The 72,089-nt window shown below is 35.8% G+C and overlaps 1 long non-coding RNA gene across 1 annotated transcript; it reads left to right on the top strand.

Annotated features, from left to right (window-relative positions):
* The first annotated feature begins 31,096 nt into the window (after positions 1–31,096).
* LOC150063403 (uncharacterized) lies at positions 31,097–71,377 on the top strand. The gene is made up of 4 exons (XR_016535420.1): positions 31,097–31,167; positions 48,258–48,326; positions 49,146–49,301; positions 71,024–71,377. It is a non-coding gene; the product is annotated as an uncharacterized LOC150063403 (long non-coding RNA).
* Positions 71,378–72,089: the final 712 nt, after the last annotated feature.

Here is a 72,089-nt window from a genome sequence, read left to right as displayed (position 1 = left end):
CCAATCCCAGGCCTTCTGATCATTAATAAGACCAAGAAGATGAGTCCAGGTAATTACTGAGCTCTTGTGCTGTCACTAGAGGGTGTGTCAGCTGTGGGCAAGAGACATATATCTTGGGAAAAAAAATCAGAGATGATTTCCTACGTAGTGTGGAACAGCACAAAATAACACAAAATATTAAAACACTAATTTCTTATTACATTTGAATCTATTACTTGATGATGTCTTGTGAAAGATGAGGGATGAACTGCAGGGTGCAATATTCACCCTTTCCATGGACAGGCAATAGCCGCGGTTACCCAAAGAGGCTTTCAACAATGGAGACTAGTGATGGTTTCTACTGATCATTTCCTGAATATCTATTGTGCAACATGCTTTTGTTTAGTCCTTATGGAGATCTTATTGTGAGAATACAGGTATCACTAGCAACCCAGCCAGGGATTAAAAATATTCTTCTTATCTTTAAGTAGCTGTACGAGTGAGTTTCCATTCAACAAAGGAGTTTATGAATACAATGCATATTGATCCTTGTCAACGCCTTCAACAGTCTTATGCATCCCTCTCAACCCACGGTTCCTCTCACTTTTCCTGATTTTGCAGGGTATGCATTGAGTTTTGACCCTGCTCTTCTTGTCTTCTTCTCTTATTTGTCTACACCAGCCAAGGCTTTGAGAGACCAGTTTAGCTGAAGCTCACAATGATAGCAAAAATCAACATCATCTAAGATCAGCTTAAGTTTGATAATGTAGCATCTTTTCAAACTCTGGAACCACAGTAAAACCTATTATATTACTAATGATGTGCTTTTGCATCAGTGTCAGTTCTTGCCTTTGATGAGTGCTGATGGATCAAGTGAATTCACATACGAGATGCTATTGATCATTTAAATTCCTCACCTTCCCAAGTTAAAAGCATTTTTATGTATTTATTTATATATCACATCTTTATATAACACATCTGCTAGTAACTAAAGTCATTCAAATAAAAAATAAAATAGTACTCTCATCAAATGATATTGAATAACCTATAAATACTTTAGAAGAGATTTGTGTTAATTCTAGTTTACTACGATCCCATCCAGATTCTTCTTTAACTTTCACATAAATATTTTTCCTCCCCTGCCGGCTAGGTAAGCAAAGAGGCACAATAGATCTTCTGAGTTCTTTTAGATTCCTAGAGGGGCAATGCAGTCATTTAAACCTGATGTAGCCCACTGCACTGCGTAACGAACAGTTGAGAGAAGTAGGACACAAAGACAATGCTGATGGAATATACAATACATTCTGGAATGCATACTTCATTGTAATTCACCTGTCTGCTTACCCAGTTCAATTGGTTCTTTAGAAGTGAATTCTTTTTCATTGCTTCCCTCTGTACATTCTGTGTATTGATTTTTCTCAATCTCAGCCGCATCAGGTTTATTACCTTTTATTGCAGAGAAAGTACAGGAAGGTTTGTGTGCCTGGAGGTGGGATTTGCAAGCCTGTGGGATTGGGCTTGTGTAGTGGCCACTGCTGTTTCTCTCTCTCTCAGTCCCTCCTCCTCCTCCTCCTCCTCCTCCTCCTCCTCCTCCTCCTCCTCCTCCTTCTTCTTCTTCTTCTTCTCTCTCTCTCTCTCTCTGTCTCTCTCTCTCTCTGTCTCTCTGTCTCTCTCTGTCTCTCTGTCTCTCTGTCTCTCTCTCTGTCTGTCTCTGTCTCTGTCTCTGTCTCTGTCTCTCTCTCTCTCTGTCTCTGTCTCTCTCTCTCTCTCTCTCTCTCTCTCTCTCTCTCTCTCTCTCTCTCTGTCTCCCTCTCTGTCTGTCTCCGTCTCCATCTCCATCTCTGTCTCTGTCGTCTCCGTCCCTCTCTCTGTCTCTGTCTGTCTGTCTGTCTGTCTGTCTGTTCCCCCACCCCCCCCTGCCAGTCTTGGGGCTTTAACTCAGGGCCTGGGCACTGTCTTTGAGCTTTCTCAATTGTAGCACTCTGCCACTTGAGCCACAGCATCACCTCTGGCTTTTTCTGTGTATGTGATACTGAGGAATCAATTTGAGGGCTTTGCACATGCTAGGCAAGCACTGTACCAGTATGCCACACTCACCGCGCCTTTGACTTTTAAGTGCTTCTTGTTCAGCTAAAAAACTGGAAAAATTATAGATATAAATAATTGGACAGTTTAATAAAATGAGATATACTTATTTTCCTCCTTACTTACTGTGAAATTTGCAAATCAAATTCAAATGTTTAAGGATTTAATTAAGTAAAATTTTAAGTACAAACTATTTAAATGTAAAAAGTAAATAAAAATGATCTGCTTAAATAAGCTACGTTTGTGATTAAAAATTAAAGACTGATATGATAAATTTAAATGCCTAAGATAAAGCTAAATTTATGAATTATAATTTTACATTGCTAATGTGTATCAACCATGTGCAAAACTTTAAAAGCAAAATAAATCCAGCAATCTCTTATGAGAGATAAAAGAACACTTTCCAGGGCAATGAATATGTATAGATGAAGATTTTTTTCTTCTGAAAATGAAAGCACTCAGTAAGGTAATTAAACTCAGAGATAAGCCAAAAATAAAAATAAGAAGACAAGAAATGCTATCTTCATAATTCAACAGCAATACTCAAAAGACAATATGTTGGAAATGAACTTTTTTTTTTTTTTTGCCAGTCCTGGGCTTGAGCTCAGGGCCTGAGCACTGTCCTTGGACTTTCTCAAGGCTAGAGCTCTACCACTTGAGCCTCAGCACCACTTCCGGCTTTTTTCTATGTATGTGGTACCGAGGAATCGAACCTGGGTCTTCATGCATGCTAAGCAAGCACTTTAACCACTAGGCCAAACTCCCGGCTGGAAATGAACTTTATAGCTTGTGGGGAGGATTGGGGTGGGGTGGGAAATAGAAGAAAAACATGGGAGGGTAACAATGTTCAAAGAGAAATGTACTCATTACCTTTCATATGTAACTGTAGACCCTGCGTACATCACCCTGACAATAAAACTAAATTAAAATACATTAAAATATTTGTACACAGTTGTAAAGTATAAATTGTCTCAAATATTTCTAGCAAAATACATCAACAGAATTTCAGTGGCTACAGAACCGAAAAAAGTGACTAAGCTTGAAAGTACCACATTAGGAATAAGGATGATAGAAGTTAGGAGCAGAGGTAGAATAGTCAGAGAGACCAAGAAATTCAATAATGAAGAAAAAGGAAAACTACAAATTGTGACTCTAAGGGAAGAGGAGGTGAGAGATTATACAATGATATGAACGTCCATCAACTGCAGCAGAAAGTTAGTAGAAGATACCAAGAAGTGAGTATTGATAAAACAAATAACTAAATCTTAAATACTCATTTAAGTATTATAAAACATACACAATAAATACTAATCTATGTAAATATTAAAATAATAAAGTCTGCATGGACTATGAATGATGGTTACAGAACACAGATATTATCAATAAATATTTAAAAATATGTATATTAGTAGAGTTTTATGAAACATTGATAAATTTGCTGTAAATATTGCTGAGAGAAGCATGGAACACTAGGAATTGAACCAATTGAAAGAAAGGGATGGGCCTAGGAAACACTTTATAACAGCATACACATTTATCATTTGAATAAAATATTAAAAATTAGTGTTAAAGGATAAATTTTATTGAAAAATACTTTTTAATTATACTCTTTTAAGGCTTTTTTGCACTTAATCATTTAAAAATTATTTTAGTATTAGGAAGCATTGTATTATTCAATGTTTACATTTTTTCATATATTTTTATTGTAATTTTTATTGTATAAGGGCTACATTATATTCGCCAGATAGAAGGTGCATTACTTCACATACATTGATTCCCTTTCTATTGTCTTGGTCCCCATTTCCCTCCCCCCACCCTCGCCCCTCATCTTGTTTTTCTCCCTTCCCTATCTGACTTCAAATAACCAAATATGCATATATACAATATATCAGATAACCAGGTGAACTACTGTAACAACATGAGATAACCAAGGACAGTAAAATAGATGAGAGATAACATAGTACATTAAGGACAACAATCACTCATTATAGCCATATGATTTTTTTATTCTATGTATTATTTTTATTGTGATTAATAGAAGGGTTACATTATATTCACCAGATAGAAAGTGCATTACTTCACAAACATTGATACCCTTTCTTATGACATGGTCCCCATTTCCCTCCCACCCTCCCCCTGCTTATCTTGATTTCCCCCCTTCCCTATCGAATTTCAAATAACCAATTAAGCACATATAAAATATATCAGATAACAAGGTGAAATATTGTAACAATATGAGATAACCAAGGAATGGAAAAAGAGATGAGAGATAACATAGTACATTAAGGACAACAGTCATTCATTATAGCCATATGGATTTCTAAGATAGGGTATATGTTGATGTTTTTGCCTATGCGATAATACAATTATTTTAATGTTTACATTTTTATATGAACTTAAAAAGATAGTGTTTGTCTCAGCAGGTACAGGAAGAGCAGAGTTGTTGGACTGAGAGAGTGACCCAAGGAGTACATTGTCAGGCTTGCAAATGCTGGGTCCTGTGGCCCAGAGTTTGAATACTAGTACAACCAAATAGAAAGAAGAAATGAAGAGCAGAGTTGTCACTTGGTGATAGTCTTTGTAAGTGGTGTTCTTATTATACGATGTGAAGCTATTTCTTTTTTCTTTTCCCTTTGAGGTTTATCTCATGTTGTTACTGTATCTGACTTTGGTATCTGGTATATTGTATATATAATTATTTGTGCATTTAAAAATGGGAGGGGAAAAACAAGATGAGCGGGATGGAGTAGGGAGAGGGAAAGTGGGAGAAAAACATGGGAAGAAGTAACAATGTTCAAGAAGTAATGTACTCATTACCTGATGAATGCAACTGTAATGATAAAATAAAAAAGAAAAGAAAAGTGTAAAGCCACCTTCTTGCCATTTTTGCAACAAAGATTAGTCACAACTCTCACTCTCAAGCCCATTAAACCTAGAAGTGTCTTGTGAACAGCAGCCTCTGGATGTAGACAGCTAGGTTCAGCCCAGGTGAATTGATCTGATCTCACAGCAAGATGGTGTTGAGCAGCGGTGTGCCTCAGACACAGCTGTGCACAGAGGTGTACATCTGGGGCCTGATGACAGATTGTTGGAGCCCTCCCCAACTTCTGCATTATGGAGACAAAACAAGAAAGCACTTTGGCTTTCTTTTTTTTTTTTAGATGGAAGGGAGAACCCTGAATTAATTGAGGGGGAAAGCTGCAGTCAATTAAATCAATTCTGCTGTCAGACAGAATGAATAATTGAAATAAAGATTAAGCTGTAGAAAATTTATTTCCTATACTCCTGATGGTTAATTTACATATGTGACACTGATCAGTTAGGGTCAGCAAAATGACTCCAGAGAGCTACCTGTAGCTACACATTCCTATGCTAGGACACCCCAAGGTGAGCACTTGCTTGCTGGAGGTTAATATAAATGTCAGAAGAAGCAAGTGCCAGAGAAGCAGTTTGGGAATCTGAATGAACATGCTATGCATTGCCTACAATTGTGGTGATGTAAAAATATTTAACCAGGCAGATAGGTGAATATAATGTATGTTACATATAATATAGTACTGGTCATAGCTCCTTTTCTTTCTTTTTTACTCCTTCAGTTTATTTCCAGTTGTTACTATTTTTGATTTCTGTACCCTTTGTTTAGTAAGTAAGTTTTTATGATTTGGGGAAAGGTAAGGGAATTACAGAAACAATGGGACAAAGGGTGAGCAGATCACTCGATGCTATGCTGGAAATGAGCTTTACAACTTGTTGGTGGGGGAAAGAAAGAGGGTGAAGAGAGAGAAAATGAGGGAGGGGTAACAAAAAGAAATGTACTCAATACCTTGCTCCAGTAACTGTAACCCCTCTGTACATCACCTTTACAGCAAAAATGTATGCTATATTCATATACATATATGTATGTTGAATGTTTATTATATGTATGTACTTACTATATATGTATATATGTTATGTATATATGTAATGCCAAAGCAAGCATAGACAGTAGCTATAGATCACATTACTGGGATAAAAATGGGGAAATTAAAAATATTAGTGTGATTTGGGATGGGAACTTGGATTCTCCATTTCTCACAGGAACCAGGCTGATATGGATGTTGCTGGACCCCAAAGCCACCTTTCAAGAAATGAGGTTTTAGAATGTATAGTTTTCTTGGTTGTTAGAACAAGGAGAAATGCTTGGAGACTGTCACATGGGTCTTTAAATTTTTCTTTTTCTTCTTCTTCTTCTTCTTCTTCTTCTTCTTCTTCTTCTTCTTCTTCTTCTTCTTCTTCTTCTTCTTCTTCTTCTTTTTGCCAGTCCTGGGCTTGGGCTCAGGGCCTGAGCACTGTCCCTGGATTTTCTCAAGGCTAGGGCTCTACCACTTGGAGCCACAGCACCACTTCTGGCTTTTTGCTACGTATGTGGTACTGAGGAATCAAAGACAAGTCTTCGTGCATGCTAGGCAAGCACTACCACTAGGCCAAACTCCCGGCGGGCCTTTAAATTTTTCATCCTAAAAGTATCACCTCCTCTGGCATTTCTATTGACAGTGTGACTCACAAGTGTCACCCCAAACTACAAAGGGCCAATGACATTCAATATTCCCAGACAAGACAATCCTGGAGTCTATTTTAGATGCTTAGAGAATTTAAGCTATGTTGTATATTTAAATTTTTTAAGTATCCATTTCAAGAATAGAAGCACAGCTATAGATGTCAAATTAGCAGTGAAAATACTAGAATCTTTAACTTAATAAAATTTAGGAAAAGAAAAGAAAGAAGGACGAGGAGGGTAAACAGAAAAAACAAAACAAGGTACTGCTTGTTCAAACCTTCAGTGATGTCAAGTAATAAAGGGTGTGTTTCACTTTTCCACCAGAATTATGTTATCTGGTAGGACATCTGCCTTCATTTCCTAATACTTTGTTTGAGACTCTCTATATTCATGAGTTGTTTCTTTCTTATCCAAACCTAATCTGATGTTGGTAGAATGAATTAGTAAATTTGTCTTAGGTCTGAGATCTTTTTCTTCTTTTGCATTTCATAAGGTCTTACTTGTAAAATTGTGACCGAAAAGGGTTCTTTTGGGAGAAATTTTAAATTACTGATAGAATTTCTTATAAAGATGTATAAAGTCAGTGTGTGGAATTTTGGAATAAAGCTAAGCTTCCTCTCAGCTCTGACAAAAGTATATAGTGTGTATCTTTAATATTTAAAAATTACTTTGTTTTATCTTGTCTGTTGGCTATGTAGAATTCCATTGTCTCTATGTACCACATTTGTTTTGTATCCATTCATCTGTAGTAGAGCATCTGGGTTGTTTCCATCAATTGGCTATTGTGAATAGTGCAGAGATGAACATGGCTGTGCAGGTGTCCTTATCGTATCCTGGGTTATGATGCTCAGGGTAGATGCCCGGAGTGGTATGGCTGGATCATAGGGAAGGTCTATCTTCAGTTTTTAAGCCTTCCAGAGTGGTTGTACTAGTTTACATTCTCACCAGCAGTGCGGTAAGGTTCCTCTTTCTCCACATCCCTGCTAGCCTTAACTAGAGCAAACCATGTTGAGTGAGATAAGTCAAGACCAAAGGAACAAAAGGTACATGGTCTCCTTGATATGTGGACATTAGATCCAAACAATACAAGAGCGATGACTCAATATTCAGGTACCCAAGGTTATGGATATAGTCTTGAAGATATAAAATATAAACACAACTACATAGATAGAAAAATCTATGATGGGATATATGCTCTATAGACACAATGTTATATAGATAGATAAGTATATATGACATACAAACCCTCAACTTAATTTTAATTATGTTCTAAAATCTATGTGCCAATGACTGCATATAGAGATTCCCTTCTTGAATTCTTATTTGTTAAACATGACATTTGAAATATGATGTAAAATCAGTGTTAATAAAATCTTTCAAAAACATTAATTGTACAAATCTATGAAGTGCTGTGTGATTACTCAATACACCTATGCAGTGTACAACGATCAAGTCCAGATAGTTGACACTTTCAGATCAAGCACTAAACATTTTTGGTTGACTCATAATAATTATGTATATTTATGAGATTCAATGTGCCATTGCAATACATGCATGACATCAAATTAGGGTAATTAATTGGTCCATCTCCTTAACATTACTTTGTGTTAGGAACCTATAGGTTTCTCCTTCAAAGTTATTTATAAAATGCACAATAGGTTATTATCAGATACAGACTCTAAATGTGAAAGTAGCTTTACAGTCCTTCTAAAAGTTAGGCATAAGATTTGAGTCCAGTGTTTTTGTACAGTAATATTCCATTCAGTTATTGAAAGTGCCCTTCTTTAAAGAGCAGAAGCTGTCAATATTTGGCCACCCACAAAGCATGGCCATAAACAGAGGAATAATAGAGATTCTACAGATGGAAGCATGTACAATAATGGTGGGAGATGCTATGGAGGCATAGCAGTTATCAGATATAGAGCTTGGATTTAGGGGCAGTATGAGGAGAGAAAGGGATAAGGCTCCTCCAAGTGATAGGTGAAGCACAGGGAAAAGGTGGGGGTTGGGAATGGGGTAGTCTGTAAGAGAGAACAAGGCACATTGCTATCTATGGAAAGTATTATTGGACAGATAACTAGAAACCAAATGAAACTAAGAGGTGCAGTGTATTTGTAGAATACATTTGTTTTCTGTACCAAGGAGTACTTCATAGCTTTAGATTTTATGCTTCACTACGTGGGCACAGTCTAATCGATAAGCACGTTGAAATTTATGACAATAAGCTCTCACTAAAGCTAAGGAAGTAGATGAGATTCAAAATCAGTCTAAGGGCATTGTGGCCGAAAAGCTATGTGTATAAGATATTATGCCACCTAGAGCATTTGTGAAATACATTCTTGCTTTATTATTTTTGAAGAGTTTCTGGGCTTTCTATTTGTAGGATGGTGGATGAAGGCTGATGAGGCTTTATTGTTATCATTCATGTGAATGGTTGGCTGGAGATGGCATAGGAAGAGTCCTCTCTATGTAACTTTCAGTGTAAGAAATAGCATTTTCTTTTTTTTTTTGACGTTGGTAAGCTAAACTTTATTTTTTTATTTTTTATTTTTAATATATTTTTATTGTAATTAATAAAACGGTTACATGATATTTGCTAGATAGAAGGTGCATTAATTCACATACATTGATACCCTTTCACATGTCTTGGTACCCATTACGCTCCCCCCACCTCCCCACCCCCGTCTTGGTTTTCCCCCCTTCCCTGTCAAATTTCAAATAACCAAATACAAAGAAATTCAATATATCAGATAACAAAGTGAGATACTATACCAATATGAGATAACCAAGGGACAGCAAAGGAGATGAGAGATAACATAGTACATTAAGGACAACAATCATTCGTTATATGGCTTTTGTTTCAATATCCTGGAGGTCCTTCCAATTAGCTTCATACTATATGGCCTTATGTATCAAGATTTTGCTCTATTGCAGATCTCTGCTAGTAGAGCCCAAGGTTTCTACTGATTATGACAAATGAGGGAAACCATTGAGCCTAAGTTCCTTTGAGTCTGGCTTCACTTAATATGATTTTTTCTAAGTCTTTCCATTTCCTAACAAATGGGTCGATGTCATTTTTTCTGACAGCAGCATAGAATTCCATTGTGTACAAACCACAACTTCTTGATCCACTCATCAACTGAGGGACATCTAGGTTGTTTCCATATCTTTGCTATGGTGAATAATGCTGCAATGAACATTGTTGTGCTAGTGGATTTAGTATGCCCTAGATTCTGGATGGTTGGGTAAATGCCAAGTAATGGGATTACTGGGTCATAGGGGAGTTCTATGTTTAGCCTTTTGAGGCACTGCCATACTGCTTTCCATAGTGGTTGAATGAGTTTTCACTCCTACCAACAGTGTAGTAGTGATCCCTCCTGGCCACATCCCCTCCAGCATCTGTTATTATTCGTTTTCCTGATCCTGGCCATTCTAACTGGAGTGAGGTGGAATCCTAGAGTTGTTTTGATTTGCATTTCTTTTATGACCAGAGATGTTGGGCATTTCTTCATATGTCTATAGGCTATTTTTGTTTCTTCTTCTTCAAAGACTCTCTTTAAGTCTTTGGCCCATCTTTTAATGGGATGGTTATTACTTTGGAGATTAGTTTTGGAGTGATTCAATTTTTTGAGTTGTTGATATATTTTAGATATGAAGCCTTTGTCCGCTGTATGGTTAGTGAAGATCTTCTCCCACTCTGTAGGCTTCCTAATTAATTTACTAGCTATGTCCTTTGCCATACAAAAGCTCCGCAGTTTAATGCAGTCCCACTTATCCAGCCTTTCTTTGATTTGTTGTGATTCTTGGTCCTTATTAAGAAAGTTTCGACCTGTGCCAAGGAGGTCTAGTGAATCTCCTATGCCTTCTGGTAAAGTTTTCAGTGTGTCAGCTTTTACCTCCAGGTCTTTGATCCATTTGGAGTTAATTCTAGTGCAGGGTGACAAAGAAGGATCCAACTTTAGTTTTTTGCAGGTGCTTAACCAGTTCTTCCAGCACCACTTGTTGAAGAGGCTATCTTTCTTCCATTCTATTTTTTTGGCTCCCTTGTCAAAGATTAGGTGGCCATAGGTCTGTGGTTTAATATCTGGGTCTTCAGTTCTATTCCATTGGTCTTCAGGCCTGTTCTTGTGCCATTACCAAGCTGTTTTGATAATTATAGCCCTGTAATAGAGTCTAAAATTTGGTATTGAAATTCCTCCTGTGCTGTTCTTTCTGCTAAGAAGTGTTTTCGCTATACGGGGTCTTTTAATATTCCATATGAAATTTTGGATTGCCTCTTCTATTTCTTTAAAGAATGCCATTGGGATATTGATGGGTATTGCGTTGAATTTGTAGATAGCCCTTGGCAAGATTGTCATTTTCACAGTGTTGATTCTTTCAATCCAGGAGCATGGGAGGTTTTTCCATTTCCTTAGTTCTGCTTTAATTTCCTTTTTTTTAAGGTTTTAAAGTTTTCATCAAAAAGGTCCTGGTTTTAAAGTTTTCATCAAAAAGGTCCTTTACATTCTTAGTTAAGGTAATTCCTAGGTACTTTATTTTCTTTGAGGCTATTGTGAAAGGAGTTGCTTTCCTGATTATTGCCTCGTTCCTCTCACTGTTGGCGTAAAGGAAGGTAGTTGATTTTTGAGGGTTAATTTTATAGCCTGCTACCCTTCCAAAGTTTTGAATCAGCTCAAGGACCTTGGGAGTAGAGTCTATAGGATTCTTTAAGTACAGAATCATGTCATCTGCAAAGAGGGATAGTTTTACTTCCTCTTTCCCTATTTGGATCCCCTTTATGCTTGCTTCTTGCCTTATTGCACTGGCTAGGAATTCTAACACTATGTTAAAGAGGAGTGGAGAGAGTGGGCATCCTTGTCTCATTCCTGATTTTAGAGGGAATGGCTTTAGATTTTCACCATTAAGTGTAATACTAGCAGTGGGTTTGTCATACACAGCCTTTATTATATTGAGGAATGTTCCATGGATTCCTAGTTTCTCCAGAGCTTTTAACATAAAGGGGTGTTGGATCTTGTCAAATGCGTTTTCCGCATCTATTGAAACAATCATGTGATTTTTGTCCTTGCTCCTGTTGATGTGTTGCATTATATTAATTGATTTGTGTATGTTGAACCAGCTTTGCCTCCCTGTGATGAATCCAGTTTGATCATAGTGTATAATTTTTTTGATGAGTTGTTGTAGACGGTTGGCCAGTATTTTGTTGAGAAGTTTTGCATCGATGTTCATCAAAGAAATAGGTCTATAGTTCTCTTTCTTTGATGAATCTCTGTCTGGTTTGGGGATGAAGGTTATACTGGCTTCATAGAATGAGTTTGGTAAAGAACCTTCATTTTCAATTTCGTTGAAGAGCTTGAGGAGTATTGGTGTGAGCTCTGCTTTGAAGACCTTATAGAATTCAGCTGTGAATCCATCTGGCCCTGGGCTTTTCTTAGGTAGAAGTTCTCTAATTGCCAAGAAATAGCATTTTCTAAAATTTTCTTTTTGTACTTTTTTCTTCTTAGTTGAAGAATGATTTCTGAAATATTTATGAGGGTGGCCAGTCCTCATTATTGGCAGGATACTCAGCTACAGCACCAATTTAGTCCATTTCTTGTGATACCAAATCCAATCAACATTCCCAAGGGACTCACCAAGGCTCTGCTACCTCTGTGACATAACAAGCATGAACGATGTGATTTATCTACACTTTGCATTGAAAGTAAAGCAAACTCTACTGTTGAAGAAAAAAATATATGCTCTATAAATATATACTCTATAAGTGAGTTTATTTCTTCAGTACTATTTCTAAGACTTGGTATAAAGAGCTTACAACAAACATATTGAATGAGTAGAGATACTGTAGATTAATGGTGCTGATAGATGAATGCATTGTTATATAAATTCTCTGTGGATTGATTTTCCTCCTATTCAATCTAGGTAAAGGCCTAGGTATTTGTTCACTAAAACATCAGGTTGTATTCACTGCCTCTCTACCACAAAGCTTGCTTAGCAACTTCTCTTCATTTCCATATTGTTTTCTAGACTCAACTTCTACCAATATATTAAAGTCTCCTCAGTGTCTAGTAGCCAAGTAAGAAAACTGACCACTTTTCTAGAATTTTCAAAGAAGGAGTTTTGCCTTTGCTACAGGTATAGATTGTATATAAAATTTTGAAATTTGCAGGAAAATGGATGGAACTGGAGAGCATCCTTTTGAGTGAAGTATACTAGTACCACAAAGACAAGTATCATGTTTTCTCTCACTTGTGGAAGCTCTTGAAAATATTTTAGGTGCTTCAGGATTTCTAGCACCTTTCTTTCCTCCTCCTGTTCTTTATCCTCCTCCTCTTCCTTATTAACCATGGGTTTTGTTCTTATTAAGTTAAATACCAATATACAGCTACCATCTTATCATTTCATTGTAAGGCAGTAATTTCAGAATATAAATATTTTTCTCTGGAATATTTTCATATATTTCACACATAAACAAATTTACATGTTTTAATTTTTTGTTATTTCTGATGGAATACAAATTTTATTAGTATTGAGTCACCAATTACAGATATGTTATAAATTGGAATAATGATATTAGTATTATTTATGTCAAAAATCTCATTTCGGGCCATTTTCCATTAGTATAGACTTAAGGGAAATGTGAGTATGTGACAATATTTTGGAATGCAGTAAGCTATACTCCAAGGAGTCATTTAAACCTATATTTAGGCCAACGTTTTGAAAAGTGTGGAGGAGAGGAAATCATCACACAGAGCATGTGGTTTGACACATTTTTATCTTTGTAAAAAGACAATGACAGTGTAGGCTTGGTAAATGTTAATTAAAGAAACAATACACTAAATATTCTTATGTGGTTAGTAAAAAGTAGGCTGAAGATTCACATAAATACGGGTCCTTCATTCCTTTGTTCCATCTTTTGTTTGCTCCTTAATTCCTTCCTTCCTTCTTTCCTTCCTTTCCTTCCTTCCTTCCTTTCTTCCTTCCTTCCTTCCTTCCTTCCTTCCTTCCTTCCTTCCTTCCTTCCTTCTGTCCTTCCTCCTTTCCTTCTATCCTTCTTCCTTCCTTGTTGTAGTACTTTGAACTCAGAATCTCACTGTTTACTAGGCAGGTGCTTTACTCATTGAGCAACATTATAGCCCAAGAATGCCAATATCTTAACAGCATGTATGTACAGATTTAACTTTCTAGTTACTTTTTCAACTTATCAACTTTTGTGAAGTTTTGACTTATGAATAGATTTATCAGGTTTCCATTATACTCAGTATACCTTGTCATCTAGTACTTTCAATGTACTCAAATTCTCAACAGCATCCTCATGCAAATATCTAAGGGATAAGCATATTTGTGCTATTCAAGTGTTTGAAGCTAGGATGTCTTTTTATTTATGTTTTGTTTACCTTTGTTTTTCCCCAAATAGAATTTATCCTAGACAGATATAATATTTCAGTATAACATTGAAAATAAATACATTTGAGAAAACAGTTGCCTCTATATAGTTGGACAAATTAGAAATTGTTAAAAATGTTTTAAAAACCACAATGGAACAATTAACAAACTCACAGATGATTTCATACAAAAATCAGAATAATCAGAATCTAGTATCTTCATTCACAGCCAGTTGCTTAAGATATAAATATGCTTTCAAAATTAAGATTATATTTTGCAGTTTCACGAGTTATGGGAATGATTTATTTTTTCATTGTAATTAGTAAAAGGGTTACATGATATTTGCCAGATAGAAGATGCATTAATTCACATACATTGATACCCTTTCACATGTCTTGGTACCCATTACCCTCCCCCCCCACACCCCCCACCCATCTTGGTTTTCCCCCCTTCCCTATCAAATTTCAAATATCCAAATACAAATAAATTCAATATATCAGATAACAAAGTGAGATACTATACCAATATGAGATAACCAAGGGACAGCAAAGGAGATGAGAGATAACATAGTACATTAAGGACAACAATCATTCGTTATATGGCTTTTGTTTCAATATCCTGGAGGTCCTTCCAATTAGCTTCATACTATATGGCCTTATGTATCAAGATTTTGCTCTATTGCAGATCTCTGCTAGTAGAGCCCAAGGTTTCTACTGATTATGACGAATGAGGGAAACCATTGAGCCTAAGTTCCTTTGAGTCTGGCTTACTTCACTTAATATGATTTTTTCTAAGTCTTTCCATTTCCTAACAAATGGGGCAATGTCATTCTTTCTGACAGCAGCATAGAATTCCATTGTGTACAAATACCACAACTTGTTGATCCACTCATCAACTGAGGGACATCTAGGTTGTTTCCATATCTTTGCTATGGTGAATAGTGCTGCAATGAACATTGTTGTGCTAGTGGATTTAGTATGTCCTTGTTTCTGGATGGTTGGGTAAATGCCTAGTAGTGGAATTGCTGGGTCATAGGGGAGTTCTATGTTTAGCCTTTTGAGGCACTGCCACACTGCTTTCCATAGTGGATGAACGAGTTTGCACTCCCACCAACATATGGGAATGATTTATATATGCATAAAGATGGTTAAAGCTGTGTTCCTGGGAGGGAGCTACTTGTAATCAGGGAAGTTATTTCTACATTGCTTCATTAATATTAATATTTGCATGCTCAATATTGTGATAAATATTTCCAGTTCAGAAATACATATTGTGCATAGGGATATGGTTATTAAAGGCATTAAGAAAATTAGAATATTCTCTATAAAACCAAACAAAGCAGAACTATTAATTACTTCAACAGCCGTTCTTGTGACTATGTCCAGCTATCAAATATTCAAGTGGTATGGAAAGAAATAGTATTTGGTAGAAAAGTACTCTTTCTAACATGCCATTTTGCTATTGCTTGCTTTATCTTGGTTAGAATTAAAAAGAATATGATGAAAACTTGAACTGCCATTTTATTCACCATGCAAATGAACTTTCAAATTTATTAGGTGACTATAAAGATGAGTAATTCTTCAGATTCACCATTTCTGTAGCACCTTATATATACAAGACAGTATGTCAACCACCCACTGAGTAAATCAAGGAGAATGACTTGCTGCAGCACCCACGGCAGGAAATGAGACCTCAAGTTAGTGTTAAGCCTGATTAGTACCAACAAGTTTGTTTATAAGTTAGCAAGCCACACAAGTGATCCTTCTCAGCTAGAAGACAGTAAAATATTCATGGAGATTTAACTTTGAGTTCTGGCAAGTACCTGGTTGAAGATATCAGCACTGCATTATGATTCCTTTAATGTCAGAGGCCAGTCATACATATTTACTTTGATAGAATACCCTTGATCTTCATTGTGAGCTGCCAATGAATACACCTACAGTTCTGTGAGCCATGGCAGCTCTGATAGTCACCATTTATGGAAGTATAAACAGATGAAAATGTCTTGCCTTCAAGCATTTCAGTGATCATCTTCAGGTAGATGACTTTTAGATGTATATATTTATCTCATTTCCTGAGGTTTTTTTTTCTTATTCAGGCAACGAACATAATAGAACTCTCTTTTGAGCTGTGTTCTGTCTTCTTCATGAGAGCTTAGAGGTAACTGGACAGAAGGACTTATCCCTTAAGTTTTCTAATGGTTAGCCTCATCTCTTTAATAGCCAGTGAGTAGTTACATACTGAAAAAGGATAAAATGCATTGATAACAAAAATTGGGTAAAGGTATTCCTTTATTAGAAGCAAGCTTTTCAATTAGAGATGTTTCATCTGTGGCTGTGGTTTGATGGGGTACAACTTCATTCTTGCAGAGGAATTATCTAAGTGGGAAGTTTCAGATGGGGAGGGTTCCTTGATATGCTACAAGATACTGGAGGTAAAAAATGAGAGGAGGGAGAGGGACATCCAGTGCTATATTTGATTACTCAATTACTTCAGCTAACACCACCTGGCCATTCCATAACTAGGATTTCAAAGACTTCTGTATGAAATCTATTTACTTTGGTGTACAACAAAAATTGGGACACATGTTTCTTGTACAGAAAGACTGCCTGGCCTCCTTCTCTTCTAATATGATTATTTTTTTCCATTTCATTCACATTGGTTTCTGGTCTTATTTCATGAGCTTGGTGCAGTTGACAGGTATTTGTTCAGACAGGCTTTCTGGAAGGTACTGTGAGAGATGGAGTTATAGAAGATGCAAAAGGCACAAACCTCCCCTTTATATACTTGTAATCTAAGCTGGGTGCAGTGGCTCACGCCTGTAATCCTAGCTACTGAGAAGGCTGAGATCTGAGGATCAAGGTCCACAGCCACATAAATTTCAGGTGCCAATTCACATATTCATTCTCCTCTCTATGTTTCCCTAAGATGCTTTTACATAATATAGGAAAGTAGCATAACATTTGCATGATAGATATAATACCTGTACAGAATAACCATGGATTTACCTTTGACATTTTTCTTCTTTTTTCTGTCTTTAACACCTCTGTTCATCACCTCTACAATAACCATTTATAAATGAATTATAATAAAAATACAATGCATGTATTTTTAAACTAAATTTTATTGTAATGGTGATGTACACAATGGTTACAGTTATATATCAGGTTATGAGTACATTTCTTTTTGAATGGTATTACTTCCTTCATCATTTTCTCTCACTTTTTCCAAACCACCAAGTTCATTTCCAACATAGGTTTTAGTATCACTGTTGAATTTGTTCATCCTTTGTCCCAGTGTTTCTGTAATTCCCCTTTCCACGTATAAACTTATATACAGGACAAAGGGTAAAGAAATTAAAAAAGCAGTGATAGCAGGGAATAAACTAAAGAAGAAAAGAAAAAAAAGAAATAACTCCAAATAGTACAATAAAAATCCTCTTGTTTCAATTTCCTGAAGTTCGTTTCAATAAAAATCTTTTTATATGGTCACATGCACATAGCTATTGAGCCATTGTGATCCTCTCCTAAGAACATCCTTTGTTCTCAGTGTGTGAATGCTTAGAGTGCTGTTTAATCAATCATGTCCAAGTAATTATTTGCAACCCATGTACCCTGTAATGATTGAATGACATTGCCCCATTTCTAAGGAAATGAAATGATGTGAAAAAAGTATATTAAGCTAAGTAAACCAGACCCAAAGAAACAGATGATATAGTTATCCTCATTTGTATTAACTAGAATTTGTCTATAAATCTACAAGTTGATCCAATGGATAATAAAGACATTTCCCATCTTTCAAACTCTTTTTTCTAACATGCTACTATTTGTGGTTGGGTAATGATAGTGGGAAATTTCCACTGTGAGTCATAGGATCTGAGAGGAAACATGAAGAATTTGTTTGTGGGAGCTAAAGAAGATCCAAACTCCTATGGGATTTGTTCCTTCCTACATTAAGAAGGAAGAAGTATTGCTCTTCATGAGGATAACTGGAAGAATGAAATGATAAGTATAAAAATACTCAAAATCTTTCATCAGCTCTGGAAACAATTGATGGCAGCGCATTTAGAACTCAGGGGTGGAGAAACTGTTGAAGAAACAGTTGACAAAACAGACCCTTGGGGAGTGAGGTAAGTCATTTAAGATCAGCCACAGAGGCGATGAGTGGTGAAGGTGGGATTCGAGTCCTAAATGTATGTACTTTTGTCTGTAGTGCCATCATGGATATGTCCACTATATGCTCTGTGTTTTTGCCCTTGTATTCTTATCAAGTATCTGCCATTTCACTTATGCTAAGTAGATCTTTAATGGGATGGGATTGGTGTCTCTGTGGATGGGAGAATATAATGATGGTGCTCACTGGGTGAGCAGAAAGGACTTGAAAGTGCATAAAGAGGCTAATTCATCAAATACTCTCAAGCTTTTCAGTTGATATGACCAAGACCGTGATAAATTATGCCCTCATTGAATAATACTTTAAATTTAAAAACAGATTTTTTTAACCATGGGGAATGTTTTACTAAGCATGGCTAAAGCATGCTATACTATTTCCACACACTTGTTATGTGTAAGTGGATGTGGATGGTTAGCTTTAGAGCACAAGAAGTTAATTCGAATAGCAATCCAGCTTCCCTGGAATCATAGATTCCTTTGTAGGAAGTTGAAGCATAAAGCACATTTTGGAACAGAAATCTTATACGTGAGAAGGTCTGAAAACGCAGAGAAATTAGTATAAATTGCTTTGCTTTTTGTATCCTGTATAAAGAACTATTTAAAAATAACGCATTGTATAGCCAAGAAATTCATTTCTCATGACAACTTTAAACAAAGGAGTTGAAGACATAAAGTATTCCTAGAGAAGAAGAGGAACACTACCTAACAGCTGTTGTTTTTTGTGGATCTACTGAGGAAATTTATCTTTTTTTATTGTAATTAATAGAAGGGTTACATTATATTCGCCAGATAGAAGGCTTATTTCTTCACAATTGTTGCTACCCCTTCTCATGTTTTCTGTCCCCATTTCCCTCCCCCACCTCCTGCCCTCATCTTGTTTTCCCTCCTTCCCTATCCTATTTCAAATAAACAAATAAACATATATACAATGTATCATATAACAAGGTAAGATACTGTAACAATATGAGAAAACCAAGGGACAATAAAAGAGATGAGAAATAACAGTGCTTTAAGAACAACAATCACAAATTAAATGGCTCTTGGGAAACTCCTTTTAATCTTTGACTTTAGCATGTCCCTTTTATCTAGAGTGAGATTTTTCTTGGTGTCTGCAATAGAAAAATTGACACCAATTTAGTTTTGTACTTTATCAATCCCAGCTTATCACATTTCCTGAATTATCAATTGTCCATCAATGGGTCAAGTAATAGCAGGAAACTAAGCTGTTGTTTGGTATACAAGACATTCATAAAGACTTTGTTCTTATTCTTTTCTATAGGATGATGATACTATTTGTGTGTGTGTGTGTGTGTGTGTGTGTGTGTGTGTGTGTGTGTGTGTGTGTTTATTTGCATGTGTGCATATGTTTCTTCAACTTTTGGAACTTAAGAACCTTTTGTGTATTCTTACTTTCAGACTTCAGAAATTAGTTTATAGTGGTTGAGCTATGTTAAGCTATTTGTCTGAGTTTGCTATTTGTCTGTGGAGGGTTTTGCATATTCAGGTGAATATTCTGAATTTTGCCCAAAGCAGTGGATCAAAATATGTAGTTAATTCAAAGCTTAAAAAAACTAACTGAATTTGCAATTTTAATAGAGCAAAGGAGTTTAAAGGTCTCTTAGTTCAACACATGCATTTTGCAGATGAGAAAACAAAGACCCAGAAAGCGATTTAGGGTTTTGCTAAGGGTCACATAGCCAGTGAATGGCAGAGTTGGCATCATAGCAGAGCAGTTCATTTGCCTCAAAATTTAAAGCTTTATTTTTTAACTATGAAATTTTAGGCATAATGAAAAGTCCAGACAACGACCCAACTAAAAGCTATGTATTAAGCACATATTTTAAATTTTGTTTATATATGTCTCTTTTGCTTTTTTGTTGTTGTTGGTAGTGGCCATTGTACCTGAACTCTGGGCCTGGGCATTGTTTCATCTCAAGGCTACCATCCTACCCTTTGAGCTACTCCACCACTCAGGTCAGTGCTTGGGCCCTGAGCTGAAGCCCAGGACTGGCAAAAAAAAGAGAAAAAATAAAGAAAAAGAGTGGAAACAAAAAAAATCTCACTACATTTTTCTAAACAAGAAGTACATGAATTAAGTGATGGAAAACATTATTTTCCCTTAGAACTTAGTAATAATTTAAGGCAGTGCTCTATGGCATTTCTTTGGGAGAAGCTAAAGCATTTACTCATATATTATTTATTGAGTACCTGCTCTAATCCAGGTAGCAATGAGGCCAATGTAACAAAGACAATGTCTTTGGCCTGGTAATCTGGGGGATTTTTATTTATATGTTACTCAGAACAGCCGATCTTGAGTAGAAAACCTCTTATTTCAGACAGTGTTGGCAACAAGATGAAGCAGTGTAAGGATGAGTTCTTAATAGTCTTTTGTGTTCTTTCTAATGAGCTCATTCATTTGCAATCAATAATTTAGCTTATGGAGCAAAATCACTACCATATATATGGGATGTGCTGCCACTTACTAGAACAATGCACCACCTTGAAAGAATATAGAACCTTTGTTCACAAGAAAGACTATTGTTGCTGTTTCTGAAAAACTTCAAACATCAAACTTCTGCCTGACTGAGCAAGTACGTGAAATTAGGAATTTCAATAGCAAGCAATCTGATTACAAAATATATATATTTCATGATCTTTCAACTATTATAACAGATTTCACTTCAAATTATTTTTTGCCAGTCCTGGGTCTTGAACTCAGAGCCTGTTCTCTGTCCTTGGGCTTTCCTCAAGGCTAGAGCTCTACCAGTTGAGCCACAGAACCACTTCCTATATATGTGGTACTTTTCTATATATGTGGTACTGAGGAGTTGAACCCGGGTCTTCATGCATGATAACCAAGCACTCTACCAATAGGCCAAACTCCTGGCCTCTTGAATTGCTTTTATACTCATTTATATCCATAGAAAAAATCCTTTGTAGATCAATGACCTAGTAGGTATTCTTTGCAACAAAAATTAAGTAGAACCATAAAGTTTATTTGATAACTAGCACTCCAGGTCAAACATATATAGTGAACTTTAAAAAAAATACATATGAGCAATGTTCCATTGACCCGCAGTTACTAGGTCAAATTTTCACATAACAGTCATACCTGGGCCTGAGTGAAAGGATGACAGAGGATCATAGATGTCAATGTGCTATCAGGCTAATCAAGAGACATTGCAGACATGCCTTGTATTCACAGATAGGAAGAATATTTTTCTGAAAGGGAAATGATGAGAACAAATTTAATTAAGGATATTAATTAAGTGTTAATGCTGGATTTATTGAATTATCTTCTTTATCTCTTTACTTATTACATAATTTCAATTCAGATTAAACTGAAATAATCTACTTTCTCTATGAAATCACACATAGCAGTTGCAAATCTCACTATCTTCTCTCTTCTAAGTTATTGTATAGCATTATGTGTATCCCCAAATCCTCATGGAGACATTTGTGTAGATTATAACCTAGCTAGATTGTAATCTGATTGAGAGAAGAATGATCTTCATCTCTTTTCTTCTCCCAAAATACTTGATATAACTTCAGTACTCACCAGATTCTGTGATAATTACCCAGAGGCTTAGTAATATATTAGAACTCTATGTTTCAGTGCCAGTGTCATGACAGAAAGAAGTTGATAGAAAGAAATGGAGATGAAGAGAGAGAGTGCACACAGATTTCAAAAGATAATATCGCAATCATCCTTAGTAAGGGGATTGTTAGACAAAGGGAAACTGGGAAGTAAATTATTTGGAAGAGTCAATATTTACCTAACAGTATATTATAAATTTAATTGCCTTGTGTGAATGATTTAGTATGTTATCTTTTGTTTTTAAAGCTTTAGAGAGGTTAGTGCAAATGACTGGAATATAACTGAAATAAAGCAGTAGATTAACATAGTTTTAATATTTTATGTTGCTTTCTACATTTATTACCCAAGGTTTACAAAAGTAAATTAAAATAATTCATCAAATTCAAAGATAATTACCACTAGTAGGTATCACATAGTTAATATTGGTGTTTATACTATTATTTATTTTTTACTTTTCTTGTTAATCTTATTTTGAGAACATGTTCTTACATCATCAAAATATTTTCATAGGCATTGTTTTAGTGGTCTTATCATTAAGGCAAGTTAACTACATTTTGAATGAACAACATATAAAATAATATATCCCTTTTTCTCATGAGAACTTATGGAGTAAAGATTAGACTGGGATTTTATTATTGTAGTGGGTAACTGATTATTTTGAACTCATATTACAACAGAGAAAACTTGAAAAGCAGGGAAAATATTGGGGGGAAAAAACTAACACATCAAAGTACTGCCACTGCAATGAAGTCTGGAGAAAGGAAGGAAGCCAAGAGCAAGGAATTGAGAGGTTGTCTCTGAGTTGTCTCACTAAGTGATTATCCCCCAAAAATGGTAGTCAGGGAAGTTTTGAAGCTAAATACAGATTCTTTTTGTGTGTGTGCAGTTTCACAGGGCTGGAGGGGACTCAGATTTAAGAGTCATCAAAAGTCAAAGATCCTGGAAAACACCCCAGAATTTCTGCTGAGATTCTTAAAGACCACATTCTATGAGATAAAATGAAAAGAAACAGACTAGCAGGAGCAAGGACCCAACACCGAGTTTTAGCTAATTCAACTCTTGATTACAGAAGCAGATCCTTTAACACGCTTCATTATCTAACCTGGTAACTCTTGGATTCATGTATATCTACCCTCTTCACTCACAAAACTAGACAGCTGAACTGATTACTGGAAAAAGCACATGGCCATGCAAGCTGAAGTTATAATAAGACTTAGTTTCTGAAATGGTTATTTCATGTTTCCCTCCCATGTCTAGATCCCATTCCACTTTAACTTTTATAAACTACAGCAACAAACTCCCTTCTCTGTGGCTTCCACTAGAGTTCACACAATAGAAGGGAACATCAAGAAATCAGTGAAGAGAGGCTTAAAAAGTTCAAGTTTTGGTTTTGAGAATTTTTTTCTGTTTGGTCAAAAATCAGCAGGAGCTAGTGTACTAAGTGTCACAGCTCCTGTCTGAGAGCCTTTTTTTTCTCTAACTATCTCTTGCAATACAGGTTTCTGTATTGGGTGATTTCACCTTCTTCTTTAACCCTTTAGACCTAGGTACTAGCTCTCCACTGTTGCTGGTCTTAGGAATGTTCTTCCCATTATCTTTGTTAATTTTCTGTTACCTGGGTCATATTTTCATAAAAATTTGTTTTGGTCAGAATTCATTACAGAATGATCTCCAACAGAGATTAAGAGCAGAATTGTTAAGATTATTTAAAGAATACAAATTGACAAAAATACGCTATCTTCTGTTTGTATCTTACTTTAAAAGTGATGATATTTTATACTCTTGTATGTATTGTGTTGTTATGGCAGAATGCCTAAGATTGGCACTGGTTGCATCCATAACAATAGAGTCTACATAGACTAATCATCTTAATACTGTCACAATAGCCATTACATATCTAAGACAAAAGTCTTCTCTAAATACTGGATTAGGTCAAGCGTCTCTGCTCATTTTCAAAGAACTGGACATTGTATTCATAGGTTGGACAAACATTCACAGGACAAGCAACAAGTGTATTAAGTCATCTGGTTATATGTATACTTATGGGTTGGACAAACATTCACAGGACAAGCAACAAGTGTATTAAGTCATCTGGTTATATGTATACTTATGTTGCTTTGCTTTTCAGTTTTAACATATTTGTGGGGTTGTGTTCTCCCTGGAATTAATATCACATCTGACATACAGGACATTAACTGGACTAAAATTTCAAATTGACAAACAACAAAACGGATCTCAGAAAAAAGTCAATTTAGTGTATGTTTAGAGTATGACACTTTAACATGCAGAAAAAAACCCAAAGGTTGAAACATGAGTATGTAGCTTCCAGTGTGCAAATAATTATTCATAAATTGTTATAAAGGATTTTTTTTGCCAGTCCTGGGCCTTAAACTCAGGGCCTGAGCACTGTCCTTTGGTTTTCTCAAAGCTAGAGCTCTAGGACTTGAGCCACAGAACCACTTCTGGCTTTTTTCTATGTATATGGTACTGAGGAATCAAACCTGGGTCTTCATGAATGCTAGGCAAACACTCTACCATTAGGCCAAAACTCCTGGCCCTATGAAGGATTTTTATGGTGTGATATCATGAAAACAGAAGAGTTAAATTAAAAATATCATATTTCCTTTGTCTCTAGTTCAGTTCCAAATACTAGAAGAGATTTTCCTGGCTATTCTGTGAGAATTGACTAGGTGACTATAGGCAAAACTGTGCAAAGACATGTGATTTTTAGGAAATAATAGTTTATTGAGTGTTAGGGGCTAAACAGAATTGAAACAACAATAGTTTTTGGATAATATTGTATGCCATAATTTGAAGAGACCAAGTCAATTTCAGTCTATTTGTTTGTATTTCTGTTCTTATATCCAACTAAGAAATAAAATGTTGAATAGGTCAATCATAAATGATCTATTTTGTGTGGATATGAGACTTTATGGTGTGATTTTAATTTTAGAGTTTTATTTTTGACTCACTGTAGAGAATATTGACTCATAAATGAATAATGGAATGCTTCCTTCTATTGTTAATGTAGGCTTCTTTATTACTCAGGCTGCCTCTGGCATGTGCCACTTGTAGCTCAGACACATGCATGAAGCTTAATGATTGCTGAGTCATTAGGATGGATAAGGCTTATTAGATTAGGGAATTATTTATGTATCATTTTCACAAGAGAAACTGGACTGTTTACCTTTGGTTTTCTAGTTAACAACCAATTGTGTTAACTCCAGAAGTACATCTTTAGGAGTATATGCTTAGTTAATTGCAGATATAATGATAGGTTTGGGATCCTACTTGGGAGACATCCATCCATTTATGTTCCTGCCATGGGAATTATGTCCATGGTTATATTAAACTGTAAGCACTCCTGAAAACTTTCATTCCAATTTCTTCTAAGAATTCTTGTTCATAGTCAAGAGTAAAAGCTTCCCTGAAAGTGGCCACTTTACGTGCTTCAATGACAATTATCTGAGCTAAAGAATCAGTAGATGTTTCATTTTAAAATATGATCATCATATAAAATAGAATTCTATTTTTCGACATGAGGTGCAAAGGACTCTACACATAGGAATTTTGACCAAGGAACATCTTAATTTGTGTTAGTGCTTTGACAAATATTTGATAAAATACATAGAATTCTACAGCCTGCAACTGAAATCCTCATCTTGAGAATGTTCCCAGGTAGTTGTGATGACCATAGAAAAAGAAATCCCTCAGTGTTCCTCTATGGTATCTTATTGGTATCTTATTTGGAAGCACAGAGCACCTTGGCAGGGCCCCTAGTATTTGAAAAATGGTAGCTTCATACAGAAGAACACGCTGACCAGTCTTTGATGTGTGTTACTTCCCATCTTCATATTTTTAATATTCTTTTTTATTGTAATTAATAGAAGGGTTAAAGTTATATTCGCCAGATAGAAGGCTCATTACTTCACACACATTGATACCCCTTCCATCTTCATATTTTTTTAAAAAAGCTTTCAGAAAAAAATGTTTTTGTAGATTAGTAACTTCATAAGTTGGTATGATTTTCAAACCTTGTAGGAGTTAAGTGTTTATGTTCAAAAGATTATGTTCTGGAAAATAAAACATATAAGGGAAACTTCTGATTGTCCTCAGATTAAATTATAAATTATTAAATCATGTTACTCGAACTTGGGAGAAAAATGCAATCCAAATAATTCACAATATTTAAATTGCTAGTTGAGCAAAGAAATACAGATCTTTACAGAATATAAAATACTCAGTAAAGAGTGTTTCTTCAATTAGGATATTCTTTTTCTTCCTGGGATCTTTGAATTGTTATATAATTAAGTTTAAGTTCTTCAGCTTTTGGAATGATGTTTATACTTTAATTATTGACTTAGAAGTTATATACAGTTCTGATTTTTCTACATTAGAATAATAGAAACTAAAATATCCAGGAGACTTGGAAGCAATAGATGATAAATTATATTCAGTAAGTATAGAGAATAAAATAACATTTTTAACTTGTGTTTAAGAAAAGGCAAAATATCCACTGAGTTTACCTAAAACATGTAATTTGATGCATTTAGGCAAGATAGAGAATAGGAAGCAATTATGAACTAAACAAAAATAAAAACTATATAATTTCATAATACATTCAGTCCACGGGAGCTGTTTTAGACATAGAAACTGTTAGAGAATAAAATAAACTCTTAGGCACAGGAACCAACTTTAGCAAATCTTTACATCCTGTCCTTTCAGAAACAGACATAAATGATGTAAAGTGCATCATTTGCATGGCAATTTGAGCTCTCTTGTGTCCCAAAGTCCATCTACCATCCTTACCTGCCCAGCTCTGATGTGTATGTAGCAAGTTGCTGTAGCTCTTCTTCCTGATTAGAAGCTCAAACAAGCCTTGGTCTCAGGTTTATGGTTTTTGATGAAATAAAGTCAATTGAAGTGTGAAAGATCCCATAGAGCAATGAAGTAACTCTATATCCATTCTCAACTCCCTTATCCATGGAGTTCCTCTACTTAGCAGGCAGGGTGGCATTATATGAAGCACATCTGACTATAACTTCAAGAAGAAAACCAGAACTCAGGGGAGGCTCATAGTTTGGCACTTACCCTTTCTGTGGGATCGTATCCCTTGGAAGTTCTCATGACCAGTTTTTGTTTTGATGTTTTTATGTGCTTTTTTCCAATACTTTCAGCCATCTTTTCCAAAGGAAAATGGGGAGTTGGTTCAATATAGAGCTAGAAGAAGCATTCTTTTTGACATATATTCTTAGCTATCTGATTTTTTAAAAAAGGAAATCTGTGATTATTTATTGTTTCTATTTACCTCTAAAAAAGTACAAGATCTTAAAATTCTTCACATGTTACAATCAGGCCAGGTGATATTGTTTCCTATATATTTTTATTTATTTATATATTTATTTATTATGGAGCTTGGGGCTTGAACTCTGGGTCTGGGTGTTCTCCCTGAGTTCTTCAGCTCAAGGCTACCACCCTACCCCTGCTCCTGGGTGTTGCTCTTGAGCTCAAGGCTACCACAGTACCCTGAGCTAAGTCCCACTTCCCGTTTTCTAGAGGTTAATTGGGGATAAGATTATTAGGTCTTTTTGTGCCCAGGTTGGCTTTGAACCTTGATCCTCAGATCTCAGCCTCTTGAGTAGCTAGGGATACAGGTGTGAGCCACCATGCATGGCATTTCCTATATAGTTTTAAATGTCAGACAAGAAATACTGGTACTATTTAGATGTTTTTGACCTATGACAATAGCACTTCGTGTATTTCAAAACAACTTTTTCTTTTAAGCATAACAAAATTACCAGCATTATGCTTTCAAATTTTTTTCCAGGTGATTTTTTTTGTATTCTTGGCTTCTTTTCTTTCTTTTCTTTTTGAAAAAGGATAGGAAATTGACAATGTTTGTATTTTAAAAATCTATCAGTGTCAGATTTTTTGTGCTGACACTATTGAATATTTGATTAAACATCAAGTAATAGATTAACAACTTTCAAATAGCATTTAATATTATTCTGGTGTCTCTGTTTCTCATTGCTGAATTCTGTAAGTTTAGATTTTGTTCCTTAGATAAAAAACATATATTGTTTTTGAATTCTGACTTAATTTTCTATATATCCTCTTCATAGAATACAAATTTGAAATATAATTTTAGAATATTCACAGCTACAGTTGTTTTAAGTATGATTTTTCACTCTTTATTCATCTTCTACTCCTATTAGCATACATAAAAGTCTACTACTTTATCTTCTGCCTCTCCAAAGTAACTTTTAATTAAAATTTTTATTGTTAGGAATTTAATCGTGAATGAATTTCTTACTATCACTGAGCAATTAAGCAATTATCTCAAAGATTGTGGGAACTTTTATCTTTAAATTTTTTTAGTCTTATTTCATGTTGGACAAATCCTGGTCCTTGTTAGATTGACTATATGCTTATCAATCAAATCTAGCTTTTTAAAGATACAACTTTTTGTTTAACTGATTTGTTTTACAGTTTTTATTCATTTCCATGTCTTTGTTTTCCGCCTTAATCTGTATTACTTCCTTTCTGTCTGCTAATGTAGTTTTTGTATTTCTAAGAGATTGAGGTACATCATTATGGTATTTATTTGATAACTCTCCAGTTGTATTTTTTTCTTGAAACATTCATAGCTACACATTTTCCTTATAAACACTGCCCTTGCTGTATCCTAAAAGTTGTGGAAGATTATGTTTTCATCTTCATTAGAATATAGAGACTTAGATGACCTCCCTATCTTTATCTCTTAAATGACACACTTGTCATTTGACGAGTTTTAATATTTTCTCTAGTTTCTTTTGCCATTGGGTGCCGGGGACCGACTATTGGGCTCTAATTATATTTTACTATGATCTGATGGAATATAGGAAGTTATTTAAATTTTTGAAATGGAAACTTCAAATTTATACAAATGAGCTATAGTAACAAAAACAACATGGTACTGACACAAAAACAGGTGTGAAGGTCAACAGAGAAGATCCAGAAATAAATCCATGAAACTACAGACTTCTTATTTTTTTTCAAGGGAGCCCCAAAATATCAGTTATAGAAAAGATAGCTACTTTAACATGATGCTGGAAAAACTGGATATACACATACAAAAGACTGAAACTAGATCCCTATCTATCTTACCCTGTACTAATATTAATTCAAACTAGATCAAAGACCTCAGTGTAGTACTTGAAGCTTTAAAAGTACTATAGGAAAAAATAAGAAGAACACTGAAGCATCAGCATGCTAGCCTTGCCTGGAAAAATTTTATGCATTTGTGTAGAGAGCTTAGCTATTATGTTTTCACATGGAGTTTGCCAACACATGTGCATAGTAATACTATTTGGCAATGAGAAACCAAAGGCATAAAAACAGAAGGCCATGTATGAGAAACCAACACTGGTTTCTTAAGTTTGAAGACGTACAAGGCTTTTGAAAACACCAAAGGAGTGAAAATTTCTATAAGGGAGATGCATGTCTTTCTGCTCATCCAACCATTCAGACTTTGAGCGAGTTTTAATTAAATATGAAGAAAAGATGTCACTATATTAGAATTCTGAGTATTATGTAACACTTCTTTCTTAATTATAATGAAAATGTTCAGTTTTTCTCCTTCTAAATACTTTTGTTCCAGTTATCTGCTGTTGCATGACAAGGTCTCTCAAAATTTAGTAGCATGCAGCAACCATCTACATTAGGCTGTTAAGTTCTTTGGCACAGGAATTTGGACACGGTATGCTATAGAGTGTTTGTATCTGTTCTGCAATGCCAGTAGCCTCCGCTAGCAGACTAAAATAATGGAGAGCAACTAAACATTTTGAGTACAGCCCAATCATATCTGGAGGTCAACGGCCGAACTTACTTAGGTTCTTGCCCAGGACATGAAATCTGTGGCATCCCTTTATAGAATGGGTTTCCTCATAACCATGGAAAGAGAAATCCAGATAGAAGCTATGTCCCCTCTTTAACCTAGTCCTAAAAAGCATATGTGTCATTTTGATAAGGCTGTTTTGTGAGGAAATCACAAAAGCCCAATCATTTTCAAAGTGATGGGAAATATACTTCTTGGTGAAGAGTCAGGGCTGAATAAAAGCATGTAAAACCAGAAATACACACTTCGTGTTTAGTAAATAAAATCTGCCCAATGTTGTGTCAAAACATACATCTCGTTTAAAAACAAACTTCTTTGAAAAACCTGTAATTAAGGGAATCAAATGCTGATAAGTACTAGCATAAAAAATTTTTAGGTGCATTTCTGCTCTGATCAACAACTGTAACATTGAATGAAAAAAATCAATATTTCATGATAGAATATTGGTAGCTTACAGTAACACATAAAAGAACAACCAGCACAATAATAATTGTTCTTAAATGCCTAAATATTTAGGATAGACTATTACTAGGTCAGTAATTTCTACTGTTACTATAAAGCTAGAATACAAATTTCTAGCTGTTAATACAAAGTATATTTTTGTTTTCTCTTCTTCCATTTGACATTGGAAAGTTGATTTTTCTTTGTTCATTTTCTAATCAATGGAAGTTTCAAAGTCATATGTCTTTTGTAATAATAATTATGTAGCATCAACTTTCAAATTCAAACTATATTTATCCTCTTGTTAGAAATGACCATTTATTTGTTGTAGTTGAACAAAGTCAGGCTTGGCCACAGGAAATTTCCAGAAAGGCCTGCAATATAAACACTGTGTTAATCTGACCAAAAAGAATGGAAGGAAAAAGGCATCTGTGATGAAGTCCGGACAAAGTCTGAGTATACCAGAGAAGACCTTGGAGTGAGCATAAAATAGCAGGAAGGACACAGGCAGAAATATCACTCTAACATCAAGTCCTACTCATAGGAGCTATGATGGGTATTTTTAGAACTCTTCCTTTGTTTCTTTAACTGATTAATTCTAAATACATTGACATAATTTGATTCAGTAACCCAGTGTGGACATATCAGATATTAGAGAGCACATGGATAGGATAATTGACTTCTCTCCTACCTCACACCCTTATTTCCTCTAAAATTAGTGTATAAGCATAGTCTTTATCTAAATTTAGTTTATATCTAGCTGCAGGAGGCACTCTGTGTTTCCTGGTAGTAGAAAATGTACAGGCTTGCTTCTGTCACAGAGAAACCTTGATTTGCCTGAATCAAAATAATGGAGATAAAACAGGACATGTAAATCCCTTAAAAGGAACAGATACAATCAATAAATCTACCATTAGATAAGAGTTATTTTTAACATTTCCTTATACTCTTGGACATGTGTGATACTAAATCACAGCCACCTCTACTTCTTAATTCTCTTTTATCTATAGCAACTGCCCTACGTCATGAAAACAGATGTTCCCATAAAACATCTTTGCTCATCAGAGATTATTATCCTCAGTCTGCTCTATTTATTATGGTAAGAAAATTATACTATGTTATATACATTAAAGTAAATTACGTAGAACAAACATTTATGAGTGTTGTATCTAACAGCTTCCCTTTTGGTTATTGGGATATAATCATTCAGAAATATAAATAGCTAATAGATTTTCCTTTCTCACGCATTCATCCACACATAAAATACACATATATGCACAGTACAGATTTCACGTCTTAAGAATGAATAAAATGAAAATGGTCATTATAGTGAAGAGTAATAGCAGGTCATTTATTTAAATTTCGCATGTTGCAACTTGCAGTTGACCCTTGATTTCTATTAACACTGCTGTTAAGAGAAACTACAAATGCATACAGTTTAGCAATGCAATGTGAAAACTTCATTCATTTTTCTCACATTGCTGTCAAATTTCCTCTAAAGACATTCCATCTTTCAACATACCCCAGATTTCCACTTCATCATTTAAATTAGCACATTGACTTTTACTTGACTATTGGAGTACTATTTGCAATTTGGGGAGGCTTACTTCACAAATCAAGGAAAGAACTCAGCAGATTACTCAATGTTTTAAATACAACTAATGATAATATGGAACTGACTGACAGCTCACTGAGTTGCATAATATGTGCAAAGGACTTAAAAATTTTATGTTTGAAATTTATTTTGACCAAAAAATGATTTTTAACTGGGTGTCAGTGGGTTATGCCTGTAAGCTTAGCTACTTGGAAGACTGAGATATGAAAATCATGGTTTCAGTCCAGGCTTATATGAGACTCTTATCTTCAGATAACTACCAAAAAGTGGCAGTAGAGCTGTGGCTTAAGTGATAGAGCACTAGTGTTGTGAAAACTAAAAAAACAAAAACAAACAAACAAAAAAAACCCTCAGGAATAGTACCCAAATCCCAGGACACACACACACACACACACACACACACACACACACACACACACACACACACAATGATTATAATTAATTGCATTTGGCCAAAACATTGTGTAATAAATCCACAAATAAATCAGGTGTACTATATATTAATCAGGAAAAATTTGAAAATTTTTAGTACGTAAGTCCTTTTAAACCAAAATAAGTGCCTCAGAGTTCTAATGTGACATACAAAAACTTGTAGTTGGTCAGGTTCTGGTGTCTCATGCCTGTAATTCTAACTACTCATAAGCTGAGATCTGGAGGATTATAGTTCAAAGCGCCAGCCCAGGCAGAAAATTCCCCGTGAGACTCACATCTTTAATTAACTACTCAAAAACAAAACAAAACAACAACAACAAAAAAACAGACATGGAGCTGTGGCTCAAAGTCGTAGAGTCCTAGATTTGAGCTAAGGGGCAGTTCCTGGCTCCTGAGTTCAAGCCTCATAACTGACCAAAAACTAAACTTTGTACCTGAAGCTAATGGCACTTATTTTCAAGTGAGTTCCTCAATCTTAGAATTTTTTTTTTGGTTGTTTATGGGACTTGAACTCAGCCTGGGCACTGTCCCTGAGCTCTTCAGCTCAAGGCTACAGTCCTATCCTTGGGCCTGGGCGTTGCTCCTGACCCCTTCAGTATAAGGCTACAGTCCTACCCCTTGAGCCACATCACTACTTCCGGTTTTCTGGTCATTAATTGGAGATAAATCTCATGGACTTTAGTGCCTGGGTTGGCTTTGAACCATGATCCCCAGATCTAGCTTCCTGAATAGCTAGGATTACAGGAGTGAGCCACTGCACCCAGCTAGAATTTCTTTAAAATTCATTTTAACCAATATGGTTGAAATGTTTTTGCTTTGAACACAAATTGATTAGCTGTGGTAAAGTTGATGACGTTACCAAAGAAAGAAAGTGACGTTAGAAAGGATATTCATTAAGCTTCCAAGCAGACAAAAAGTAGGAGTAGAAAAGCAGAGTTGTATAATTTTCATTTCAGATAACTCTGGAGTAGTAGATGTCTTGCTGGCACTGTAAGGATGTGAAGGCATTCTTGAAGCATGTCCCTTTTATAGAGTGAACATCAAGCTATCAAAATCATGACTTATAAAATCTTATGCTAGCCAGGTGCTGGTGGCTCATGTCTATAATTCTAGCTACTCAGGAAGCTAGATCTGAGGAGCACAGTTCATGAACCAAAAAACTCAAGGATCAACAACAATACCCGGGAACCCAGTTAAAGCTTCAAGACTGTTATGTGCACACATGCACACACACACACACACACACACACACACACACACACACCATGACATATCACTAGCTGAACTTATTTTGTTTTCTTGTATAGCAAATGCCTTTACACTGCAAAGTTCTTCTTTAACTTACATCTAGTAAGAAAAAATGCATGGCAGTCAGGGAAAGTGGTCATCTGCTCTTCCCAGCAGTTGAAATTGTGGTTATAATTTATAAGTTGGCATTTTGATTTATATACTTTAGATATGGGAGTGGGTGAGTGTGAGTCATTGTTTTTAAAATCTGGTCAACTCTGGGTGATGAATAAAATCAAATTCCAGAACTGTGAGCATGGAGGCTGATCCAGGACAGTTGTCAGTTCATCAGAGTGAATGCCACTTGTCGAAGGAGGCCTCTGTCTATGTTTTTACTTAACTGTGTATCATATTGATTGCACTTCTGTCGGTCACTGAATGTCTTGCATTTGAATCAATTGTTTGTATGTCTGTCTTTCTTCGTCATCGAATTACAAACCCCTGTAAGACAGGGACTGTGGATTCCTCTCTGCATTTCCAACAGCACAAGTCCAATGCCTAATATTCAGACTATAGCAATAGGCAGACATTTGCTCTGTCTTTGGTGCCCGGTTGGTTGAAAGGTCTTATTTTTTAATTGAAGTGCATTTTTTCCTTCTGATGTTGAATGCATTTCAAAGGTATCACTAGCATCGCGTTGGGTGGTAACTTTAGGATGAAAGTCTTATCAGAAGAAAAATGATACATATTGAAAACTTTAAAAAATTTCACATGTCTCTCTACTTTTGCGACTATGTTTTTATCTGTACAGAAACGTTTTTATTTTTAGGTAGTCCCATTTATCGAGTCTCTCTCCAATCTGTTGTGACCCTGGGATTCTGTTCAGGAATCTTTTGCCTGTGCCTATGAGTTCCAGTGTCTCTCCTTCTTTATCATGTAACAGTTTCACGGTTTCCAGTCTGACGTTGAGGTCTTTGATCTACTTTGAGTTAATGCTTGTGCATGGCAAAAGGCTAAGATCAATTTTTTGTTTTCTGTATGTGGCTGCCCAGTTTTGCCAGCACCAATAATTGAATAGATTGTGTTTGTTCCACTGTATATCTTTGGCTCCTTTGTCAAATACAAGTTGCCTATAGGTATGTGGTTCTATTTCTCGGTCTTCTATTCTGTTCCACTGATCTTCTGGTCTGTTTTTGTGCCAATACCAGTTTTTGTTATTATGGCTCTATAGTAGTTTGAAGTCTGGTATTGTAATACCACCAGCATTGCTCTTTTTGCCTAGAATTGTTTTGGCTATTCTAGGTCTTTTCTTGTTCCATATGAATCTTTGGATTGTATCTTCTATTTCTATAAAGAATGTCTTTGGGATTTTGATGGGGATTGCATTGAATTTGTATATCAATTTTGTTCTGTTAGCAGAATTTCCTAGGTATCCTGCTGGGTTATATACTAGTGGTAGGGTACAAGTAATCCATAGTTCTCATTCTAGATAGATTTTTGATTGGCTTCATTTTAGAAAATAGAAAAGCACATGATGTAATATAAGTAATGTTACTGAAGTACATATTTTTTGTTGTCTCTCCTTTTTAAAAAATAATATAGAATTTGTTTTTTGAAGAACAATCCATTAATTAAATCAGAATTTTTAATGAATTATCTGTGTAAACATATAGTAATCTTAAAACTTAGCCCAAAGGGCGTACTGGGAGGATGGCAGGATAGAATGCATTATAGTAATGGATTTCAGTAACGTGCTTCAAAAGGGGGCATTTTAATGGTTCTGTGGGAAATCACAGTGTTATTCTGAAAGTACGGTAATGGAAATCCCTGAAGCTAAAGGGCTGTGGTTAGACACATTAGGCTCCTTGCAAAGGGCTAGTCATTTAAAAAATCCTTCACTGAGTTCACTACCTTCTATCTTCTGCCCTGGAAATTAAATAAAATTGCTTTAAAGCTTTGAAGCAGCCCAGTCTGTTGCACTTCAAACAAGCCTGTTTGAGGGGGAATTGTTAGCTTCTTTGTGAGTACATTTATGGGACACCTAGGAAATTTCAAAGAAAATACAACTCTGAGTTGGAGGGAAAAAGTCTCACAATCACATGCTGGGTGAAGTGATTCCTGGGATCAGAATTATTTTCTCAATTGCTGCTTTTGCTAAGCTCAGAAATGAGAGATGATGAATTGATGACATTTTAAGCAAATTGAATCTAATAACATGGATTCATGATCTTGCTTTAGGGAGTTTTATCCGTGTAATTCCTTTGATTTGTAAGAGTTGTTCCTTACCCTGCCCATTGCTCATTATTAAAAATGATTTGTGCGGGTAGAAATAGAACGGACTTCACAATGAGAAGTGGCATTTAGAAAATAATGCTGGAATGAAATATAACTTCCTGAAGCCCAAAAGTATTCCATCCATGGAAGTAACATCTGCTTGGCATTTTCTTCAAGGCATATGTGACAAGTTCTGATTTATATACTTTATCTTACTCTCAGCTTACTTTTATTTGACAAATGATAAATACTAGGAATAGAAAGGTGGGTGCTTATAGTGTAAAACTGAGAGTGAAATTTGAATTTTTCATAGCAATGTTGTCACTGAAGTTCCAGCATTATCTTTTCCCTGTAGAAAAAAGTATTATTCTCCCTACTTTTCAGCTTGCTAGGGCTTCAGGAAAACATCTTTCAGCTTTGATTCCCTTTACTGCAACTTGCATGACCGATTTCGTTATTAGTGCCTAGTAAGCTAACACGTGATTGATTTTGGGTTTAACAGAAAGACCATATCAACAATTTTTTGTTTTGTTTTGTTTTGTACTGGTCCTGGTACTTGAACTCAGGGCCTGGGAACTGTCCCTGAGCTTTATCGCTAAAGGCTAGTGGTCTATCACCCAAGCCACAACTCCACTCACTACTGGCTTTTTTGTTGTTTAATTAGGGATAATAAGCCTCCCCATCTTTTCTGCATAGGCTGGCTTTAGACCATGACCTTCAGGTCTCAGCCTTCTGAGGAACTGGGATTATAGGCACATGTCACCCAGCTTTGTATCAGAGAATTTTAAAGGACAGGTTTATTCTTCTTATTCCCAGTTCAACACTCAGTCACTCCCGAGTGACTTCCTATTGGCATCAAGATACAGAATCCCTAATGTGGTAGAATTTGGCACAATTGCTAGCCTCTCTAGTCTTATTAGTCACTAGACACACTGACCTTTTAGATCCTGGAATGCTAAACTCTTTGTTGCCTTTGAGGCTTTGACATATGGAACAAAAGATAATCTATCAGGAATAAAAGGGAGAAGTTAAGTTAAAATAAGGACTATGAAACTACAGCAGAGGAATGTTTTGGCAACTGTCAGAATGAGAGGAGCCAGGACAGCTGCTGCTTAACCAGTAGAACTGGGTTAACTTAGACTGAGCAGCTGAGTACTTCCTGGATAAGGCCCTCCCCTTCTCTCTGTAGTGATACTATAATCTGAGACACTAGCAACCAAAAACTAAACTCAGACCTGAAACACATCTTCAAAACTGCAAGATCTCTGAGTGATATGGATATGGATATACTGTAATAAACGAATCAACTGGTCACCCAAATACTCACGTTGCCCAACTGGCTCTCATGGTAGACTACTGTCAGGTGGTAATTTCAGGATTCGGAAGTAGAATGTGCTAGTGTGATATGTATGTTTTGTTAGTCAGATTGGATTCTTAGTTCTATAACCTCTGTAATTACAGAGGTCTGAATAAATATGAAGAACAGTTCAGAAGTTTTTAGATGTTTTTGGTCTGGCCTGGTTGAGGAATACCTAAGATGAAAAGCTTGTTACAGGTTATACTAAATATAGTGTGATGCCTTGTACAAATGTGTATTCATTTTTCCCAGCAAATATTGTGAAAACATCCATCTATATCTGCTTTGCTTGGGGACTGCTATGGGAAAGTGGGACTTGGGGAAATGAGGGGAGTTTTAAGTAGTCTTCAATACACTTGGAAGTTCTTAGTTGGCTGCAGGAGGACAGGGGGGCAGTTGAGTTATTTCAAAAGAGGAACCATTCAATGTGAGAGGAGGAGGGTTTGCTGTGGCTACCCACAGTAAAATTGTCATCACAGTCCCTTTGGGGAAGAGGTACTATGCTGAATATATGCTCTGAAAGTGAAATCATCAACGTACTTTTGTGTTTGCATGTGGGAGTATAAGACAATATTGCAATAAAATGATGCTTCATGCCTGTAATCTCCCCTACTCAGGAGGCTAAGAGCAGAAGGATCATGATTGATGGCCAGCCCGGCAGAACAGTTAATAAGACCCTACCTTAAAAATAAGCAGAAAAGGACTGGGAGTTTGGCCTAGCAGTAGAGTAGAGTGCTTGCCTAGCATGCACAAAGACTCAAGTTCAATTCCTCGGTGCCACATACACAGAAAAAAGCCAGAAATGGTGCTGTGTCTCAAGTGGTAGAGCACTAGCCTCAAGGAAAAAGCCCAAGTACAGTGGTCAGGCCCTGACTTCAAGCCCCAGGACAGGCAAAAATATAATAAAATAACCAGCAAAAGACTTTGTTACCTGGTATATTATATATACGTTATTTGTTTATTTGAAATAGGCAAGGGAAAAGAGGGGGGGAACAAGATGACTGGGAGGGGTTGGGGTGGGAAATTGGAACAAAAACATAATAAGGAGTATCAAGGTGTGAGAAGTAATGCACTTACTACCTGGCAAATATAACTGTAGCCCCTCTATACATTACCCTGACAATTAAAAAAATGAAAAAAAAAGAGAGAAAGTAGTAGCTTAGTTATTGAATAAAGGAAACTTTCAGTTGTCACACAAAAGATGCTCCAGACTTACTGTCCTTAACAAAAAGAAGGATTTGCTTCTTTGTTTGCTGTTACATTTGTTATTGGCTCTAGTGCTCAAGAAAAGAAAAAACTCAAAAAGAAAGTTAATTTTCTATTTATTTTTAATTCCAAATCACACTTTGCTGTTTATTGTCTGAACTTCTACTTGTTGATAACAAAAATGGTTCTATCCATCAGCCATCCATCCATCCATCTTTTGCATATTTATATTTGACATTTATATCATGTCAAATATTGTACAAGATAGATACAGAGAAATAACTATGAAAATATGACAATATAATTTAGAAGAATGCAAGAAAAAGTAAGAAGTATTCCAAACATATGAACTTGGGTGGGGAGCAGGAGAATGAAGATTAAGGGATGTATTTGAAGCATTCCCTGATGGAAAAGTAAGATTTGATCTTAATACTATATAGAAGTTAGACTAACCTGGAGAAGGAAATCTTTCCTTGTATGCTTGATGGGGAAAGAAGCAAGCCCTTTCAGAAACAAGAAAGAAGACAGTCACTAAGGAATTTGGAAAGGATTCAGGTGATGAGTTTGAATCACACGTGGAGGTAGCTCATCAGAACAATGATTAACACTCATAAACAATGAGACAGCCCTGGGAAAGTTCAAGGTGAGGAATGATAGGGATGAGGCTTTCCTTCAGAAAAGACAGGTAAGCTGTATGGACAATGAGCTGGCAGGGGAAGAGTAACAAAATGATTGCAGAGATGAGTTTGAGTGTCATCAGAAGTATAGTAAGCCATGGAAATGAATGGACTCACCTTGGATTAAGAGCAGAAATAGGGAAGTTATTAAGTACGACTTGAAGAAAGGAGTCAGAGAACAAGAGAGAGTGGCTGATCTCTGAAAGAAGGATAATCTGAAAAAGGAAAGTGAGTAAAGCAGATAAGTTTGAAATAGGCACATCAGATGCCCATCTTTGAGGACCATAATAGCTGGAATTCCATTTAGAGAAATTGTTAGGTAGGAAAGTCAGAACTGTTGAATAAATTCTATTTTCTCGAGGTCAGATATAAGGTTATCACCTGAGCATATGAAAATGAGACTGGCACTGTGGGGAGAAGAGAGAGTTGAAATTCAGTGCTTTGAGCACATGCCAACACTTACTTTGCCTTGTGGATAGCTCTAGTTCCTCCTGGGGATGGGCTAGTGTGAACACAGCTAATGCCAACATCAATGCTTCTACAGTAGTAGATAAAAGGTTCATTTCTACTTGACTTATTCATCTCATTTTTTACAAGGCTTTTTTTTTGGCCAGTGCTGAGGTTTGAACTGAGGGCCTGGGCACTGTCCCTAAGCTTCTTTTGCTCAAGTCTACCACTTGAGACACAGAGCCACTTCTGACTTTCTCTGTTTCTGTGGTACTGAGGAAAACAACCTAGGGTTTCATGCATGCTGGGCAAGTACTCTACTACTAATCCATATTCACAGCCCAAGGCTTATTTTTTTACAAAAGGAAACTACAAATATACTGTTTCCCTCCTTCCTAGAATGCCTTTAAACAAACATTCAAGTTAGGAGAACACTGAAGTTTAGGTTAAAGTAAGAAATCTTTTTTTTTATATATATATAGTGCGCTGTAACATTCTATTCTTTCTCAACATACTTATGCAGAGGAAGTGGCCTTAATGTTTAGGCTAAGCATGAAGGAACCCTATAAAAAGTGAGTGAAGTAGGTGAGTTGGAAATTGACACACCAGATGCCCATCTTTGAGGACCATAATAGCTGGATTTCCATTTAAGCAGAGGCCTATGGAGAAATTTATAAAAGGCTTCTCTGTAATATAAATTCACACTCCCCTCACCCCTGCCACACACACACACACACACAATTAGTACTGATGATATGGGAAGACCCTTTTGGTTTGTTTCTCTCCAAATCTTGTCAGGCTGAAAGAATATTGTAAGAAAACCTTTGAAAGCTATGTTTAACAGTTGCTCATAATGAGTCATAATGTGAATGGATTTGAAACCATACCCTGTAAGTGGGATTAATGTCCCTATCTCTGTTTTTCCATCCCTAGTGCATATTTAACCAAATTATCATTTGCTCCCTTGATTTTATTTACTCATTAGCTCTGCTGTAATGAAGATTCCACCGTGACTAATTCCACAGCTCACAAGAAGGCTGAGATAGGCCAGGGGCCAGTAGAAGGATGTAGTAAAAAATAACTTGCTTTTATCTCTTCTGCTGCCACTGGAGTGAATATAATACCAGAGGGCTATGAGTTCTGAACGTTCTGAAGAGACATGGAAGAATTAACTTACAGGATAGTGACACTCGTTTTTCTCTTCTTTGCTTACATGAGTATATTTTTGCTCACCAACTTTTCTTCAATTTACTAAAGGAGGGGAGATATTAGCTTACATAATTTTCTTCAGTATTTCTTTTACTTTTCTTCATGCAGTCCCAAACATAACCTTGATGGTTCTGTTTTTCAAAAACTTTCAATGTTTGATTTTTTTCACATCTTTGATCCTGTGTTTGTTGGTCTCTCATAACACATATTCTCTTTCTAAAACTCCTTTCTATTACTCACAAAAGTCTTGAAACAAGCAATTTTCTCTCCAGTATTTTCATCAAGATTTGATTCTGTCATAGGGAGAAAAATACCTTAGAACATTTGAATATAAATTAACTTGAGTATTAAACCTTTAAACAACCACATGAAAAGCAATTATACATTAAAGTCTTGAACTTGGATCATAGAATCTTTCAAGACACATTCTATTATTCAAGGGAAAAATAGACTGCCTTGAAGGGCTTAGCCTTCTCTCATTTTTTAATAGCAAGTGGGCAAATTCTAAGAGACTTTGCCATTTTGTTTTTAACGTTTTTTCTGCCAGTGTTAGGGCTTGAACTCAGGGCTCTGGGTACTGTTCCTGAGCTTCTTTTTGCTCAAGGCTAGCACTCTACCACTTGAGCCACAGTGCCAACTTTTCTTTTTCTGTGGAACCTAGGGCTTCATGCATGCTAAGCAAGTACTCTAAGCCACATTCCCAGCCCTGCTTTGGCCATTTTGTACTGTCTTTTCCAAGGCAAATACCTTGACTGCTGCCTAATTTCAAATGACCTTAAAGAGCAGGAGATTCTGTGGTCTGAAAATCCCACTGCACCAGTCCAGTTTTGACCTTCCAAGGCTATCATGTAACATCTGTCAGCCTCAGCTTCCTTATATTTTCAATGAATTTTATACTCATTGGCCATCTCTTAAGAAATCTTGGTCTCCTTGTAATATTTTCTACTGATCTCTTTTGTAGAATTTAACTGAAATACATTCTTTTCTTCTTAAAGGTAGTTGCCTTTATGATGAAAAGTTCACAAATGATTCTATTTTCAAATTTTTACATAATTTCTGACACTCAGCATAGTGTAAGAACATCAGAATAACTAAACATAAACTTTCAAATAGGTAAATTCAATTGAGTACTATCCTGTAAGCCTGGGGAGGATCTGACCAGGTAGATGTTCTCAGGTAGAATGATGGGCTACATGAACCAAGTGCAAAAGAAAGCAGTTCTCTGGCTTCTACTTGGCAAGGGAAAGAACCCAGTTTAGCTGATTTTAAGCAAAGTATAGTCTTAGCAGAAAGCTTTAAGATTTTCCATTTATAATTAATAGAATTAGTATCAGAAGCTTCTCTTTCATCAAATTTCAGAGTTCAAGCAAAGATCTCATAAATAATTCAGTGTTTCTGAGTGTTATTCCCATCCACAATTTTTTTCTAGACTTTTGTATACACAGAAGGAAACAATACATTACTTTCTTCTCCTTATTTTAAAAAAAACAGATAAGGCAGATTGAGATGATCTTTAGTTATTAAGATAAGGCTTATTATTTTGAAAACTGCAGTGCCATCTGTAAATGCAATGTCATACTGTCAAAGGAGCCAACACGTGTCAGTCTTTTTTTATCTATGATAAAATTATGGTTGTTGGTAGTGAGAGAAGATGGCTTGCTGCAGCTTCTGTCTCATGTCCCCTCAATTCTGAGGCAATCCAGGGTTGGAGTTCTAGTAATTACTCAGAATAGAATCTGTGAGAGCCTCTAAAGATATCAGAATGTTCTCCAAATCCCCAAACTACATAGCAAACCTACAAGAAGGTCAGCATGAAGACCACAGGCAAATCTCAACCAACTCAGTCCTCTACTTTCTCAGCTCTTCTTGTGCTAAAACATCAAAGCAGCTTCCACTTTCTTTTGGATTGGACAGGGTCATTGCTGGTGTCCCTTGACACAGTTAACAATGAAAATGGCTCAAATTAACAATGAAAACACAGTACATGCCAGCTAATCAGAAATGGTTTAAGGTAAGAGAATAGCTTCTTATACTGTCAAGTAACAGATATCAAAATTGAGGGAAGTGTCTCAGAAAGATTGTAAATAGGATCATGATCATGGATGGTGATGTGATAATAATAAAAAAACTTTCTGATACAGATAAGAATAATATAAAACAAATATCCCTTTTTACGTGATACAGTAGTGCCTTATGCCATTGGATCCATCCTTCAGTTTCAGTATTTGTTATGGATTCACTCTGTGACCCTCAGAGGATTGTCCTTGAGCAAGAAAACCAGAATGGAGAGCTGGTAGAGATCCTAGAAAATTCCTTCCACTTTCCTTCTGGATATCATGTAACTAGTCACCAATTGTCCTAGGAGTTGCCTTCATATGGAGCAACTGTAAGCTATAATATCAGCTTAAGTGAGGTCAGCCTGGGTTGAGTGCCTCCCTGCAATATAATCTTGGTCTCTTCCAAATTTGTTTCTTCTACCTCTTTCTGGTGTTTCATTGTTTTCTGCTGTTTCAGTGTTTCATTGAGAGATAGAATTATAATCCTGTGCATGTTTGCTGCCCTAGAGAACAAATCAAAAGAATATCAGTAGAACCAAGTGAGTAGATGAGAATAGTAGTTCTTAGTTTACAATCCTTTGGAAGCAGGTTGTAGAGAACAGATGTATTTTAGTTCTCATATTATTGATTAGCTACCATAGGGTTTTCTAAGTTATATTAAGTTGAGGAAAACAAATGGGATCAAAAAATTAAAAACACGATCTATCTCCTCTGGCAAATAACATAAATATAACTCCTGTTGATTGTTGACAGAATAATCTCTATGCATCCTGTCAATAATCCATTTAAAATTGTTCTGTGTGGCTGCTTCTGATGCCCACACCACCAAGGTAGCAACCCCCACAGTAACTGCAGTGCTTCTGTGGTTTCCTTGGATGACAGACTGCTCATAAGTTGTATAAATGAATATGAGGTAAGCTCCAGCTGCCATCAGCAGCAGGGAAAAGAGAAAAATGAGGCATGTTGGGAAAGTCAAAATGTCATGGCTGAAATTACATCGATCTGCCTAGAGTGATTACCACTTAATGATAATTTGGGAAGAATGCTCTAGGTTTCTAGACCATGAGTTATTCTTTTTTTTCTTTTTCTTTTTTCTTTTGTGCTAGTGCCAGGGGTCAAAATTAAGTTCTCCTATTATGGCTGAAGGGTTCTGGTCAAGATTTCTGTACTACTTGAACTATTTCTCCACTTCTGCTTTTGGCTGGTTATTTGGGGATAAGGACTTATTTGCCCTTGTGGGCTCTGAACCATAATTCTCAGATCTTAGCCTCCTAGGCTGCTAGGATTTAGGTCTGAGTCACCAGCACCTGGCCAAAATCATACTTTCTTAACACTTTTCTTAGTAAATACATGAAACAAATAGTAATAAATATGTAAATAAGTATTCATGTAAGCTCTATGCTTCTGATGACTATGAGTTTTTCTGTCCTTTTGAAGTTTCAGCATGTCCTCTCTCTTATTGAATAGAGAATTGTTTTTACTTCTTTCTAAAATCTCCACTGTGTGTGCTACCCATCTCTTAATCACTTTTGTGAAATAGATAGCTCATGGAAATTGTTTTTGCTTCCAAGTTTACAATTCAAACGCCTTCTCATTTATTCAAGTGCATTTTGAAGCTTACAGAAACCCAACAGTGAGTTTTTCTTCAAATATTTTATTGAACTATGTATAGTAGTTTCCTGGGATTTTTTTTTTACATAGCAATTCAGTCTCTTTTGTGCACAGCTTGAGTTTTATCAACCAGGGAACTTGATTTTAAATTTATTTTAGATGTTTTACAAACAAATACTGACTTCACTGGCAAGTATATATTATTTGACACTTTGCCCACCTCTAGAGATCTAGGGATAAGTGGCTAGGCCCCTGCTATTTCTTTTTCTGTGAAAACTGAAGCCTATGCAGCAATTCCAAGAAGACATCCAGGGAGGATATGATAACCATGGGGGGGTATCTTTGATCCTTAGTGTCCAACTTGTATTGTTACTATTATCTGGTAAACTCAGATACTTTCTCTTCTGCATTTTCCCATAGTCAAAGCAATCTCTCTCATCCAGTTAGGATTGCCTGGAATTTGGCTCATTACTGGTCCTTTGTTTTAGAGTTCTTAAAGTTTAGAAATGTTTACTTTAGCTCAGAAGGCATAGACTAACTATAAAGCTTTGGTTTTAACTGAGATTTGATTATATAATATAAAGAAAGCAAGTGAGCTCTTTTCCCCCATTCTTTGTAAGATGACAATGGTTTCAAGTCTTTTGGGCATAGATCCATAATTCAATGAATAGGACTGTTAAGGAGATTTCCTAAATGTAGCACTTTACTGTTGAAATGCCAGGGGAAAGATAAGGATTTAAGAATATGTGATCTTAACATTCTCTTTCTTGGTTTGCTTCCTCCAATTTTTGAGCAGACTTCCTACCGCACAAACTTCAGATCTTACCTGAGTCCTTGCAGTGACCAGAGTAGATTCTCGGAGTTAAAATTTGATGTTTCACCTTTTGCTTTTGATAACTTGACAATATTGGCAATATTCCCACACTGAATACTTCCTCCATTCTGATCAGCTGCTGTGTGATATTGGCTTGAAACTGGCTCTGCTGAACATGAGAAACCAATGAGGGCATTTATCACTACTGACTCCTTAATCTTAGATTTGATTAAAATGGAAAGGAAAAAGAATAACAAAAAAGGGATGTTAAGAGAATTTGAAAAGTTAGAGAATAAGTAATTCTCTTTATTCTGCACAGCTAGGTAACATTTTTATTCTGAAGAAATTTTATTCTGAAGAAGGTGGGAAATTGACTTGGACCTTCTAAAGGGATGGGGGAAAAATCAAATCAAGAAAGCAAGATACAGCTGGGCACGGTGGCTCATGTAATCCTAGCTACTCAGGAGGCTGAGAGCTGAAGATCATGGTTCAAAGTCAGCCTGGGCAGTAAAGAACGTGAGACTCTTATCTCCAATTAACTGCTAGGAAGTGGGAAGTGGAGTTGTCTTTCCAGGGATGGCATGGTAGACTTGGGCTGAAGAGGTCAGGGACAATGCCCAGGCCCAGGGGTAGGAGGTAGCCTAGAGCTGAAGAGTTCAAGGACTGGGCCCAGGCCCAGAGTTCAAGCCCCATGACCCATAAAAACAAAACAAAACAAAATTTAAATAAGAAAGCAAGATACTAAGTGAGCATCTGCATACAGATGAGGAAGGCCTCATCTTATTGAGCTCTCAGAATTCAGATGAATACTTCTCAAACAGAAGATATGAGTAAAGAGACAGATCTAAAAGAAGCATCTTTAGAGATTTACCTCTGAGATGTGTGAGTGAGAGGGTCAGTGTTCAAATTGGTCAGTCTGCAGTAAAGTCCACATGTTAACAAACAGCCCTGACCACAGGAGTGTCTAATCATCTTGTTAACCATAAGTCAAGTTACCAAATATTACCAGATATTTAAGAAAGATACAATCATAATGAATACAGGCCAAGAAAAAGTTAAGGTGTAGGAAATTCACTGGAAATTTAAATTGACAAATACAATAAGAACATTTTTTAAACTCACAAGAAGTGATTACATTTTTGAAAGAGGAGCAGTATGAGAGGAAAAGGTGAATATTTAGAGAAGACAAGACACCTGAAATGAACACTGTTCTAAAAGATAAAACTGATAAATTCTTTGAGAATATAGAAGTATTAACACCACTTGCAGTCTTGAAAAATAGGAAGTTTACAGTTCAGAAAGAAAGTTTATTGTCAGGAAAACAGTAACCTTTGAAGACTGTAACCTGTCTTTTTCCATGGAATCATTTCTTTGATTAGTTGTTGTTTAATTCTGTTGCCTTGGGAGCCAGTACAGTACTGAAGAGCACCAGAAATGCTAGGTGCCTTTGCAGAGTCCCTGAGGTTCATGCTTGGCTTACTTATTGTTATGGTTTGAATACGTGACTTGCTCAGTCCAAGTGCCAGTATGGCAATATTAACAGGATTAAGGCCCATATAAAACAGATTTCATGAAGCAGTTGTAGCACTATTAGACTAGATTCCTCTCTTGTCTTTCTATCAGCTGCTGTCATAGAAGGATGCATCGAAAAGGCCTCTTCAAAAGCGGACACCTTGATTTTAGTCTTCCAACCTCTAAAGGAATTAGTTTCTGTTCATTATTCATTTCAATTTTAAGGTAGTCTGTGATAGCTGTACAAACATACTAGGACATCTAGTTTTAACCTTGAATTAGAACTACAAGTTCCCATCCAGAAGAAAGGAATTCTTTGTTGTGGAAATAGTGTGGGCCTATGTACAGTAAAGGTTTGAGAATCAATATGGGAGAAATAGACATGTATTATTTGAAATGAGCTACTCCTGAAAAACTGATATAGTATATAATACAATAAAAATGTTACAAAGTATATATTAATGATTCAGCAATAACAATTATTTTAATTATGACTTGTTGGTAACATCATGTGTGACTGACATAATTTGGTAGGAAGAAATAATTGCCTTGAATCTAATTTGCTTATTTAAGCAATTTGTTTACATGATTAGAGTAACATTTTGGCTATATCAAAAGCACTTTAAATAAAGCAATGAAACCTGTCACAAGATAAATTAATTAATTTTAAAAGATGAAAAATAAAAATAGTCTTATGTATCACTGTGCAGATAAAGTAACATACTGCTGATATATAAAGTTTTACTTGTAAAGACTATCTGCATGTGGACACTATACCCTCCTTGTCAACCAGGAAGCACAGATTTAAAATATGGTAGAATCAAAATGACTTAGGTTCTTTTCAGAGAGAGTAAGACGTAAAATTAGTAATAGCAGAAGATTTTTCTTATGAAATATAGAAATGATAAAAATTCTGAACTCAGGACTACCTGAGTTTGAATCACAAAATCTAATCTCCTGTGTGTGTGACCCTAGAAAAGCTTTGTTCGCTTTCTTATTGAAATGGGAGGTACTCCCTAGCTGATAGGGAGGACCTCTGGATGAATCCCAAAGGTCCTAGAATTGTTCCATTAGGTATCTGAAAGTCAGGTAGTGTGTGAGGTAGTGTGTGTGTGTGTGTGTGTGTGTGTGTGTGTGTGTGTGTGTGTGTACCCATGCACACATGCATGTACACTCTGGGGCTTGAACTCAGGGCTTGAGCTTTTTACCCAAGTTTAAGACTCTATCCCTTGAACCATAGCTCCACTTCCAGCTTTTTTTGGTGCTTAATTGGAGATAAAAGTCTCACCGACTTTCCTGCCCAGGGTAGCTTCAATAACTCAGCCTCCTGAGTAGCGAAGCTACTGTCAAGTAGGATTCAGCACCGCCTGGGTATTTGCTTGCTATTTTTAAGATCAACAATGTGGGTTTCTGCTTTTTACCAGTACTAACAATTTGTAGTTTTCTCTACCTTAAGAATCAATGTGCATGTGGTTTTACATGTGTATACTTTTCTCCATGTTAGCCAAAATTATTCCAAGTCATAATAGCAGAGCACTATATCGACAATTCCCTATATAATAATACCTGTGAAAATCAGATTACAATAACATTGAGTAGTGATCTCTATTTCCTATGACAGCAAGTTTTCCATATGCTGGCAAATCTCACATTGTGTTTTGGAACAAAATTGCCTTGCTCTAAATTTCCCTCTTATCTGCTTGACTTCCGGCCTCACCTTTCCATTTAAGATCTGTATTTGTGGTTTTTAGGAAGAAAAAAATCAAGTTGTGTTGCTGCCTTTTCTGAGCCTCAAGACAATCTTCTGGTTCCCCTTTCAGGTATGATGGTATAATTGTGTCCTTCAAGGAGTTCAAACTTCAGAGCTTAGAAACAATGGAAATAGAAAATTTTATTATTATTTAGATAGAGACAATTACAACAAGGAGAAACTTCTCAGTGTAAGAACTATATCTTTTCTTAAAAATAGGAAGTATAGCCAGGTGTGGTGGCTCATGCCTGTACTCCTAGCTACTCAGGAGACTGAGATCTCAGGATCATGGTTCAAAGCCAGCCTGGGACTAAAGTCCGGAGACTCTTATCTCCAGTTAACCACTAGAAAATGGGAAGTGGGACTGTGGCTAAAGGGGTAGGGTGGTAGCCTTGAGCTGAAGAGCTCATCCAGGCCCAGAGTTCAAACCCCATGACCCACAAAATAAGGGAGGTATGCCAGGCACTAACGGTTCATGCCTGTAATCTTAGCTACTCAGGAGTCTGAGATCTAAGGATCACAGTTTAAAACCATCTCAGGCAGGAAAGTCTTCTTATCTCCAATAAACTATGACAAAAAAGCAGGGAGTAGCCCAGTGGCTCAAGTGGTAAAGTACTAGCATTGAACACAGAGAAGATTAGGGACACTGTCCAGGCCGGAGTTCAAGGCTCAGATCAGGAAGAAGGAAGAAGGGAGAAGAAAAAGAAGGAAGAGGATGAGGATGAGGAGGAGGAGGAAGAGGAGGAGGAGGAGGAAGTGGAGGGGGAAAAGGAGTCTGTTGGAAGTAGGGTAGGAAATTTTTCCTTCTTACTTGACTTTGATGCTATAAAAAGAATCCACAAGAAGACCTGTTGTTATCTTTTCCCCACTGCTTTTTGTTCCTCCTCAGGCCAGCTGAAGAATTGAAGGAGCTCCTTGTTACTGTGAACTCCATGCTGCTATCTAACATGGCCACTTCTCTAAGTTTACCAAGAATAAATGCAGTGTAACTGCAGGGCGATGATAGCATGAGGAGTTGTCCCAGGGAAATTTTCAATTTTATGAGGTAAAGGGCTGATCTGTGGTAATGAGATTGTGCATCAGGACTGAACTACCTTTGAGAGGGCTTTGAAAGTCTTCTTAGGCTACATGAATGCACATCATAATGGCAGATGGTTCTGCTGGTTGGGGGCTTTTCAGTTCAGGATGCACTTTCAAATGCATTTAATTTTTTATATATTGATCTTGGTAACAATCTGTCAGATATTAATAAATTCTCTATATGGAGTTTGAGCCTAGTTAAAAGGCATAGCTTTGGTGGAAGCTACTTCTTAAGTGGATGCTCTTTTTTCCTTTGGGGATATGGGAAAGGAGACAACTTTCTGGGTATATAAGGACAAATGTAAAATAAAAATAAGCTTCTGGCTTCTCCATATTGAAGAAAAAGGAAGCAATTTCATTCCCCTTTAGAAATGTTTTAGGAAACTTGTAATTATAAGTACTTTATCCACTCTTTGAGATCTATATAAATCCTTTTGAAAACCAAACAGGCTTTTTGGCAGATTTATAGTCTTGTTAAGAACCTGCTAACATCATTTTTTTTTATTCTTTGAAATGCAACCATCAAGGGAAATAGCACCACTCTCTGTGCAGTAGGGTGGAAACAACTTAGACCCACCGTGCTCAGAGCTGAAAAAAATTCCTCCTACAATAAATATTTGAGAAATTTGTTTTTCCTCTCAGTAAAGTCAGTTAGCTTTAAATGTTCAACCCGGTTTCTAGGAAAAATTAGGATGGGTTGTATATGAATTAGCTCTTCCTATTTCAGGAGTAGCTTTGCCTAATTTGAAAACCTGTGTGTAATGGAGTGTACCTACTTGGCTATACATAAAAGAGTGAGATTCATTCATATTTTACAACCTCTTAGCAGGTTACCAGTGATCTGCCTTGATGGGACCCTGTTTGTTTTCGTAACTCCACATTGTTCCCAATAGCCACTGATCTTCCTCTGCCATGGACCCTCCTAGTTCTCAAGAAGATTTCACCCCTGACCTTATCTGTAAGTACAGGACTGTCTGGGTCAGGCTAGTGCTACCATAACTCCAAAATAGGACATGGCAAAGACATTCCAAAGAAGACCTTACCTTTGAATACATAAAAGTGTAATCCCCTCAACCCAGCTCCTGCTCCAAGTTACATGGAGTCCCTCTGCAGCAATGAGTAAAGCCTGTTCTAGTCTCGTGAGATCTCTGCCTTCTTTCTCTACTTTCATTCCCTTGATCTTTCCCTAACATGAATTCCATTCTGGCTTAATGCTTTATTCAACGACATCTTTTCTTTTAGGGAAGAATTTCTTTCTGGATTGGAAGAAGATCTTGTCTTTATAGGTTTCCAATGTGTACATCTCAACTCTTCTCTAATTTCACCCTCATAAGTCACTACTATTAAAAATGCAAAATCTGATATTGCTCAGCTTTCTAAAATCTTAGTTTATTTAATAAATGTGTATTTGATTATGGAAAGGCTTAATTGTAAGGTTTGAAGGAAAGAAGCCTCCATATAGTTGTTTAGGCAGAAGAGAATACAGAAAAGACTTGTTAAATACCATATTTTTGTCAGTTGTGGGGTTTGAACTTTGGGCCTGGACACTGTCCCTGAGCTCTTCAGCTCAAGGCTACCACCCTACCCCTAGAGCCACAGTCCTACTTCCAATTTTGTAGTGGTTAACTAGAGATAAGAATCTCTTGGTCTTTAGTGCCTGGGCTGGCTTTGAACCACGATCCTCAGATCTCAGCCTCCTGAGTAGCTAGGGGTACAGGCATGAGCCACCATGCCTGGCTTAAATATCATGTTCCTATGATAGATGATGAGGGAGCTATTTTCATTCCTTACTGATGTTCTGCTTTGACATTTATTTAGGAAAAGATAAAAGTGACTCTGGAGCCAGGTTACACAGACGTTGTATTCTCTCCAATGTTTCATATTGTTTTACATAAACTATTGTTAGTTGTGTTCAACCTCCACTTGAAGATGAAAAATTCCATGTTTTCTGAATACAATAATAGGTTAAATTCTATATAAACTAAAAGTACATATGTATGTATGTGTTTGAAATGAAATATAATATGTAGCTGATTATAAAGCAACTTTCCTCCTTTTATATTGCAATTATATTACATAGTTCTGCACAGCTTATACCTTCAAACTTATGATTACTTAAGCCTCCACTTTACTGATTTTTACTCATTGTTTTGGGGAAGCATAGCTCAAAAGCAATGTATATATTAGAATAATTTAGGGGTCTTGTTTTGGTTCCAGACATGGACTTGAACTTACTATCTTGATGTTCTGTACTCATTGGAAGCTGAGCCATGTCTACAACTCTAACAATTGAGTTTTTAATCAGAACTGAATTTAAATTTTAGCATTGTCCTTTATCATCTGTGACTTTTTTTTGCCAGTCCTGGTGTTTGAACTTAAGGTCTGGGCACTGCCCTGGGGCTTTCTCAAGGGTAGTGTTCTTCCACTTGAGCCACAGTGCCATATCTGGCTTTTTCTGTATAAGTGGTTCTAGGAAATCACACCTAGGGTTCATGAATGCTAGGCAAGCACTCTACCACTAGGCTACACTTTCAGTCTTCATCTATGGCTTTTTATGAATCTCAATTAACTTCTCAGTAAGCAGGAAGAACTGTAATGCATGCTTCCTTAGAGTTACTATAAAACATATCAATAAAGTATCTATAATGTCCAAATAGTAACTGCTAAAAAATGAAATCTGTTCATGTTACTGTAGAAGGAATTGAGATGTAAGCCATTTATTATTCTCTGTATGGAAAGCCATTCAATTTAGTGAAAAGCATAGATGTAATTAATGTGAATAAAATAAGATGGATTTGGCCAAAGAGATTGGAAAGAATTTAAAGTATTCTAATAACTAGCATGCTGCTTCTAAAGGGCTTATGTGCCTATAAATCACCCAGACATTGTATATGATAATTATGATTTAATAGGTTTGGCTGATGTGGGGACTCTGTATTTCAAAGAGAATTGCAGTGAGAATAATAGTGCAGTTGGCCTGTATCCCTCACTTTGAATATAAAGATTCAGGTGCCTGACACCAGACAAGCTCCTGAGACAGTCATTATCATGTTGATGTTGAGACAGTTTCTTTTTTGAGTTGGTACAGGAAATAACCAAGGTTATTTCTTTTTTTAATTCAACTATATACTATTGAAAAGATATTTTTACACTTTTTTTTACATTTTTAAAGTATCTCTCTCATTTGACCTGAATGGGTTTTCTATTTACTCAACATCTACATGTACATGGATCATATAGTAACTGGTCAAGAATTGATTGTTGTAATATTTATTATTTAGCCAATTTAGATGTTTCATAATATATACTTGAAAATACCAAGCTACATGTGGTATGTTCACCCAGTTTTGTCTGGAGGTGAGAAAGAGAGAGAGAGAGAGAGAGAAGGAGAGAGAGAGAGAGGGAGGGAGAGAGGGAGGGAGAGGGAGAGATTACTAATTATCCAGAAAGATTTAACCAATATTCAATGTAGTTTTTGGTTGTGGCTCTACAAAATTGCTTGGTGAGCATTTTAAGTATATTCATGCTTGATCCTTTCCCAAAGCCAATTAGAATGTCTAGACACAGCTCTTGGTATACTTCTGTTGAAGTTCCTTAGGTGATTCTAAAGGGCTGTCACGGCTGAGCCACTGTAATGAATATGAACAAGTATCAAGATATTTTCTCCAGGCATCCTTCCAGTGAGTTCCTCCAGATCATTTTGAATTTTTTTCATAGCCATGATGATTTTTTCATTTCCTTTCTGTGTTCAGCATAAATATTAACTATATCTTAAGAATTTATAAGCTGTTATCTCTGAGTGTAAAACACTGAGACAATTTTCCTTTAAAACATACTTTCTATACTGAGCTCTTTTTCTTGTTTTTAATCTCAGTTATCTTTAAAAGATTATTTTATTTTAATTACAAAAATAAGATAAGCTTATAATTTCGAAAAAATAAGGTGAAATAAAAGTGTGGGAAAATTAAAGTAAAAAAAATCTTCTTCATCCCTTATTCTTGTTCTTCCTTATTTCTATCATCCTTTAATTCTGTAATATTTCTATCCATATATATATATATACATGCACACACACACACACACATATATATATATATATTTACATAACACATACAACACCACACAGACATACTAATAGAGACACAATCAGACAATATTATGTTAGCAGTTTAATGTTTGGTTAGCAATGTATTTGGGAGATATTTCCATTAGCACATATACACTTTTACTTTGTTCTTTTAAAAGGGTATATAGCATTCCATGGCCATACCAAAATCTCTTTAACTGGTTTTTTATTGAAACACATGTGAAATATTTCGAGTTCATAGCTGCTATGATAAAAATCAAAGCCACACAGTGAGCTGGTGTTGTAGCTCAAGTAGTAGAGTGTGCAGCTAGTACATAAAAGTCCTAGGTTTAATCTCTACTATAATCATCATTGTACATATTTATGTAATTTTAGCAGTCCACCTAAGTGTTTATGTGAGTGACTACCCAATTTTTCCTTTTACTGGTTGTTATTAGCAGTGTAACAGTGTTTACCAAGATCTTTCCTCTTGTGAAAGCTGAATGTATCAGACCCAGTTTCTGTTTCCTCAGGGACTCCCATAGACCTTGTTTGTTTTTTGCAACTTATTTTTTAGATCTATCCAGAGAGAAAGTTGAAGTAGAGGAGGATAAATAAATAAATGAAATGATCATGATTGTGCTCTAGTTATTGCCAGGAATCAAAGCAATGTTGCAAAAAGATTATTACTTTTTAGTAATAATAGATGGCAAAAAGTGATCAACAGAAATTAACTTGTTCAGGAAACAGGGACAAATATTGGAAGTCTTTCCATTCTCCTCTGCTTCTTCAGTCTATTTTTTGCTTTCCGTGGCATGTGTCTATTGGAAAAACTGGCTACAATATTATACTTTTTCATGCTTGTGCCTTGCATGGTGTCAAAGTTTCTGTTTCAGTAGAATTATTTGGTATCTAATGTGTTATAAGATTAGGACATATGTCAAAGCAGGAAGTTAATGCCATTTTCTACACTGCATGAGGATGGGGTTGTTTATAAGAAGTGACTTGACATGTGAGTCTCTATTAAACAAGGTTCTGTGTTCAACATACATGCCCATCAGGAAGTCACTTTATCCAATCAGGTCATGTACTACAGAGTTCAAAAGAAGTCACAAATGTGAAGATAGGGAACTAAGGTAGAATCAAGCAAGTAGACAAAGATACAGCTCTTCAGAAGCAAGGACATTCACAAACATATTATAACTTCTTTCCTGGGAAGATGTCTTCTTTGCAATACTGTGTTCAAAGTTCTTGAACACATACATTAGGAAAGCTACACATTTTCTGCAAACAATGAGATCATTAATATTAGCAAAGTGTTATCTAGGAATAATTTCTTTTTCTGCAGTCCTGGGGCTTGAACTTGGAGCCTAGGCACTATCCTTGGGCTTTTTCAAAGCTAGTTCTCTACCACTTGAGCCACAGCACCACTTCCAGATTTTTCTGTGTATGTAGGGCTTCCTGTACGCTAGGCAAGCACTCTACCATTAGGCCATGCCCCCAGCCCCAGACAGAATAATTTTGAATAAAACTATCTGAAGTCACAAAGAAGCCATAAAAGAAAGACAAAAAGAAACTACTGTCTTTATTTTCATTTTTTCAAATTTAACTAAGGTTTTCTCCAGGTAAGAGAAATTGAAATTCAGTACTACTAATACATTGTTAATCATTTACCTTTTCCAAGAAGCCTACTTCCCTGTTATAATCTTACATACAAATTTTCAAGAATGCTGTACTGTGCAGCTGAGTAAACAGACTTGGTAGGAAAGAGCCCAAGTTCAAAATTCAGCATTTTCCATAGCTATCTGTGTTAGATTATGCTTTCTAAAGATGACCACAATGATCCCTATCATAACCTCCATATTCCTACCTCAGAGGAGTCTTAAAACACTCTACTTAAACATGAGTGGATGTGTGAGTTTATTATTACCAAAGGAATGTGGCAAACGTGACAGAGTGTGACTTCAGAAGCTGGGTCAGAAAAGATGATATGACTCCCACATTGTTTGCAGAAATGTGTACTAAAATTCTGAATCACTGTATAAACAATCCAGCCATTCTAAGGACAGCATGTTATGAGGAAGTCCAAACTACTCACATTGTGAGGAAGCATGGAAAAACTCTGAGACAATATGGAGGGAGAGGGAGAGGGAGAAGGAGAAGAATGGGGCAGGAAGGAGGAGAGAAGGGGAAGAAGGCAAACAGGCCCTAGCTTTTTTTGCCAAGTGGTCATTATAGTCAATGTACTAATTCATCCTCAATGAAGACCCCAGATCAGAACTGCCCAGGTGAATCCTTTCTAAATCCAGGAATCATTTATTTCACTAGTTCATAGAGAAGAGCTAGAACCTGGCACAGACTGTATAAGTGTCTACAAAGGTCCATGGGTAGAAGGCTTGGTCCCCAAGCCAAAGAGTTATTAGGAGATGGTAAACCTACCTGTAGGAGGTAGAGGGTAGCGGAAGGAAATTTGTTCATTAGAAGTATTCCCTTGAAGGGAATATTGGGATCCTGGGCCCATTTTCTCCTTGATGTTTCCTGGATGCTATGAGGTTAGTACACATAACAATCAAACAAAATCTCTTTGCCATGCTGCACTAAATCATCATGGATAGAAACATCCACAACTGTGAGGTAGAGTACAACTTTCCACTTTTGTTACAGTGATGGAACACTAAAAATTGTTTTTTTAAAAAAAAGCTCATGGAAAAAGAAAAAATACCTACTTTCAAGTGAATTTTTTTCATCGAACTCAGAAATGTTTGTAGAAAATGAGTAAAATATCTGTGATAATTGGATATGTTCATCTATGCATGTTATTTATCTTATCAAATTAGAAATAAAATATTTTCTGGATAAAAAAATCCTTATGGATTAAAGGGATTATGGCACAGAAAAGTCATATGGAAATGAAAATATGTTGAGAAATTAGTATATAGAATATAATAATACATAGTACAACAATTTAGAGAACTAAAACACTATTAACCTCTGGCACTCAAGGGTCTAATAATAATATTGGATGACAAGAGGTCTGCTTTGAGATGTACAAATTTGGAGATGAGTATCCAACATAATTCTATTTTTATAAGAAAATGATTTCTCCTCCAACCAGTTTGTTTAGTGAATCCTTCCAATTTTATAGACTTAACTCTGTTGAAATTCCATATCCACAAAATTTTTAAAGACAGACTGCTTTTTAGTGCCCTTCTTAGTCTTATTTCATTTATTATGGGACATGAAAGAGCTTTTTATAGCACACAATCTTACATTTGTCTTACTATTTCTGTTTTAGTGAAATGCATTTTAATTTAATTTAATATTGTCAGTTATGGAGCTTGAACTCAGGGCCAGGACTCTGTCGCTGAGCTACTTTTGCTTAAGGCTACTGCTCTACAACTTAAAGCCAGATTGCCACTTCCCATTTTTGAGTGATTAATTGGAGATAAGAGTCTCACAGGGACATTTCTGCCCAGGCTGGCTTTGAACTGCAATCCCCAGATCTTAGCCTCCTGAGTAGCTAGGATTACAAGCAAGAGCTACCAGCATCCAGCTCTCCCTGAGCTTTTTTTCCCACTAAAGGCTAGCATTGTATCACTGTGATTTACAGCACCACTTTTGGTTTTCTGATGGGTAATTGGAGACAAAACTTTCTAGCCCAGACTGGCTAAGATCCTCTGATCTTAGCTTCCTGAGTAGCTAGGATTACAGGCATGAACCACTAGCACCTGGTAGGAAGTACATTTTAAAAGCAATGATGCATATTAAATAATATCCATACATTGTAATCTTAACAATAATCCTATTATAAACTCCTATTCATTACACTACATGAAAAACATCTACAAATAACTGCTTTGATGTCATATAAATAGGGAAGTAAAGTAAAATTTAAATCCAAATGTCTTTCATGTAGAAGTCCATATGCTAAACTAATATTCATATTGATTCCAAGCTGTTTTCACAATCAAAAGGTAGAGTTTTCTCATGCTAGGCAACATTAGGTCACTGTCTGCAGCCTGCACAATATCTAGAGAACAAAGGGCCACGTGGATGGTAGGATAACAGCCAGTACTTGAATCAAAAACTAACAATGAGTCATAACATTCTAGAATAAAACAAAACAGAAGTTCTGATTTAAAAGGGACTTTGATATCACATAGTCCAATCCTGTTCAGACTTAAAAAATAAGAAAACAGTGTTTTCAAAATGCAATGTAATATAACTAATCTGAGATCTCTAAAGGGAGGCAGTGTGGAATTTCTATGTCCTGACTCATAGTCTAGACTCTTCTTACTGTTCTGATGTTTATTCTGTTGTTAATCCTATGTGTGGGCCTTAGAGAGTCAAGGAAGGCTGAGGGAAATTAGAAGCTGCTGAGAGAGAAAAGGATGAGAAAGAGGGTAGTAATGGTGGATACACCCTAAACAGCAGGTTCATTAGGTAGAAAAAAAATGGCTTTGTAATGCTGTTGACTTGTCTTTGTGGAGAGATGCTCAAGACTTCCACCTAAGACCATCTTCAAGTTTACAATGAGACATCACTGAACACAAAACTGGGTAGAGCTGAGAATAGAACTTTATACTTCATTTCCACTGAGAAACTACAGTAGAAAGAAACCGTCTCAAAATCATAGTTAATATTGAACCATAAGAAATGTACAGCACTAAAATAGGATATGCAAGAATTTATGGCCTTTGTTTTTTAAGTTTATTTTTCTGTTGCTATATTGGGGATGGAACTCAGAGCTAGACAATCACTCTATAACTGAGCTATATTCCCAGATTCTTTTCCTTTAGTTCCTAATATAATTTAGTGATTTGTAAGTTGGTACACTTTAGCTTTCATGATGTCTACAATTCTTAAAAATGTAGAAGTTGGCTCTAGCCAGTTCTTTGCTGGTAGGCAAGTTAATAATTCCACATCAGCAACTACAACTGGCCTCAGAGAAACTTTGCATGAGAGCTATGCTATTAATATGCTAAAACTTCCCTGAAAGGTTGGCCTTCTGAAGTTTGGGACATTCAGAGTTCTCAAACAAACCTGAGGTGTAGGCAGTCTCATCCATTTAGTTAGACCTCTGCAGGACCATTGTCTCTTATGCCACGATGTGGAAAAGATGGAGTAGTACTGTGTTAGAATAGCCATTACGTCCTGTATAACCATATTATTTCTTTCTTCAACTATCATCAACCATAAATCAACTCATTTATCTTTTCTATATTTTCTGTAGATGATCATTTAAAAGTGCAGTCAGACAAATAATGAGCATGTCTACATTGGACACTAAGGGCATTTAAGGGGAGAATACAATAAAACTCCAGCCCTGCATGAATCTATAATATAATGACTGGAATAAGGCTAACACTTGAAACAATCACAAAAGCAATAAAAGATGGTAGATGTGTGTAATAAAAGACTGAGTGATATAGTATAGACTATAACTGCCACTGAACTTCAGAGAGTTGAGAGCAGATGGAAAACCATGTGAGTTTTGTCCTCGTTGTTTATAAATCCAAGATTCCAAGTAATTATTAGCCAGCTGAATAGGAAGTGAGACAGCATCTAACTATCATAAATTGCTGCCCACTGCTCATTAATACACTCAATCCTCTCAATAATTGAGCACCTATCAGGCCTCAGGCAACTGTGCTCAGCTGGCAGTTGTTAGGTACAGGAAGAACAAAGCCAAAGCCCCAAACATTTTAATTTCTTTTAAATCAAAAGAAAAAGAACTTAGCTTACAGAAAAGTTTTAATATGTGATTTAGTATATTCGTAATTATGTCAATGTAGTCATAAAATTTAATTCCCAATCTTTTTTTTAATAAAGCAGGAACCCAAAAGGCAAAAGTGCTTTTGGCTCATGGAAGTCCTAAAGAGGGATTGACTGTTCTGGGCATTGGGGAAAGATAAAATGGAGAATGAAGCTGGCAAGTTCTTGCTTTTCTAGACCTTTCATTCTCTTAATGGAGCTAACCAATAATACATCAAAATCAGTAAACCAATAAACAATAAAACAAAACAAACACATCACTAAGAAAAGTAATCTCATAGAGTGATAAATTCTATCAGTGTATGAGAAAATAGAACAGTGTGTGATAGTGTCTGATAGAGTGAAGATGTTTCAAAAAAGTCTCCTATGAACATAATATTAGGGTTGAGCTCTGAATTAGGCAAAGGTTGTCTGCTATGAAGATTTAAAGGAAGTTCTTTTCAGATGAAAGAATGGTATGGATTGGGTAGAGGCCTTGAGTCTAGAGGGAGTGAATTTAGAGAGAGTAGAAGAAGAAAGCAGAAAAAGTAACAATAGTGTGAGAAACTAGTGCTTGAAAGCTGGAGGCTAAGGTCTGTAGCTGTGTGCTGACCACAGAGGAAACCCATTGGGGATGTTTAACCAAGGCAATGACAGCATCTAAGAAACTGGTCAGTGTGAAGACTGGCTTGATCAGAATTGGAGTAAGCAGTAAATGACCAGTAAGTGAAATAAGAGGATTATGATGATCCTAGAGTCAGGTTGTAGCACTGGTGATAGAAGATGAAAGATGGATCTGGCATAATTTTGAATGTAGTGTGGTAAGAATCACTTCACAAAGAAAATGAAACTGGTTTTTATATCTCTCACCAGCCTGAGAGTTTAATTTAGATAATTAAAATGTAAAATATGTGTGTCTCAATCATTATTACTTGTAATGTTTTGGTATTTGAAAGCTATTAAAAAACAATAATCTTTAGGTTCATATCATGTAGGAATCAGAAGATACATTGCATTATAACAGTTTTAATTGTTCAGTGGTATAGCTGGTTGCAAATATTTAGTGGCTCAATTTTGATTAGAAAAAGCACTCAAAAGCAAATTAAATATCTAAATAGAAATAAAAGACAATTTAATAAGCATTTCATGAAATATTAAAGTAATTTTCTGCTTTAAATAGCATAATTTGCATTTATTATATAAAAATTAAGCAGATTTAATGGATAAAAATTTTAATTAATAATATTTTACATATGAGAATCAAATTGCAGGAGGTTGTAATGAAGTTCAGGAATATATTTAATTTTTCTAAGCTTTTAATTCCTAAAAAGTAATAATTTAAAATTCATATAATAAAATGAAATAAGCTAAGGTATAAAATAGTTTTAGAACAGTTTTTATAGTTTGCCATAAAAAAAAACATGGGAAGGGGTATCAATGTTCAAGAAGTAATGTACTCACTACCTGATGAGTGTATCTACAATCCCTCTACATTACCCCAACAATGAAATAAAATTTAAAAAATAAAAAATGTTTGAGGAAAAAGTGTTTCCTTGACTTTGAGATTCCATGTACCAGGACATTTTTTTCATTTTATTTTTTATTATCAAGGTAATTTATAGAGAGGTTACAGTTCCATTGGCCAGATAGTAGGTGCATTGCTTCTCATACATTGATACCCCTTCTCATGTTTTTGTCCCCATTTCCCTCTCCCCACCCTTTCCCTATTATCTTGTTTCCCCCCATCCCTTTCCTATTTCAAATAAACATATATACAATATACCAGGTAACAGGCACATACAGTAACAATATGAGATTAACCAAAGAGCAACAGGGGAGAAGAGAAATAACATGTTACATTAAGAATAACAATCATTCAAGATAAAGCTCTTGTTTCCATATCCTAGAGATCCTTTCTTTTGTAATAATTAGTGTACATCTAGGACTTTCCTAGTAGAGGATTACAATAGTGCAAAACCTAGACATATAAGGTCATATAGGATGAGACTAAATGAAACATACCAGTAAATTTTAAGACAAAATAGATAGAAATAATTCTGCCATTTCATTTATCCATATTGAAGGTTAATATATGAAATGTTTGCCTTCATGTGCTATTAAATTGAGTTATTAGGAAACGTTGTTATACCGTATCATTATAAAAAGCTTACTATATTAACCCTATTTCTGTTCCTTTTAATATGAATATGAAATGAAACAATTAGCAATTGCTAATGTGTACAGCCACTGACAAAGGAAAATTTGTCCAGTAATCAGGGTTCTCAAAACTCTGGGAAACTTACTAAGGGCAAATTACTAGATGATCTATCAAATTAAAAAAAAAAAGAAAACATTATATGTTGCTTAATGCTGTGAAATTCACCATGATACTCTTGATATAGCTGGTTTTTTTTTCTTGAAAACATAAGCCATAGATTTCATAAACGTAGATGTCATTGTTATTATTTACTTTCAGATATCATTGCACCAAGTAAAAATTATTTGGTTTATTAAAATGATCTTGTCAAGATATGTGGTATGGAGGTCCTGTGGCACAATCATGTTTGTTATTACTGCCCAATTGCATTATTCTTCCATTCTTTCTCCATTTCCAACATATACTCATTTCAAGTCTGACTTTATTTTATGCCCTTTATTGATATCATCTAAAAGTACCTAAAATAATATTGAAAGTGGAAATAGCACTATAAATAATTTTAATGGATGAAAGCCACATTCATTTTCTAAGACCACCTGAGTTTTCCTCTCTTTGAAATAGAACTTCTTGACTTATCCAGCATTTATAAAGTATAAGCCCAGTAAAAGTCCCAAATATTATCTCTGCTATTCTTCAGTGTGAATAATGGTGTGGCTCACTTTAGAAAGATTAAGAAGGTATTGATGTTGATTTTATTAATCGTTCCAGCATTTTTCCTTTCCCTTAGTTTACTCCCAGAATTCAGTTCCTTTAATCAAGATGGTTTTAAAAGTTTAAAAGTAAAATTTGAGATACTATAATAGATAAATGAGTTGTTTATTGAAATTGTTAGTGTATTGCTAATATATTTCGGTTTAAACATAGGCATTTAGAGCTGTGTATAGCTTGGCATTGCCAGCATTCTGCTAGGGTTGTCAGTGTTAAACAGTTTATTTGGTTTTTGTTCTTTAAATGCCTTTTTAAAGTTTAATTTAGGATAGATATATTCAGATGTGTTCTAGACAGTGTATCTTACTAAATGTTCTTATTTGTAGAAGGTCTATTGATTGTTGAGTAATGCCCAACTGGTGATGTGACAAAACTTTTATTGTCTTACCATAAATTTAGCCTTGATGTTCAAGAGAGAAAACACATGTTGTAAAGCTTTTTGTGAACTTAAAAAAATACAAAATAAAGAAACCAAGTTTAAAACTCTAGTGCTATTTTTCATAAACGTTTTCTCTCTTATTTTGTATTCAATTTACATTTTTACCAAGCATCAATCCTTATTATTCTTTGTCTCCTGGGCTACATCCAGGACAAAGTGACAACCATTGGTGTAGGAGGAGATTCAAGTAGTAGGAAGAGGACACCTAGAAAAGTATAGACTCAGGGAAGGCGATGAAATTAGGCTGGATACCATAGAAATGAAACAGGAAATAGTATTTTACCCAAGTGTAAGATCTGTTCTGAATTTGATAATGGTAAAATTTCATAATGAGACCATGAGAGCAGAGGCTTCTGGGAATAACTTTGAAAGGGCCATTTAATTCCTTATTGTAAGTTTTAAGCTGAAAAAAGTGATTCTGAGCTCTTTTTTTCTCTCTCTCTACTCATTTTTGCTGCTTTCCCTCCTCATCCCACTTTGCCTGAAGAAGTTTGAGAATTGATAATAAAGTTTCCAAAGCCACAAATTACTCTAAAGAATATGTGTGGAATTTCGTGAAATGATAGCTCATTAAATACAAAAATTCCAAAATAGTGATTTATTATCTCTGGCAAAGGTATTGTAAGCAACTCTTAGAATTTTTTTCTCTATTTTTTCAAATGCTTGACAACAAATATATACCACATTTAATAATTGCGAGAAAAATATTGTGAGAAAAATATAGAAACCTATAGCAATCTGCCTATATGTACTACTGATATAATTCAACATATTGCCAGTGAAAGTAGAATAATTTCCCATAGAATCTTCTAATTTTAAACCCTAATGGAATAGTGCCTTTAAGTAGACTAGAAAGGTGACTGGTGTGTTACCAAGGTAATGTCCATATTACCAGAGAAAACTATAAAGTAACTGCATTTATTACATTAAATCCTTATGACTAAATCTTTACAAAAGAATAGTTGGTTTGCTTTATAACACTGGTGCTGTCTCAAGGAGAATATGTTAGAAATCACAATATGAGTGGTTCAACCACTTTCTTGAGAAGTGTAGTTTTAGGATGAATGGAATCATATTGGAGGCCAAAAGAGCCCTGTAGTTTAGGGGGTGTGGATTAGACAGAACTCCCTCAGACACAGAGTATCTTCCTTGAGAAAGTCCATTCATTCTGCAGAGGTCCCCAACTCACTCCTCAGAGCTCAAGTCAGTGTGATTCTGCTTTAGGCTGCTAGGAACCAGATTGTTGCCTCCTCTATAAAGGACAGGCTATTTTGATAACCATTGTAAGTACATTTATACTAAGACTTAAAGATGGATTATGGTATCTGGAATATTAAATAGCTTATATCTTCTGGAGCTGTTAGGTTCTTTTTTTACAAAGAAGTCAAAACTTTAATATACCATTGGTGCAATTATTAATCAACTCAGACACATTTCAAGGCAACTAGTGAATAAAACTGTAATTCCTATTTCACTCATATATCTGAAGCATATTTTATAATATGCTAGGATAATATATAAGAACATAATACCATCAAAACAGGAAATATCTGTATCTATCAATTTGAGAGTAGATAGAAGCTCTGGCCTATTCACATAATTAGGTTCTTTAATGTACTATCTTACTTTAAAATACAAACATCTTTTCATTGTGTACCCGGATAATTCCTATATCACATTTATATTTAATTTAAACCAGTGCAAGCAGAGGTAAAACTACTTAGGGGACTAAAAAAATGTAAAATGCGAAGGGATAGAGGAGAGAGACTGTTTGGAATATATTGTATACATGCCTGGACATATCATATTGAGTCATGCCTCTCATACAATTAATGCAGGTAATAAATAAATAAGTAATAAACCCCCCAAAATTAAATGAAACTGTCAGAAGTCAAAAGTCTTAAATTTTCTCAACTTTTTGATTCTTCCTTAAAATAAGTTGGTTTTGACATAAAATGCCCTAAGAAATGATTTTTTTCCACAGCAAGAACTCTAAGAGCTTAATGCCTCTACTTGTCAGTATGTGGGTCTTTTGAAAAGATAGCTGAACTAACATGACTCTGGTTTGAAAAAAAAACCAAGCAAACAAATATAGTGATCTCAAATTGAAAGGTCAAGAAAATGTAATTATACCATGTTGGGAACATCACGACAAAATGACATTTCTTCACAAGGGGACTTACAGAAAAACAAATCTAGTAGAACTTCACTCTGAAAGGCAAATCACACAGCCTTGCATGCACAGAGTAAGCGGACTATTCTGTGTGGAAGAGGTCTGCACCTCTGTTGTTCTCAAGACTAGGTAAGGAATGCATGTCAAGCTCTACTGGTCACAAAGAAAGCCAATGTCCCGATGTCTAATTACATAATGGCTAATTAGTTGGCTTAATGCCTTTTAGGAGTGTCCTAAAAGGCTTATGTCTCTCTTTGATTATTCATTTTCTGATACCCTTAGTCTTAGAATAAAAGATTGGGGTCATTCATGGGGAGCCCAAAGACCCATAGTTTTTCACCTTCACCACTGTGGTCTGACCTACCACTCTTAACTTTTTTTTAATAGTGAAAATGAGTGAACACTGGTGTCCATAGGTTCAAATTCCCGGTGAGGTGCCACTCCCTGGTTTGTCATTTTACTCAAACACAACTGAATAGCATACTTTTTCTGTGGAGGAAATTATGACTCCATAGAAAAAAATTAAATTCAATTGTTTATATTTTTCATCCGTCAGATTGTTTCTGGACACATTTCCAAGGTGATTGTGAGTGTGCATAATGATATCCACATTGAGAGGTATTACTTGGTGAAGTCACTTAACTTGATTGCATTCCAGGGACAAGGTTAGATAGAATTCTACTTTGTAAATGAAAATACTGAGGCTCAAATAAAAGTCAAGCAGCTTTGCACAGTTCGTATTTTTAAACTTATTGTAACATTGGCTTTTCAATTATTTCTTTCTCTTTAAAAAATGTATTGAAAAGTTCAGTTTTGTGGTCCCTGAATCCCTTTGGATCTATTTATCAATTAACACTTCCATAAAATTTAGGCTGGACATATCAAAAGTATTGTATCATTTTTATTTATTTTGAGAAGCAATTGGCATCTAACTATCCTTGAATGTGTCTATTAGGAACAAATCTCCCTCTCTAGTTTGGGCAGACTTCTGTAATCCTTTCTTGATTTCATGCTGTTAAAACTTTTTTGTGTGCTTACTAAGCAGGTGCACTACCACTTGAGCCACTCTGCCAAGCTACTAATAAAACCTCTTTTACTCAATGCACAATTGATTTAGAATTTGTTCCAGAAATGACCAACCACCTTGTTCCTCATTTTTTTGAGTAGCTGTAATATATTTGTTGTTCTCTGTTTTCTCTGAGCTAAAATTCAGGAGAAATAATCTTGAAGGGCTGACTGGGTTATTTTTTCCAAGTGACAGGGTTGAAGCTAGCAAACATTTCTTCCTCCTATTGGCCAAGACAGGAAGTCAATTTTGTTTAATAGAATCACTTGAGTGATGCTACCCTGAATAATGGAAATTTACTTTTTTTTTGTAATCAAGACAGCTATCAAAATTAACAGGCACCAGAAATCTCTGAGACAGAGCTTGGTAGGGAGCTTAAGCATCTATCTAGCAAACTGTTACCTGGGCAGATGTTGACACTATGGTCAAAACTGCCTGGCATTCATGAAAATCAAAATCAATTTCACGCTAAAGAGTCAGTGAAATGCGACTTTTGGAGATTTGCTATTGCATTCATTTTGTGAATATGGAAGGTGTTGGTTTTGCTCATGTAAGACAAATCCCTATTGTGAAGAGATGTGGAATCTTTCCCCCTTTGACTGTAACAGCAATCAGTCCTAATGTGAACTGTAGCTCTTCAGTGCCCTGTAATTTTCCTAAAAGCTTCCAGATTGGAAAATGCTGTTCAAACTGATGACTTCCCCCCCCCCCTTTGTGTACTTGCACAGCTGGCAAATGCAGAAGTGACAGAAATGTGTCCTGTTTCATTACTTAATCTTTTTGATGGATATAGTGCTAAAAGATACTATCTCTTTATTGTTCAAAGCTATAGACAGGCCCTCCCCGCTGTCATGGTTACATGTCAGTAGTGAAATTTTAAACTGAGATACATTATCCTTGGTGAAAGCTATTCTAAGATCTCCTCTTAACATTGTCCCTGTCATTGATAACTGTAGAAGGAAGCCTGTGTATGTCTGAAAGTGTCTAATCTACTTTCCTTTGAGTGATTATGAAATTACTGGTTGAATAATGGAAGTATAAATCCAATTATTTCAGAATAAGATTTTTCTTTATTGTTGCTCTTCAACGAGTATCATTTTTTTGTTATTTTTCAGAAAATGTGGACTGTTTTAGTAAATATTTCCCTGGGATTCCAATTAGTTCTAAATCATTATTATTTCATGTATCTTAAATAAAGATATCAATTTTTGATGTTGCAATCTGTTGCCATAAAATAGGCATACAATTTATTTGCAAAGGAACAATAGTTATAATTGAATTCAAATTGCTTTTGTCTCTGAAATTCTATTTCTGAAAATAAAATATGTATCATTATAGTGAAAATACAATCAGAAAAAATATAAACACATACTTTAAAATCTTAGTATTTATTTCCTTATTTTAAATTTTGAGTTAACATGTTCATTTTCAGAAATACAGTGTTGGGAATATTGAAGCTAGAGACATTTTTTTGTTTAATAGGGATTGATAGATACTATGCCAGACATTGGTGGTTCACAACTGTAATCCTGGCTATTCAGGAGGCTAAAATCCAGAGGATTATAATTTGAAGCCAGAGTGGACTGAAAAGTTAGAAAGAGTCCATCTACAATATAATTATTTTTTAAATATTTTTTATTGTATTTAATAAAAGGGTTACATGATATTTGCCAGATAGAAGGTGCATTAATTAACATACATTGATACCCTTACACATGTCTTGGTCCCCATTACCCTCCCCCCACCCCTCTTTTGGTTTTCCCCCCTTCCCTGTCCAATTTCAAGTAACCAAATACAAATGTATCCAATATATCAGATAACAAAGTGAGATATTGTGACAATATGAGATAACAAAGGAACAGCAAAAGAGATGAGAAATAACATAGCACCTTAAGTACAGCAATCATTCATTGTATGGCTTTTGATTCAATATCCTAGAGGTCCATTCAATTAGCTTCATACTATATGGCCTTATGTATCAAGTTTTTGCTCTATTGCAAATCTTTGCTATTAGAGCCCAAGGTTTCTACTGGTTATGATGAATGAGGGAAACCATTGAGCCTAAGTTCCTTTGAGTCTGGCTTACTTCGATTAATATGATTTTTTTCTAAGTCTTTCCATTTCCTAACAAATGGGTCAATGTCATTTTTTTCTGACAGCAGCATAGAATTCCATTGTGTACAAATACCATATCTTGTGGATCCATTCATCAACTGAGGGACATCTGGGTTGGTTCCATATCTTTGATATGGTGAATAATGCTGCAATGAGCATTGATGTGCTAGTGGATTTAGTATGCCCTAGTTTCTGGATGGTTGGGTAAATGCCAAGTAGTAGAATTGCTGGGTCATAGGGAAGCTCTGTGTTTAGCCTTTTGAGGCACTGCCATACTGCTTTCCATAGTGGTTGAACAAGTTTGCACTCCCACCAACAGTGTAGTAGTGATCCCTCCTGGCCACATCCCCTCCAGCATCTGTTGTTATTGGTTTTCCTTTTCCTGATCCTGGCCATTCTAACTGGAGTGAGGTGTAATCTTAGTGTTGTTTTGATTTGCATTTCTTTTCTGACCAGAGATGTTGAGCATTTCTTTATGTGTCTATAGGCCATTTTTGTTTCTTCTTCAGAGAAGACTCTCTTTAAGTCTTTGGCCCATTTTTTAATGGGATGGTTGTTACTTTGGAGATTAGTTTTGGAGTGATTTAATTTTTTGAGCTATTGATATATTTTAGATATGAGGCCTTTGTCTGTTGTATGGTTGGTGAAGATCTTCTCCCACTCTGTAGGCTTCCTAATTAATTTACTAGCTATGTCCTTTGCCATACAAAAGCTCTGCAGTTTAATGCAGTCCCACTTATCCAGCCTTTCTCTGATTTGTTGTGATTCTTAGTCCTTAAAATATAATTATATATCCTGGTGAAAAGCCAGGATAGAGATGTGGCTTGAGTGGTATGCCTGGTGAGCAAGCCAGCCAACCCAGCATGAGACCCTGAGTTCAAACCCTAGTAATAGAAAAGTTAATAGATACCTAGTATTATGTCACAGATGATGTGATAAGTATAACCATTTAGACAGTTTCCTTGTTTTCCCATACTTAAAATTGTAAATTTCGTGAATGACGTTTTTCATCAACATTGGCAATTTTATATCCATCATATTTGCCAGTGTTTCCTGGGACATTCTCCTCCTCTTCTGGTACCAAGGATAAATGTTTGCCTTTTTATGGCAAACCTCCTCGTTTTGAGGTATATGACTAGTATCTGTTTTGTTTATTCTAAATAGTTCCTTTTACCTACATCTCAGTTTAAGGACTGGCTTTTTAACTGAGCCTGGTTTGTTAGACTTACTCATTGAGTTTTTAGTTGATACAGGTTTGAGCCCGAAAATTTCTATTTCATGCTTTTTCAAATGTATTCTGTAGGATTGTGTACATTCCGAGTTTGGGTGAAATTTTGAATCATACCTCTATCTTATTGAAATTACCAACACAGTTATTTTAAAGTCTGTTGTCTGTACTTCATGAGTCTTTCATCCTTACCAGCTTATCTGTCCTGCATATGTTCTGTTCAGTGTGTTTACTTGTAGGTCTCAGGTAGAGCTAAAAAGCCCAATCTCTGACCATTTCTTAGCCACAGATTACTGGACATGGGAATGCCTGCAGACTGATGGAGCAGATGATGGGATCTAGGTTCAAATTAATTTTGTTAACTAAAGGAATTGAAAAGTGTCATGAAAAGTGCTGAAGTAGCCAGTTTTAGTGGGCACCCATGGCTCATACCTATAATCCTAGCTATTCAGGAAATTGAAAATTAAGGACCACAGTTTGAAGCCAGCCCAGCAGGAAAGTTTGTGAGACTCTCATCTCCAATAAACTGAAAGGCCAGAAGTGGAGCTGTAGCTCAAGTGGTAAACACTAGCCTTGAGTGAATACATTCAGGTACAGCTCCTAGGTGACAGTTCAAGCCCCAGGATTGACACAAAAAGAAAGTAACATAAAGTCAATCTTCAGAAAAGTAAGAAAATGATATAGATGCCATGAGATTAGCAAAGAAAGGCCTTGCTATCCTTGAGATATAATCATTTGTTCACTTTCTGAGTTTTGTTGTAACCCCAAGCTGCACAAAGATGGTAAGCTATATTTTATTTTTCTATTAAATCTTATATGAAATCTCTCCCCTTTTACTTCTACCTGAGTGAGTAACTTAATTTTTCTTTTCATTTTTGCCTTTTTGAAACAAGGTACCTCTATATAGTTTAGCCTGGCCAGGAACTTACTATGTAGCTCATGGTCTTCCTATCTCTGGCATTCCAAGGACTGGCATCACAAGCACGAACTACCAGGCCAGCGATAAGAATGATTTTATTGTGTCCTTATAATACAAAATACTTTAGCCAATGGCTCTCTTTCAGTTTCAGAGAGTTCTGAACACGTACTATCTTATGACACTGTTTTCCTATTATAAACATTTAGGCTGAAACCCCAAATGAGGCAATATAAAATGACTTTGAGAAATCCCAAGGAAAGAAGGATCATAAATCTATCCAGCCCTTGATTCATGTTCTATTGTTTATGATTAGCCACAGAAGGAACTAAGGCATGAAGTTCTTAATGGATTCATCTTCTTGAAAGAACATTTTATAGAGTGTCCCAGAAAGGGATTTTAGAAATTGCTCTGAAGCAAAGTTTTCTTGTGACTTCTGAAATGTACCTTTAAAAATTCACAGTTTAGGGAGAACTTATGTATATAGAATAAGTAAGATACATTTTTAAATGTACTTTTTGGAGATACTTCAAGCAGCAACATATAATGCTGGGGAAATAATATGGATTTTTGTACTAAAAGCAAGTGATTATATTTGCTTTGTGTATTTGGCAAACCCAATAATAATTCTCAACAGGAAAGTCTCTTTCTGAATTTGAATTGAATTTCAGGAATTTTGATATAGAAAAGAAATTACAGGGCATAGCTGCTTCTTGAATTTGCAGAAAGATGAAGTGGCAAGCAAAGAGTTTGCCATTCCATTAGAAAGATAAACCATAAACACATTTAAAAAATTAATGGCAGAGCAATATTTGTCAGAGAAATATTTATTATCCATTCAGCATCATATGCTCAGATAGTAAAGTGAAAATTGTATCTAATGAACTGACAAAATACAAATTTCTGTGTGTGTGTGTGTGTGTGTGTGTGTGTGTGTGTGTGTGTGCTGATACTGGGCCTTGAATTTAAGGCCTATGGTCTTACTTGACTTTTTTTTGCTCAAGGCTAGCACTCTACCAACAGAAGAGTTTCAAGGACTTCTCTGCATGAGCAAGATTTGAACTACGATCCTCAGCCGTATGAGTACCTAGTACTATAAGCATGAGCCACTGATATGGGAACATGAATTTCTAACTACATGAAAGGATATAGTCATTAAGACCAAGAAGAGGGGAGGGGAAGATGAGCACTGTGACCTGGAGGCTTCCCAGAGAAAAATGTCCTTAGGAACTAGGAATTTACCAGGCCTATGTCTTCTAAAGAGGCAATGTGAATACTTAGCATTTAAAATTAAGCACAGAAGCAAACAAAACAGAAAAAATATGGGAGACTTCTAAGAAAGTAACAGTTTGGGAAAATCCAAGAAGGGAAAAATGGTTAAAGATGTAATGCTCTGAGGGGTTTGAATGTACACTGTGGACGCATAGATGAACGAAGGACAAGTCATGTGGAGAGAACCTGGAGATCCCATCACCCACCTGAGATGCCACAGAAACCAACAGTGATCTGGCATCGCAACATCTGTCCACAGCTTTGAGAAGCAGGCCCAATCTTCCAAATCTGAAGGACTGTTTTGTAACTACTTCACCATTCTTAACAAGTACACTGTCTTCCACGGATCTTGGTGGTGAAGCTTCAGAAGATGGAGGGGAAAGGGGAAACTGGCAGTCATTCCTATTACCAATGGCTGCTGTACATCAGGACCACCTGTAGAGATCTTTCATAGATGGGATGCTCTCCCAACTCTTGTGCATCTAGAAGGGGACAAGAAATGACCATCAGCATAATGGCATACACTTCACTAGTAGTTCTCATCAGGTTTAGAGAAGTGGGAAAACACATCTCTGAGAAACGCTAACTTTTTCCAGAAAAGTCAGTGTTTAAACTTCTTTGAATTCTACCACTTTTTTCCCACAGAAGATTAACTGAAAATCTAAATGATTTCAGTCACTTGGCCTTTTAACATTTAATAATAAAGTGTCTCAGTCAAAGAACACTGTACTAATGACTTATGGAAATGTAACCCCTTTGTACAATGGATTAAAAATATTAAAAAGAAAAGATAGTTGA

This window comes from Megascapheus bottae, chromosome 5 (genome assembly GCF_031878675.1).
Source record: "Megascapheus bottae isolate mThoBot1 chromosome 5, mThoBot2.hap1, whole genome shotgun sequence".
In the NCBI taxonomy this organism is placed as follows: Eukaryota; Metazoa; Chordata; class Mammalia; order Rodentia; family Geomyidae; genus Megascapheus; species Megascapheus bottae.
The sequence above is the reverse complement of the archived record's forward strand: the minus strand, read 5'-3'. Positions and strand labels throughout refer to the sequence as shown.